Here is a 72089-nt window from a genome sequence, read left to right on the forward strand (position 1 = left end):
GTCTTTATAAAATATCCTTACCAGGATTCTATATTGCTAAAACTTTGGAACCAAGACCAATATCTTGCTTTTGGATTCATCCCCTATGAGAAGCAATAACTGCTATCCTAAATCTGAAGTAAGCTAACTCATGGATTTCTATAAACATAATTCAAAAAAGCCAATTTAGCAAGTAATAAGTAGAAATGCTATGAAAGCATGCTAAATTAATGTTTCGTCATTTTAAAAGAGATTTAAAGCCACCCCAGAGACTTGCTAATTACATGAAAGGCAACAAGCATTTTAATGATCCACAGATGAACATTATTGTACATTAGAATTAGTAATGCAGTTCTTTTGAGTTTAAAGATGGCATGAGAAGCCACAAACGTTATCATCAAGGTTCTGTACAGAATTTTCTCTGGTTAATGTTGTTTCCTATTCCAAACAACAGAAATTTTAAGGTCTTTATATAGGCCTTTTACACTTATTTAAGTTAGACTGAGTGAAATATCTTGCTGCTTTATCTGAAGAGAAAAAAGTATAATTAAGCATAAACCAGCAAATAGTCCATTATTACCAATAGTCCATTCTCTTTTCTGTGCCTCTGACCTTGACCTCTCCTTCGCATCCTTCCCCTTTTCCTTCAAAAAGGAAAAGCACATTTTTCAATATGTTTATCCCTTGCTCTTTCTTAAGATGGAAACATGTATGTTGTGAGAATAGTCCATACTTATTTCTTCAACTCCTACTCATTCTTTTACTTTAAAAGTATCAGTTGCCTACCGATCTTATCATATGTAAGTAATCCATCACCATTATAAATAAATCATAAAATAGATTAAAAAAAGAAATGATAGGCTTAAAAATATTCATAATCTCACCACCCAGAGTTAAGCATTGCTAATCCCTTGATGCTTTTTTCTCTGCACTTTACATTCACAAAATATATTGTACCATATATTGTCTAAGTAGGCTTACAGTGAGCTTAGAAGTAAATTTTTAATTCTAGTAAGCATTGAACCAAATATTGTCCTGGCCAATAGCTTGTCTGTTGACTTGTGTGAGGAACTCTAATCTAGAGATACTCAACTAAGTAACTTCCATATTCATGACCCTCACTAACTATAAAGTCTAATAAAAGATTTGTTGTTTTGGCTTGTGAGTTACAGTGCAATTTGTTACATAGCGGTAGATGATTAAAAGAGCAGTGTTTTGAGACTTGTTTCTCACGATTAATATGCTAACAAAATATTTCTGGGAAACTCAGGAGGAAGATGGTGGATTAGAAGCTGCAGCTTTAGTGTTCCAGTGAAAATCCAAGGCTAGAGAGTCACACCAAATGTGCCATCATAGTACAAAGAGTTTGGACAGAGAGGAAAAATTCAGGCAGCTTGGAAAGGACACAAATTTGAGCACTCACTGATGTCCACAGATGCAGGAGTAGTGGCTGATACTACAGCCACGATATCAACAGAGCCCAGGACAAAGATGCCAGAGGCAGTGTGCAAGTGAATTCTACTCACCACCAGCAAGAACTGAGAAGGAACAGAAATCTTCATCCTGCTCAGCACAGACAGTCACAGACCATGGACAGCCCAGAAACCAAGGGCAACACATGAGTACCACACAAGACATCCTCACTCCTTCTCACGGAGCAGCAGGGGAAAAGGAGCCCTTCCCCCATCACCTGAGAAGAACTGAATCTTCGATACTGACAAAGACTGGGCCAGACCAGCTAGCACATAACTCAGGCCTTGAAAGAAGACAATAGGAGACACTCAACAGGTCAAAGGAACCTGATCTGTGGGGCTCAGCTCAACCCCAGGGGAAAACTTACCCTTCCCAGGCAGAGGAACCTCCACCCATGGAGGAATGAGGTTCTTCACTGGGTAAACAGAGCCAAAGGCTGCCCCACCCCACTGTAGCACAGGCAGCAGACTCAGCTGCTGGAGGGTAAAAGAAAAACAATTGGAAATTCAGTAAACATAAATCCTGAGAATGGCTCCAGGCTGGGCTCAGTGAGTGTCTCAGGAGTTAGCCTCTCAGGGAAAAACTACTGATTGCTGACAGGCCTCAACACTACCCACAACCTAGCACCATCACAAGCTAGAAGAAACTCCAAGCTAGAAGAAACAGCCATCTACCTCTTTTGTGCCACTCAAAGCACATCATTGTCCCAGTGAACTAGCCTGGGAGGAAGGACATAAAGTCCCCGTTAAGGCACAGCTTCCTTCTGCCTGCTCATACAAACTGATTCAAGAAACCATCAATCCACAGGCAAACCAAACACCACAAGCAAACCAGAGACTCCACCAAGAGACTGGTTGGACACAAGGGAGACACAAGATTCCCCTCCCCCCAAAAAAATGGAAGAACTCTTTTTTTCTACCTAACTTTTTATTATTTTTTTAAATGTTTTTTTTTCACAATTTTTATTCCAGGTTTTGTTTTTTTTTTGTTTTTTTGGTCCGGTCGTGGGGCCTGAACTCTGGGCGCTGTCCCTCAGCTCTTCAGCTCAAGGCTAGCACTCTACCACTTGAGCCACAGCGCCACTTCCAGCTTTTTTTTTCTTTTGCTTATGTGGTGCTGAGGAATCGAACCCAGGGCCTCATGCATGCAAGGCAAGCGCTCTACCACTGAGCCACCTTCCCAGCTCCCCAGGTTTTTTTTGGGGGGGGGGGGGGCGTCCAGTCGTGGGGCCTGAACTCTGGGCCTGGGCGCTGTCCCTCAGCTCTTCAGCTCAAGGCTAGCGCTCTACCACTTGAGCCACAGCGCCACTTCCGGCTTTTTTCTTTTTGCTTATGTGGTGCTGAGGAATCGAACCCAGGGCCTCAGGCATGCAAGGAAAGTGCTCTACCTCTGAGCCACTTTCCCAGCCCTCCCCCAGATTGTTTTTTTAATTCTCTTTTTACTCTTTTCCCATTTGGTCCTTTTTATTTTTTGCTTTACTTAATGGCTGTTCTGTTCATCCCCAGGTATATACCTGTTTTCAATTATTAGAACTTATCCTTCATTGTTTGCATACTTAATTCATGTACCAATTACTTAATTCACAAACTCTCAGCCTTAACTTTCTTAATTGTAGTTTTATTTCTTTTACTTATATAATGTTTTAAGTGTTTCTTTTTTTATTTTTCCATTTTCTTTATCTCTCTTCTCCTTTCCTTCTATCCTTTTCCTCTCTCTGAATTTAGGTCTTGGTTATATTACCTCTCTCCTTTTCCCTCTGCACATTCCTCTAATTTTATTTTCTCCTCACAATTCTCCCTAAAGCTACTAATGTCTGGTCTACTGGCTAGTTCTTTGGTTTTCTTAACCCATTCATCCCTAGTTGCTTGTTGTTGAACTACATTGTATCTGCTGAATTCGATTTTTTCTGTACTCATTTTGACTGCATAAAAAATCTGTGCAATTACAGGACTCTGGTTGATGCTTGCCTTAAAATAGTGTTCTAACACAGAATTGGTTTTGCTTTTATACCCAAATGGGTAGAAAAAGCCAGGGAAACACAAAAAAAGTCCAGGTATCTCAGCTCCCACTAATGATAAATGGGCAACAGAGCAGTTAATGAAAAATCCAGAGTGAGTGCCCAAAATTCTCCACAAACACTACTGGTAAGCATGGTGAATGAAAAGATTGAAAGCCTGCATAGAACTCAGTGTGAATGTATAAAGGAAATGCACGACTATGATGAGGCTAACCAAGGATTAATACAGGAATTTTGCCAGTCTTGGGAGGCTAAGCAAAGATTAAATGAGGAATTGCATGAGTGAGATGAAAATAAGCAAAGATTATTAGAGGCATTCACGGAATCTAAGAACAGAAAGCTGGAAGAATCAAGGAGGCCACAAAGAGAATGCTGAAAGAAACCTAACAGAAGGAAAGGGAGTCCAATGAAACTATAACAAATCAATTAAAGGATCTGAGAATGAAGACTGAAAACAAAATTAAGAAGGCCAAGAAGTCCATACAAGCTCAGATAAGGTGATGTTAGGGAAATGAACCCTAAGATATGTATTCAAATGTTTTTTTTTTCTTTCATGCGATTGTTTCTAACACATTTATAAGATTATTTCTTTGTTGTTTTGTATGTCCCTTCCCCACAGTGTAACCTCTGCTTTCACTGTATTTGATATTGGTATAACTTTTTGAGGGGAAGGGGAAAAACAAATAGTTTAAATGGGGATACAGATGGACCCATGGCAACAATGCTATGTACAAGTCTTTATGTCGAAAACGAACTTTACAACTTTGGTGAGGGGCGGGGGTAGTGGGGAAGATTGGGTGGGGGGGCAGGGGGAGGAGGGGAAAGGATGGGAAGGGGAAACAAAGGAGGAGGCTACAATACTTGATAAGAAATGTACTCATTATCTTGCCCATGTAATTGTAACCCCTCTGTACAGTATTTTCACAATTTAATAAAAAAAGATCTAAAACAATGCTCAGACAAAGAATTTGAAGACATCAAATCTGGCCAGTTAGAAGGAAAGAAAATAAAACACAAAGTAGAAAATCTTGACAGTAGTTTAAACCATGCAGAAAATAAAAAATCTGAGCAGAAGACAGCTTAGACATTATAGAAAAAGAACAGACAAGTATTCGAGACAAATCCAAGAAATATATCTATTCAACATTTAGAAGACAGAAGGCCTAATTTAAAGCTCATTGTTGTAGAGGAAGGCCTAGAGACAGAAGTGAAAGGTCTAGGAAATTTATTTAACCAGATCCTAACAGAGAACTTCCCAAACCCTCAAAAAGATAGGCCCATACAGATACAAGAAGTCTTTAGAACCCCAAATAGACTATCTACAACAGGACATCCCACCATCACATTGCAAGCCACAGGATCAATTGAGACTAAGGAAAGGATCCTTAAAGCTGTCAAGGAGAAAAGATTAATCACCTCTAAAGGAAAACCAATCAGAATAAATTCAGATTTCTCAGCAGAGACAATAAAGCAAGAAGAACCTGGAATGATATATGCCACACCCTAAAGACAAACAACTCTCAACCAAGAATAATGTACACAGCTAAACTCTCCTTCAACCAAAGGTCAAATAAAACTTTCCACAGCAAAGACTGTATCTCCACCAAAGGAGCTCTACAAAAGCTAAAGATGTCCTACACATAGAAAATCAACAAGAGCATGATAAAGGCCAAGAAACAGCCTCCAAACAGAAAATTCAAGAATCATAGGAAGAACCAAGTTGGCACAGCCCCCAAGAAGGTGGATAATATGACAGCAACAACCAAACACCTCTCAGTCTTAACTCTCAATATTAATGAATTTAACTCTCCAATTAAGTGACATGGATTGTCTATTTGGATCAAAATTCAAGATCCTTCTGGCTGCTGCCTTCAAGAGACACACCTTGCCCACAAAAGCAAACATACTCTGAAAGTGAAAGGCTGGAATAAAATCTACCAAGCAAATGGCCCCCACAAACAAGCTTAGGTAGCAATCCTAACATCAGATAAAATAGACTTCAAATTAAAATTTGCAAGAATAGATAAAGAAGGTCACTACATACTAATTAAGGGATCTCTCCTTCAGGAGAATATTACATTTCTAATTTTCTATTCACCAAATAACGGAGCACCCAAATTTATGCAAGAAACACGACTTTCTCTAAAATCTCACATAGATCCAAAGACAATAATTGTTGGGGACTTTAACACACACTATCTCCACTGGATAGATCAATCTAGCAAAAACTCAACAGAGAAAGCCAGGATCTAAACAACTGCATAGATCAACTAGACTTAACAGACATCTATGAAATATTTCATCCAGCAGCATCAGAATACACGTTCTTCTAAGCAGCACACAGAAGATTCTCCAAAATAGACAACATTTTAAGTCACAAAGCAAATTTGTCCAAATTCAGAAACATTAAAATTATGCACTGCATTCTCCCAGACCACAAGGGAATCAAATTAAAATTCAACACCAAAAGCCAGCAAAAAAATCATGTAACACATGGAGGCTGAACAACACACTGTTGAATCACCAGTGGGTCATGGAAGAGATTAAAAAAGAAATTCAAATGTTCATGGTATTTAACAAAAATGAACACACAAATTACTAGCTCCTCTGGGACACAGCAAAGGCAGTACTCTGAGGCAAGTTTATAGATCTAAGTTCCTAGTTCAACATTTGGAGAGATCTGAAAACAACAGTTTAACGAGTCACCTGAAGCTCCCTAAAAAAGACCAAAAAGCTAACCTCCAATTCAATAGACAGAAATAAACAATTAAAATTAAATCAGAATTAAATGAATTAAAATCCAAAAACATTAAAAATAATCAAAAAAACAAAGAGTTGGTTCTTCGAAAAAATTAACAAAATTGACAGACCCTTAGCAAATCTTATCAGAAAAAGAAAAGAACACACCCAAATAAACAAACTCAGAGATAAGAATGGGAACATCACCCCAGAAACAATCAAGATTCAGAACATTATAAGGGAATACTTTACAAACTTTTTTGCTAATAATTTGGAGAATCTGGAAGGAATGGACAAATTCCTAGCAAATACTGACATGCCCAAACTAAACTAAGATGATTAAAACCAAGTTAAGTGACCCATATCAAGCAGCGAAATTAGAACAGCCATAAGAGACTTCCTACCCAAGAAAAGCCCAGAACTGGATGGATTTACAGCTGAATTCTACAAGGCCTTCAATGCAAAACTCAAAGTAATACTCTTCCAACTCTTCAATGAAATTGAAAATGAAGGTTAACTACCAAACATGTTCTACAATGCCATCATAACCCTCATCCCAAAACCAGGCAAATAAAGAGAATTATAGACCCATTTCTTTGGTGAACATCGATGCAAAACTTCTTAACAAATTTTGGTCAATTGACTTCAACAACTCATCAAAAAAATCACACAGCATAATCAAGCAGGATTCCTTTCAGAGATGCAAATCTGGCTCAATATACACAAAACAAACAATATAATTCATCACATCAGCAAGAGCAAGGATAAGAACCACATGATTATCTCAACAGATGCAGAAAAAGCATTTGACAAGATCCAACCCCCCTTTATAATGAAAGCTATGGAAAAACTAGGAATGCATGGAACATTCCTCAATATAATAAAGTCTGTGTATGAAAAGCATTATACTTAATGTCAAAAAACTAAAGTCATTTCCTCTAAATTCAGGAATGAGACAAGGATACCTACTCTCTCCACTCAATTTAGTATTAGAATGAGTAACTAGAGCAATAAGACAAATGCAAACATAAAGGGGATCCAAATAGGGAAAGATGCAGTAAAACTCTCTCTCTTTGCAGATGATATGATCTTCTATTTAAAGAATCCCATGGATTGCACTCCCACGTTACTTGAGCTGATCTGAAACTTTGGCAAAGTAGCAGGGTATAAAATTAACCCCCCAAAATCAATGGCTTTTCTGTATACCAATAATGAGAAGAGAGCAGTTTAAATCAGGAAAGCAATTCTTTTTTATCGCTCCAGTAAAAATAAAGTACCTTGGAGTTAATTTAACTAAAGAAGTGAAGGACCTCTATGATGAAAAGTTTAAAAACCTGAAAAAGGAAATTAAAACAGAACTAAGGAAGTGGAAAAACATCTCATGCTCCTGGATTGGGAGGATTAACATCATAAAAATTGCAATACTGCCAAAGGCTATCTACAAATTCAATGTGATACCTATAAATATCCCAACCTCATTCTTCAAGGAAATAGAACAAGCAATCCAAACATTTACATGGAACAATAAAAGACCCTGAATAGCAAAAATGATCCTTAGTAGAAAGAACAATGCTGGAGGAATATCAATACCAAATTTCAAACTCTATTCCATAGTAATTAAAACAGCTTGGTACTGGCAGAAAAACAGAACTGAGGGCCATTGAAATAGAACTGAAGACCCAGAAATGAACCTACATATAGCCACCTAAACTTTGATAAGGGAGCTAAAAAATAGAATGGAAGAAAGACAGCATCTTCAGTAAATGTTGCTGGCAAAATTTGTTATTCATCTGTAGTAAACTAAAGCTAGATCCTTATATATCACCTTACAACAGAATTAACTCCAAATGGATCAAAGACCTCAAAGTAAAAGCAGACACCCTGAAAAGATTGCAGGAAGGAACAGGAAAAACTCTAGGGCTCCTTGGCACAGGCCAAAATTTTCTTAATAAAGACCCAGAAACAACAAATCAAAGAAAGTTTGGAAAATGGGATTGCATGAAGCTGCAGAACTTCTGCATGGCAAAGGACATAGCTAGCAAGATCAATGGAAAGCCCACGGATTGGGTGAAGATCTTCATTAGCCATACAACGGACAAAGGTCTCATATGTAAAATATACTTAGAACTCAAAAATTAGATCCCCCAACAACAAATCCTCAAAGAAACAACCGCCAAATTATTAAGTAGGTTAAAGAATTAAAGATACTTCTCTGAAGAGGTAAGAAGAATGGCCAATAGACAAATGAAGAAATGCTCAACTTCTCTAACCATAAAAGAAATGCAAATCTAAACAACATTGAGATTCCACTCCACCCCAGTTAGAATGGCTATAATCAAGAAATCTATTAACAACAGCTGCTGGAGGGGATATGGCCAAAAGGGAACCCTACTGCTTTGTTGGTGGGAGTGTAAACTTGTTCAACCACTTTGGAAAGCAGTATGGAGGTTCCTCAAAAGACTCCACATAGAGCTCCCCTGTGACCCAGCAATCCCACTTTTGGGCATTTACCCACATGATCACAACAAGGCCATACTAAAGTGACCAGCACAACTATGTTTATTGCAGCATTATTTCCCATAGCTAAGATATGGAACCAACACAGATGCCCCTCAGTAGATGAATGGATCGAGAAAATGTGGTATATATGTATGTATGTATGTGTATATATATATATATATATATATACATATATACATATATATATACATATATACATATATATATATACATATATACATATATATACATATATATATATATATATATATATATATATATATAAATTCTATGCCTCTATCAGAAAGAATGACACTGCACCATTTGGTAGGCAATGGAAAGACTTGGAAAAACTTGTACTAAGTGAAGTAAGCCAGGCCCAAAGTAACATAGGTCCCATTGTTTCCCTTATTTGCAATAACTAGTATATGTCTAGGACAAGTAGGAAAGATCAAAAGCCATGTATATATGACCATAAAAGATGATGCTAAGCAAAATGAACCCCAAGATAGGGGCACAGGAGGCTTTGTCTTTGTTGATTTTCTAAGGTATTCATAATATAATGTACTATGTGATTTCTTTGTATCTTTTGTATGTTCTTCCCCCATGGTATAAGCCGTTTTCACTGTATTTTATTCTGGTGGCCTGCATCTTGTATATACATTTTTCTAATTTGGGGAGTGGGAGGGCAATAGTAAAATGCTGAAATAAGGATACAGGATGTCCCATTTAACAATGAGATATACAAGACACTATGTTAAAAATGAATTTACAGCTTGGGGGAGAGAGGGTGGAAGGAGATTTGGGGAGATGGGGAGTTAAATGATGGTAGGGGAAAAACAAAGGAGGGTGTAACAATGCTTGATAGGAAATGTGCTCATTACCTTACTCATGTATCTGTATCCCTTTGTACAGTATCTTAAAATAAAAATATTAATAAAGAACATATTTCCATTTCCATAAATATAAGCTCTGCATTATTACCTTATCTATGGTGCTATATTTTATTTTAAAAACATCATTTGTCTAGACTCTTTGGACTTCATATACCTACTTTTACAAACAATATTATCATCATGTATATTAAGCATGTACAAATAAAGACCTCTTTGTTTTGAATAAGTTACTGGAAGTGGAGTTGTTCATTTGAAACCTGCAAACATTAGTAAAGTATTGGAATACATAGCCAAATTGCCTGCTGTAATATTTGTAATGTTTATGATAGTACAAAGAGGATGTATTTGTGCTTGTTCTCATGTCAACATTGAGTGACACTATTTTCTTTTCATCTAGGTTTTAAAATAACATTTCTTTGATTTCAAATAAGGTTGAACTTTTGTGTACAACATTACTGCTCATCTATTTTTTCCTTGTACTACCATTTATCCATTTTTATTTGAGTGTTATTTATTTATAAAACTTGATTGCATGCTTAGTGTACTTAATACCAGTTCTCACAAAAATAGTGCAAATATTTTTGCGAGTTTTAGAATCTTTGTTTCCATTGTGTTTTGTCATATAGAAATTTTATATATTTAGACAATCAATCTATTATCTTTTCATATTTAGATATGACTTGTGATAAAAATATTATGGTTTTATGTTTAGACATAATATATATCTAAAACTTTGTAAGTGCTCATTAGTGAAGTTTTGTGATGGTTTTGTTCATGACCATTTTACCTTTATAGTAATATGATTTCATATATCCTTTCTGCTTTTAGCTGTTATATATGGAATATATTGACATTTGTCCCTTTGCTGACCCTTCAGTTAATTCTCCAGGGATTTTTAGATAGATGGACATATCATTTTAAATGGTTTTTATCTTTCTTCCTTTTAGACAATCATGTCTATTAATTGGTTTTATTGTTTCATTGTAATGTCTACTACTTTCATAATGATGTTGGCTGAAGTGGTGATAAGAAGCAATACTATCTTCTTCTTGATTTTAGTAAGGCTTCTTCTTTGTGCCACCACATACCATAATATTTTCTATTATTGTTTTACTCTTTTCATATAAGAAACTAGGTAGTATTTTATTATTTTTATCAGACTGAGTATTACATTTTAAATGAGTCCCTTTGGGAATTTATCAAGATAATCCTGAGTTTTTCTTGGAAATATTAACAAGATTAATTTTATTATGTTAGTTATTGGCTTAGAAAATTGGTGAGTAGGGGCTGGGAATTTGGCTCAGTGGTAGAGCGCTCGCCTTGCATGCTTAAGGCCCTGGGTTCGATTCCTCAGCACCACATAAGCAGAAAAAAAAAGCCGGAAGTGGCACTGTGGCTCAAGTGGTAGAGTGCTAGCCTTGAGCTGAAGAGCTGAGGGACAGCACCCATGCCCAGAGTTCAGGCCCCACGACCGGACCCCCCCCCCAAAAAAAGAAAATTGGTGAGTAGAACTCTCTAGACATTGTCTCCAAATCAAAACGTGTTTGAACAGCTCTCCACATGTGAAAGCATCTTTAGAAGAGCTAAGGAACAAGGTGAGAGGTCATAATACCTGACTATACTATAGAATTAAGAAATATTGTCAATGATAAGAACGTTTCAGAGAACTTGTGTCACCCTTCTTCATGCTATGTAGCACAGACTAAAGAGAGGTTACATCTGCTTGGGAGAAAAAGAGGAAAATGAGTGCAAGATTTTATCTCAAATTTCAATAATGGACCCACCAAAATAAAGTTCAGCAATGAGTAAGGCATCAATATCCCAAACTCTAAGCCAGTACTCAAAGACCAGTCCTCCAGAGTCACCCTGAATGGATCCTACAGTTCCAGGCTACACACATACACAGTGGAATTGATCCTCAGTCTACACCAGTTCTGTGAGTACTTTAGCAGTATTGGCCTCCAGAAAGCCCTCAACATCAAGTCATCCCCAGAGGGCCTTCACTTCAGGAATACCTTAGTTCTATACTAGCCCCAGTGGTCCTGGACTTCAGGTCCTCACAGTAAAAATAGGCTCAGAACTGCTTCAGTTATACAAGTGTCAGGTTCATCTTCAAAGACTTAATCAACAGGTCTACCAAAGAAAACACAGCCTCCAGAACCACTAGTGCCAACGAAATATCAAAAAACAAACTGGACCAAGCAAACTCATCTATAGATCATGCCAGACATCTCAGGATCTCTTGACAGACTGTTGAAGTACACTTTCAAACAAACACAATCTAGACAGACTGTTGAAGTACACTTTCAAACAAAACCAATCTAAGACGTTTGAAATAGATACCTATTTCTTTATGTATCCAGATATTAATCAGTAGCCAACAGGGAAAGGAGATATTACCAAATGGACAAAACAAAGTGATGGTGACTGACTCTGAAGATATGCAGACATATAAACTACCCAACAAAAATAACTCAAAATAAATTTTAAGGGATTTTACATTTCTTGGTGTGTGTCAGTATAAGTCTAATTTTGACTATCATCTTTATATGGTCTGTCCCTATGTCTCTGTATTTTTCTTAGCACCCCTCTATTTATAAGGAAGTCCTTGGATTTAGGGTTCAATATAATCCAGTATGGTCTCACTTTAATTTAATTGTGTCTACAAAGATCTTATTAACAACAAGGTCACATTTGGACATAAATTTGGGGAAGACACTCTTCAAACCATTACAATGCATATAATGTTATGCTTTCCTTATTCATTTTTTCCTTCATGTTCTTGATTAGTCTTGCCAGGGAATTGTCATTTATGGGTCGTTTTGAAAACTGGCTCTTATAATTATCTATTTTCCTAGGTTTCTGTTTTGTTTTAATTTCTTTCTTCTTCAATTACATTTATTTATATTTCCAAATTTCCTTTGTTACCTTTTTGACTTCATAATTTGTGTTCTCCTTTCTTATTAGACAAAAATATGAATTTTCATTTGAATAAAGCATTGAACAAATTCCCAACATTTTTTACTGTTTCATTTATCTTTCTTTTTGAATGGTATATCATTGAAGTTTTGATTTTTATATTTGACAAAAAAGTTATGACATGGAGGTTTTTAATAGTCTGCATTACTTTATTTTTAATGACATGGCATTTATTGTATAGATTCATTAAGTTATAATCAGGAGCACTAACATTATGGCCTAAACTACTGATTTTGTAATATAATGTCCTTTGTGGTTTTAAACTTAAAATTAAAAAAATGTTTCATGAACATTTGGCAAAAGTATATGTTCTATGTAGGGCACAGAGTTCACATTATAGGATTAATTTTATCAATTGTATTATTCAATGTATTGATTCTTTTTCTTTTTAAACTATTCACTCAAATATGAAGTAACAATGCAGAAGCTACTTGTTAACCCAACTTACAATCTTGTCTCGCTTTTTAGAGGCCTTCCAGATTTGTCTGAAGGCATGCTGACACTCAAAATAAAAGTCTTTATTATCCAGCCTTTTCTGTAGCAGATAGAATCTGACTATGTTCTTGCTATTGTGATACATCTTTGAATGGAAGAAGCATTTCATCATCTTTTACATAAAAAACAGATTAGAGAGCCAGAGTTTGAAAAGCCATTTTAGACTATATACCAATACTGATGCTCCTCAACTTACAATGGAGTTATATCTAGAAAACCCATTGTAAATTGTGAATATTATAAGTCAGAACTACATTTAACATGTTTCACCTATTGAACCATATAGCTTAGCAACATAGCCCATTGTAGGGTATAGGGTATTTCACCTCATGAACATGAAGCTGACATGGAGCAGTACTATTCTATTGGAGAGTACCATAGTGGGAATTGCTAACCCCAGCAAAGATTAAAATCCAAAATTTGAAATCAGTTTCTACTGAATGCATCTAGTTTTCATGCCATTATAAAGTCAAAAAATCATAAGCTGAATTATCAAGTAGTCACTAAGCAAGGCAGAACACCAGAACATAGAGCTTGATATCCAGGCTCCTTTACCTTAGGGAGAAATAGGCCACTATCTACTTTAAACTCTGGTAAGTTGTTGTTTTTCCTTATGCATAGCCAAAACTATACATAGGAATGATAGTAACTAACAAAGGGAAGATATTGTCTCTGACTAGGATTATAACATCAATTTCTCCTTTTAATAATCTATGTTTTATAACTGTAATGGTACATCATTCACTGTATAAAGGTTTATTACTTATGTTTCTTATACATTTTCAACTTTAGTCAAAATAGCATTTTTTCTAATTACTTTGTGTCTTAATTTTAATTTTAATTGCTCTAAAGTTAATTTTATTATCTATCTTTTTATTGATATCCTTGTGTCACTATTTTTAGTTTTTTAAACTTCAGCCAATATTATCATTATTTCACTAATGCAGTGGCATTGTTCTTGAAAATATCTCTATGTTCCTAATTTCAGTGACCTGTTTTTAATTTGTCTGGTATTTTGCCTTTCAGAAACATTTCCCATTCTCGTATTCCAAGAAATATCTTATTCTGTTTTTTATCCAAAATTCCAGAGCCACATTTCTTACTAACTAACTGAATGTTTCACAGCCATCTCAAAATTGAATTGATCTTTAACCTAAAGTAATCATTTTGTTTAATGTCTTCACAGCCAAGTTTGATATCATCATTCTTCTGATGTAACTCTGTACTTCCAACTAGTTACCAAATTTTAGTTCATAAATGTCTGTCAAATTATATACTGCTTTGCTTCCATTACACACACACATACACACACACACACACACACACACACACACACACAAAATCCCAAACACATGCATTCTTTTTGAGTGGTGCTAGGGATCAAACTCAGGGTCCTGTACATGCTAGGCAAACACTCTACCACTGAGCTACTTCCCTACCATCTCACTGACCTTTGCCTGAATGATTCCAACAACTTCTATGTCCATTCATCCAATCTCTCCTCCATCCTCCATAAAGATACTACTGACTATGAAAATAAAACATATGTTATATATCCACTGTGGTTTTAAAAAAATTCCTGTTGATCACTATCCTTGAGGTGGTCTACTTGACACTCATACTCTGTCACAACTTCTCACACTATTCGAAAATATGCTTTTTTATAAATCCTTTCATGATTGTATAGTCTGGCACATGATTTCTCTGGATAGACTGTCTTCCTTATATTCCTTCACTGGCACACTCTTATCTATTCTTCAGGTTCTCCTAGTTAAAAAATGTAACCTCTTGCACAAAATCTTACATAAATCTCACACTGTTTGGAATTAGGTGCTTGCATTCTTTTAAATAAGCAATACTTTGTTCACAGTCTTGCTATAGCATTAATAATGTTGGTACTCTTTTGTAATGCCTTTCCTTCCTGTATGCCAAAAGCTTCTTGAAACCAGGTACTGTCTGACTAATTAAAATCTAGCACATTAGTGAGCTCAAAACAGGACAGATTGTCTTTCTAATACTAAACCCTTCTTACATCACTAATGGGTGATTAGGGTATTTACTATTGTTAAAATACATCTCTAGGATGGGCCAGAATTGCTCACAGTCATTTTACAAAAGTTTTTCCAAAGGAATATAAAAAGCTAGGCTCATAGTAAGGAATTGGAGGAAAATAAAAGCTATACTTTGTTGGCAGAGACTGTTTCTCTTAAAGTATGGTCCTGTGCCTAGTTGATAAGTAAAAATAAACAACTCACTATTTTTTCAGTAAGTAATGATTTCTTTGGTTGAATAAATTGTCATGTATTTCTCCTTTGTCTCCATTGACTGGAACGCTCATTCCAAAAGGACAGATATCCTTGTTTGGTTTGTTCAATGGTATTATCCCAATACATATTTGTTAAATGAATAAGTCAATAAATGTATATGTGAGAATAAGGATAAAGGTGACTTTTTTTTATTTTTCCAGTTCTGAGAATTGAATCCAGGGCCTCACGTATGCCAGGCAAGCACTTTACCTTTAAGCTAGACTTTGTTTTAATTTTAATTAAATTTTCTCTCTGTATCTCTCTAAGTCATCCTAGCTGGCTTCAAACTCATTATTGTTGCCCAGGTTAGCCTCAAACTTGCAATCATGCTACATCAGCCCTCTAAGCAACTGAGATTACCAAGTAGCTATATCATTTGGTTTCAGAGTTTCTACACTACCACCCCCTACACACCTCCAATAAATCAAGAACATTATAAATCCTTGAATATTATAAAACGTTCCCCATAAAGATGCACTTCATGGGGCTGGGAAGGTGGCTCAGTGGTAGAGCACTTGCCTTGCATGCATGAGGCCCTGGGTTTGATTTCTCAGCACCACATAAACAGAAAAGGCCAGAAGTGGCATTGTGGCTCAAGTGGTAGAGCACTAACCTTGAGCTGAAGAGCTGAGGAACAGCACCCAGACCCAGAGATAGACAAAAAAAAACAAAAAAACAAAAAAAAAAAAAAAACAAAACACTGCATTCTAAAAAACCTCTTCCACTTCTCAGTTTGTTAGTCTCTGTTTTGAATCATCTATTAAAGGCACTAGAAGAGCAATGCTTATTTTGGGACATGCTCTAAGCTGCCAAACCAGGATGATATTGTCTAATAGTAATCTCCAAGATTATTACTAATTTACACTGATATTTAACTGTCCTTCACAGACTTGGCTTTATATGCTTACCTTCTTATCCAATAGCTTTACTTTATTTTATAGTGTAAGGTCCAGGATTCTTATAGGATTGGCTAGATCACTTTCTTTAATATGGCTATAAAAGTACTAATGAAGCTCCTATCCCACTACTCATAAGTCTCTGTTACTAGCTATACAGCCTTTGAGGATACAGCTGATGTATTTACCATCAGTTTTTGTGTTTGTTTGTTTTTGCTTAATGAAAGTTAGCTTCAGAATACATGTCTTCTCTGCTGGTGAGCTCACTGGACCTGAGTACTTCACTACTGATATGTTCAGCACATTCTTGATAAGAATAGATTGCATATGACAAGAATTAAGCTATTCTAGTTGACAAATGAGATGTCTACTGTTTTCTGAGACTTCTTATGTAAACACAATCAGAATTAAATATCTAGCCTTCATATAATAGGACACTGTATAAAAACTGGCCACTTACATAGCAATTACTATGGACATGTTAGTAGTGAACATATTCTGCCAGGTGCCAGTGGCTCACACCTGTAGGCCTAGCTACTCAGGAGGCTGAGATCTGAGTATCACAGTTCAAAGCCAGACCCAGCAGGAAAGTCCATGAGACTCTTATATCCAATTAATCACCCCAAAACCAGAAGTGGTGCTGTGGCTCAAGTGGTAGTGAACTCACCTTGAGATGAAGAGCTTAGGGATAGTGCACAGGCCCAGAGTTCAAACCCCATGACTGAAAAAAATATTCTTTGGCTGTTAACGCACTTAATCTTCTTTCTACCACTGAGATAAGTGGTATTATCATACCCATGTTATAGAAAGCATGAGCCACAAAACTTGGGTAACTTGAAATGGAGTGAAATTTTAAGCATAAAGTTGTTGGAATTCAGATTCTGTATAACCTCTGATACGGTAAAGCTCATGGCATTCAACTAAATAGCCCCCTAACCATGCTTGTTATAATCATACCTGTCAGTTTCTCATCACTGTTCTATCATCTCTATCCTCTACTATTCACTAGAAACTTTAGGTCTTTAACTTTCTACACAGTAACCCCTAGCATCACCTTAGGTAACATCTGTGTAAGTATGGATAATCCAACAAATGCTCTAAACTTTCCATTATTTTTCTGAATTTCCAGATGTCCCCTCCTCACTGACTGTGATTCAACTATCTACTCACAAAACCATAATACCAGTATAAGTTCTTTTCCTTCTCTGAAATGCCAAATTCTTTTTATATGTTTTTATTGTAAAAATACTTTACAGAAGGGTTACAGTTACATGAGTAAGGTAATGAGTACATTTCCTATCTAGCAGTGTTATATCCTCCTTTGTATTTCCCCTACCATCCCTTCCCTCCCCACCTCCACAACTCCTCCCTCTCCACCTCGAAGTTGTAAAGTTCATTTTCAACATAGTGTCTTGTATATCTCATTGTTACAATGGGTCAACCTGTATCCTTATCTCAGCATTTTGTTTGAAATACCAAATTCTTACCTCAGTGTTTTATTACAGGTCCCTCTGTTTTATTGCATGTAGTCTATCATTCTCAAGAACATGATATTGTTTGATCTCATATAGGATCACCTATCCAGAGAACCTTGTATTTTCACCCTACTCATAGCTTCCCTTGCCTTCATCTTTCTCCATATAGAGATTAGATTTCTTTGATCTATTATGTTTCTACCATACTCACCTAGAAAAGATCTGGATAAATTATCCATTTCCCTTCTAATCTATACAGTATTATGAACAGTATTACAAGAATCATCAACCTGCTCTACCTATGATTTCGAGTCCTCTCTTAGCTAACTCTCTTATTTTTAAAATCTCACCATCTCCTCAATATCTCTAACTCTCACGCCTTGACCCCATCATCTCAAAACATAATCTTACATCCCATAATACTCTAACAAAATATATAAAAGAGAAAACTAACCTAGCTTTGTACTGTGAAACCTATCATTTCACCTGATCATTGCTCCTTTCATGTTGCAATGGAAATAGTGTTCCTCTCTACTTTAAGACTAATCTCACCTAGGCACCAGTGGCTCATGTCTGTAATCCTAGCTACTCTGGAGGCTGAGATCTGAAGATCGCAGTTCAAAGCCAGCATGGGCAGGAAAGTCTGTGAGACTTTTTTTTTTTAATTGTGAAAACACTGTACAGAGGCGTTACAATTACATGGGCAAGATAATGAGTACATTTCTTATCAAGCATTGTAGCCTCCTCCTTTGTTTCCCCTTCCCATCCCATCCTCCCCTCACCTCCCCACCCAACTCTCCTCCCCCCTATCAAAGTTGTAAAGTTCGTTTTTTACTTAACGACTTGTACATCTCATTGCTGCAATGGGTCCACCTGTATCCCTATTTAAACGATTTGTTTTTTCCCTTCCCCTCCACAAATTATAACAGCATCAAATACAGTGAAAGCAGGGGTTATACCGTGGGGGGGGGGGGGCATACAAAGCAACAAAGAAATAATTTTATAAATGTGTTAGAAATAATCTCATGAAAGAAAAAAATTTGAATGCATATCTAAGGGTTCATTTCCCTAACATCAACTTAACTGACCTTTTCTGCTTGATTCAGACATATACTAGTTATTGCAAATAAGGGAAACCATGGGACCTATGTTTCTTTGGGCCTAGCTTACTTCACTTAATACAATTTTTTCCAAGTCTTTCCATTTCCTAACAAATGGGGCAATGTCATTCTTTCTGATGGAGGCATAGAATTCCATTGTGTATATTTACCATATTTTCTTGATCCATTCATCTACTGAGGGACATGGTTGGTTCCATATCTTAGCTATGGTAAATAAGGCTGCAATAAACATAGTCGTGCTGGTAGCTTTAGTGTAGTCTTGTTTATAAACATTTGGGTAAATGCCCAAAAGTGGGATTGCTGGGTCATAGGGGAGCTCTCTGTGGAGTCTTTTGAGGAACCTCCATACTATTTTCCAAAGTGGTTGAACAACTTTTCACTCCCACCAGCAATGCAGTAAGGTTCCCTTCTGTCCACATCCCCTCCTGCATCTGTTGTTATTAGAGTTTATAGCCATTCAAACTGGGGTGAGGTGGTATCTCAATGTTGTTTTGATTTGCATTTCTTTTATGGCTAGAGAAGTTGAACATTTCTTCATGTGTCTGTTGTTTTTTTGAAGATTTGTTGTAGGGAGATTTAATTTTTTGAGTTCCAAGTATATTTTTGATATGAGACCCTTGTCTGTTGTATGGCTAGTGAAGATCTTCTCCCAATCCGTGGGCTTTCTATTAATCTTGCTAGCTATGTCTTTTGCCATGCAGAAGCTCTGCAATTTCATGCAATCCCATTTGTCCAATCTTTCTTTGATTTCTTGTGTTTCTGGGTCTCTATTAAGAAAATTTCGGGCTGTGCCAACAAGACCTAGGGTTTCTCCTATTCCATCCTGTAATGTTTTCAGAGTGTCTGCTTTGACTCCAAGGTCTTCGATCCATTTGCAGTTGATGAATTAGAATCCAAAAAACAACATAGAAAGAATCAACAAAACAAAGAGGTGGTTCTTCGAAAAAATTAACAAAATCGACAGACCCTTAGCAAATCTTATCAGAAAAAGAAGAGAACACACCCAAATAAATAAACTCAGAGATAAGAATGGAAACATCACCACAGAAACACCAAGATTCAGAACATTATAAGGGAATATTTCTCAAAACATTATGCTAATAAGTTTGAGAACTTGGAAGAAATGGACCTTTTCCTAGCAAATATTGACATGCCGAAACTAAACCAAGATGAGTTAAACCATTTTAACAGGCCCATATCAAGCACTGAAATAAAAACAGCAATAAGAGAACTCCCATCTAAGAAAAGCCCAGGACCAGATGGCTTTACACGGGAATTCTACAAGGCCTTCAAAGCAGAGCTCACACCAATACTCCTCCAACTCTTCAATGAAATTGAAAGAGAAAGTTCACTACCGAACTCATTCTATGAAGCCATCATAACAATCATCCCAAAACCAGGCAGAGACTCATCAAAGAAAGAGAACTATAGACCCATTTCTTTGATGAACATTGATGTAACACTTCTCAACAAAATTCTGGCCAATAGACTTCAACAATTCATCCAAAAAATCATACACCACAATCAAACAGGATTCATTTCAGGGATGCAAAACTGGTTCAATATACGTAAATCAATTAATATAATTCATCACATCAACAGGAGCAAGGATAAGAACCACATGGTTATCTCAATGGATGCAGAAAAAGCATTTGACAAGCTCCAACACCTCTTTATGATGAAGGTTCTGGAAAAATTAGGAATCCATGGATCATTCCTCAATACAATAAAGGCTGTATATGACAAACCTACAGCCAGCATTATACTTAATGTTGAAAAACTAAAGCCATTTCCTCTTAACTCAGAAACGAGACAAGGATGTCCACTCTCTCCATTTCTCTTCAATCTAGTATTAGAATGCTTAGCTGTGAGATTCTTATCTCCAATAAACCACCAGAAAACTGGAAGTGGCACTGTGGCTCAAGTGGTAGAGCACTAGCCTTGAGCTGAGGAGCTGAGAGACAGTGCTCAGGCCCACAGTTCAAGCCCCACAACCAACCAAAAAAAAAAAAAAAAAAAAGACTAATCTTTATAACCACTCCACTATATAAATTATGTCTTCTCTTTTTTCTTTTGCATTGTTCATTGTATTATCATTTAAACATCCCAAAACCTCTCCCATTGATGGCTCAGAATGTTGAAAGAAGTGACATTGATGAAGATGTATTGTATTCAGAAACTGCTTTGTTAAAATGCAACTCTTTTGTACAAGTACTTAAACAATTAAAAAAAAAAACTCTCCCATCTTAAAAATAATGAAGAAATACAACCACCTTTGAGGATATATGTGTCACTGCTAGACTCATCATTTCCTCTTTGCAGCCAAATAAACAGCTGCCTACACTGTTTTCATTTCTTCTCTTCCACATCATTCCTCAGTGCAACATTTTCTAATTAAGATCAAGGAACTGTAACTCCAGTAGTTGCATTTTGCCCTTATATCGGTAGACAATTATCAGCATGAAATGCTGTTGGTTACTCCCCCAGCAAGCAGTTTTTCTTTGTCAACATGCTCAACTGTTGTTTCAAAGCTACACTATTGCCACTGTTCCACTCTAGAATACTTCCAGTCTCTATTGATGACCTTCATTTTATTACCTGGTCTTTAAATGTTGGAGCCCTCACAACAAAACACTCTTCCCTCTATTTTTTTTCTTCCCTCTATTTATACTCTCCCTAGGTGATACTATTCTATCACATCTGCACTCTGACAACTTTCAAATCTTTCCATTGACCTTGACCTTGTTTTTTAGCTCTAGCTTGTGCTCAAATGCTTTAACATCTCCTTTAATGTCTTAAAGACATCTTAAATTTTCCTGTCTCACAAAATGAAAACTCCTTCAATACTTGATTGAAATGGTATCATGATTTACCTACTTGTTCAAGCTAGAAATTTGGAAATTATATTTGATACATCCCTCTGCCTTACCCACCACAATTTATAATTGTTTGGTTGATTATATGTCTTGGCTATTTCATACTTTAGTTATGTTATCTATATCCCAAATACAACTATCATTTTAGAAGCCATCGTTAATTCTTTGACATATTATTTCAATACCATCTTTGCTAATCATTCTCCTTGTAGTGTTCAACTGTTCCAACACATTTTCCATAGACAAATTCTTCCAGCATGGATTCCTCATCATGCAACTTTTGTTTGCTGGCTTCTCATTGTTCTTTTTCTTAATGTTTTTATTGTGAAAAATACTGTACAGAGGGGTTAAAGTTACATGAGCAAGGTAATGAGTACATTTCTTAACAAGCATTGTTGCCTCCTCCTTTTTTCCCCCTACAATCCCTTCCCTCCCACCTCAACTACACTCCCCTCATCTCTTCCCCCCGCAACCTAACTTGTAATGTTCGTTTTCAACATAGTGTCTTGTATATCTCATTGTTGCAATGGGTCAACCTGTATCCCCATTTAAACATTTTGTTTTTTCCCTTCCCCTCCACAAATTATACCAACATCAAATACAGTGGAAAAAAAATCACATGGTACCTTGTAAATATAATGTGGTTAAAAGTTCGTAACACAACATTATGTTCTCATAGAATGCATAAGATACTCTCTGAGAAATGCTTATGGCTATTTTTTCTCTTTAGGATGTATCTGGAATTTTCATTATTTTCTTTATGCTCTAGAATGTGTGTTCTTTTTTGTGGTAATGAGGAAGGAACTTAGGGGTGCACACTATGCTCACACATGAGTTCCATGCACTAATCTTTTTGTTTATAATTTACTTTTCAGCTAGGATCTCCTGTTAACTTTACTCAGGCAGACCCCAAAATATTGTCCTCCTATATATACCTCCAAGGTATCTGAGATTGGAAGCATGCACCACCACCACATTCAGGTAGAACACATCTTTTTCCCTGATGTGCTCAGATATATACTTATCTATGTCTGGAATGTTCTCTAAAACATTCTTCATATCTTAATTATAGTCTACTTTTGATTCTACCTTTACCTGATACTTATGTTCCACCCTGACTTTGTCTTTCTGAAATTTTTATTATGATTAATATTAAATACTTCTTCTAAGTTAACAATTGTGCATTATTTAAATTATTGCTATATTTTCTATCTTCTACAATAGATTGTATTGTCTATGATAGTAGACTCTGATAAAAATCAGATACAGTATCAAACATATATTCTGGTGCACAAAAGATTTCAGGTGGATAATGGTAAAGGATGAAAAGTGGATGGTTGGATTAGTATGGACAATGACATTTGATAAGTCACTGATTGACTCTTTCCTGCTGTAAGAAATATGCCTTGGTGGTGGATTGGGGAAAATGTACATATATTGAAACCTGATAAGAAAGAGTTGAGAGTTTCTAAGATTTCAAATGATAGACCAAATCAAATTATCTAGAGACCTTAAGTAAGGTAGACACTTGAATTGAAAGGATTCAGATTATAAAGTAGAATAGAGTGAATATACAAAAACAGAAAACAAATAATTCATTCAAAAATCTTGTATACTTATCTAAATATGGGACAATAAAGAAAGATAAAGAATGAAATCTAAATGATTGAGAAGATTTGGCTACAGACTTGAGAAGCTTTATACAAGTTGGGAGCTAACATAAAAGGAAGAGAATATGATAAATTTAAATTTGGAGGGCTGGATTAATGAAAGTCATAATCATATTAAACTAATTAAGGTGAAATGGATTTTCTGGGGAAAAGGCAATCAATTTTACAGCCATAGAGTTTGAACTGATTGTTTAACATTTAAGTAAATAGGTATGAGATGGGGATCAGATAAAGAGATTTGCATGTTAATGTGAGAAAATGAGCAAATAAGCATAGAGGAAAGTAAAGATTTCTATTTCATAGTAATCATATAAAATAACAGGCTTATAGCTTTCCTATTTTATTCCTTTACCAAATGAAATTCTAAAATAGAAGAAGATATCAACAAAATGCAAAAGAAAACTATAATGAAGAAACTAATAGAAAACAATTTGATATAAAAATGGAAAATCAATCTAACAAAAGTTATTCCTTAACAGTGATTATTTTACATGTAACTTTCTTGTACTCTCCAATTGAAAGGTAGAAAGTTGCAAGTTTTCTCTGATACCAGAATAAGATAAAAATGCCCAGTATTTTACTTCAATATATACCATATTTTAATTTGTAGCAAGAACAATTAGACAAGGAATAAGAACATCCAAACAGGAAAAGAAGTGAAATGTTTCCTATTTCCAGATGTATCTATTATATACATATATTATATACAGAAAATCATTTTAATCCACAAAACAAACATTAAACTGAATGGACAAAACCTATAAAAAGTTGTTATGAGCCAGGCACCAGTGGCTAACACCTGTAATTCTAGCTACTTAAGAGTTTGAGACCTGAGGATCGTGGTTTGAAACCAGCTTGAGCAGGAAAGTCTGTGAGACTCTTATCTCCAATTAACCACCAAAAAACTGGAAGTGGAACTGTGGCTCAAAATAGTAGAACACTAGCCTTGAACAAAGAAAGCTCAGGGACAACATCCAAGCCCTGAGTTTAAGCCCCATGACCACCAACAACAACAAAAAAAGCAGTTATGTGTCTACACAGTAAGAATGAACACTCTCAAAAGAAACAACTAATAAGCATTAAAAAAGAATAAAGTATTTAGAAATAAAGGAAGTCTAAGACTATAAAATACAACTGAAAGTACTTAAAGAATGCCTAAATTGCAAAAATACATAGCATCTCATGGACTACAATGCAACATTGTTTTGACAGAAATACTTCCAGCAGTTATGTACATACTCAACATGATCACTATGAATATTTTATTGGTGTTTTTTGAAGAAATGTAAATCTTGATCTTTAAACTTATATGGAAATGGGAGATCCCAATAACTAAAACTGTCCTGAAAAAAAACAACCAATGTCTGAGGTTCACACTCCCAAGTTTCAAACTAGAATAAGGATTGGTATGTCAATGAGTATAAACAACCAAGGGTCCACAAATAAAGCCAATTGATTTTTTGATGAGATGCTAAGATTTTTCAGTCTATCCTAGCAGTCTCTTCAACAAGCAATTCTTTAAAAGTAAATATTCATACATAAGAGTTTAATTAGACATATAGCTCAAATCATAAGCAAAATAATAGAGATCAGGGTAAACCTTCATAACCTGGAAATATGCTATAGTTTCCTTAAAAGATACCACAGTTACAAGCAACAAAAATGACAGTTAAACTTGGCTTCATTGAAATTATGTGTATATTTGCATCAAAAGAAACTACAAAGTAAAAATCTGTTTATAAAATGACACAAAATATTTCCAAATTGTATGTTATATAAAGATCTAGTTTCCAAAATGTGTAAGAAAAATGTAAACCCAACAATGAAAAAAATGAACTAAATTTTTAATGGCCAAAGGATTTAAAAAAGCTATATACAATAGCAAACAAGACCGTAAAAGGATGTTCAGCACAATTAATCATGAGGAAATGTAAATCAAACAACAGTTCAATACCACTCCATACCCACTACAATGAATATAATCTCAAAACATAGAAAATTACCAAGCGTTGACAAATATGTGAAGAAATCAAAACACCTGTAAATTGCTGGTGAGAATGTAAAATGATTCAGGGTCTATGGAAAACTTGGTGGTTCTTCAAATAGATATAGTATGATATGATCCAGCAATTCCTCTCCTAGAGATGTATCTCAAAGTACTAAAATGGATATTAAACAAATATTTGTACACAAATTTTCACAAGTATATTCTTCACAATAGCAAAAAGTTAGTCAATGCTAGTCACTGGATGAGTGGATAAAAATGTTTTACAGTCGTGTAGTGGAATAATATTCAGTAACACAAGAGTAAAGTACTGATACATGTTAACACATGGATGAACTTTGGAAATACTATACTAAGTGAAAAAGAAGCTAGACATATAAGATCGTATATTGTATGACCCCAATTACATGAAATATCCGGAATAACTGAATCTATGCAAATGGAAAACACAATTGTTGGCAGTGGCTGGAAGAGGGAGGAATGGGAAGTGACAGATTAATGGAAGCTGGATCTTTAGGGAAATTGAAAATGTTTTAGAAGTAGATGGAAGTAAAGACTGTACAATATTGTAAATACAATGAATGACACTGAATTTTATAGTTACGAGGGTTGATTTTTAAGTTATATGAATTACTTCAATACAGAAATTCAGAAAGGGATAAGAAAGAGGGCCAAGAGTGAAAATTAACCGCTATTGAGCTATTATATATTAGGTTTTATGGTACTCATGCATAATCCATGTAAATCCACCAAATAATCCCATGAGTCACTGTCCCTATTTTAGAGATAAGCTAACCTAGGTTCATATAACTCAGTTCTCATAACTAATAAAATATGAATCTGGTTAAAATCAGCTCTGTTTGACTGCATAATATTCATCCTGTACCACAACCTGTTTGCCAGGAACACCTCATAGCTATTCCCTCAATATCTTGTCCATAAGGACATGTGTCATTAATCAAGAATAAAACACAAGACTAGGTATATGGCACAAATGCCTGCCTAGCAAGTGCAAGGACCAAGTTCAAACTTCAAAAGATTACTCAAGACAAAAAGATTAAAGCACAGTTCATCAGCTACTTCACCACAAATCCTCCAGAGAAAAATACTCAAGTTAAACTTTCAATTTGTACCAAGTTCTCTTCAATATGAAAATTATCCACTGGTGAAAATACACAAAAATCAAATTTTTAAAACTTTACCACTTCCTTAGATTTTGCAGCTGTGACCTAAAGTTGAGGTGATTCTAGGAGCCTTAGAATTTGCCATGTAAAAGATGTCCCTATTACTCATGCTTTAATTCTCTTTCCTAAATGAATAGTCTATTTTCTCTTAACTGGAACAATAAGCTGAAAATGAGCTATTTCTGAGAAAGAGAACATACACGTATAGTGATTAGGACAGATCATATCATTTCATGATAACAAATTATAGTAAGCTGAGAAACGGCACAGGCAGAATAATCATTATGACTGCCCATCCGAAGTTCAATTATATAGCAACAAGTTTCACTCAGTCTTGTCTTTGTCATTGTAATCCAATGTCAGGAAAGGCCCTTCTCCAATATTGTATGTTTCTATAATTCCATGTTACAAATTTGCTGAAGGCCAGTTTCACTTCCATTCCTATTAATGATGAGCACAACAATGTCCTTAGCTAACCCATGAAATGCGTTTCTATTTACATTCCTTTATTAATATTAATCATTTACCCACTTGAAGACCTTATACCTTGATTACAGGGATTGTATTCTAAGAATCTAAATGTACCTTTGAAAACTAAAACATTTTCAATTACAGCCATTTGTGGTCCAATTCATAAAAACTTTTATTTGAGTAATTAGCCTTGGCAAGATCATAAGTTATGAATGTGTAAAATCTGAATGTAGTAATTGTTGTTCCCATGTTAGTCTTTACAAATGACATGTTGCTATGTATCTTAACAGTGTTGGGCTAAAGCAAGTAAAAGTGATGTAGTCCTAGCTTCCCAGAACCTTATTTTAATTTCAGAAGCTTACTCAGCTGATTAAGCAGATATTCCACACGTCCTACTGCATTTTTCTTTGGTTGAATTTCGAATCAGGATCCTACAACTGACATTAGTGTTGTTTGACTTCCTGGGGAAGAGATAGTGCTGAGTGTTAAAATCCACAATCACACCAAGTATTTTTTTCAACACTCCATGGTATTTTAAGAATTACCTTTTTATATTCTGTTCTATTTCCTTTGCCTTTGTCATTCTTCAGTTGTTCCCCAAAAAGTACATAGTTGGAAGCCGCTCCCTTGAAAACAAGCTGCTTTCAAAGTGCTCCACTTATTGCAACCTCTGTGTTTCTGGGTTCATTTCAATCTTATGCACATTGTCAAGACACCAGAGTCACATACAGAGAAGTCACAAGAAAATCAGTGTAGGGTTAATAGTAATTAGAAGAGCAATGTTTTTTGGGAAGAACCTTAAATAACTGAAGACAAACAGGACATAGAAGAGAAAGTTGATTTGGATTCCATCCAGAAATTGTTCATCTATAAAAGTCAATAACCTTTTCCCTTCTTGGAAGTAGGTCATTTCTTTCTGGGTAAAGTTTGGAGCTCCTCATTACAGATCTTTGTTAGAGTGTTACAAATCTTGTACAACTTATCCAAAGTGCTTCCTCTTTAAGGGTTATATGGTGATAAGCAGATAATAATGATGTCAGTAGTAAAATCTACTTTTTCCTAAACTAAGTTCTGAAGATTCTTCTATGCAGATTCCTCATAATTATATCTTCTTGTCTGAGATTCTGTGTAACACTTGCCACATAGGTAGAACTGAGATAAACTGTGATCTTTAAAATGTGTCAGCTATCTTAAATGGTAGTTTTTCTCAATATAGAGGTAATATTGTCTCCAATGGGGTATTTGCACATATCTGTAGACATTTTTGTTTGTCACAATGGTGAGCCAGCTGCTATTGGAAAGAAGTAACAGGGGCATAGATGCTGCTAAGTATCATACAGTGCACAATATAGTCCCACAATGAGGAATCATCTGGCCCAAAATGTCAGTAGTGTTGAGTTTAAGAAATCCTGCTTAATGCAAATTTGGAAAATCTACACTCTCCATTTCTTATGAGTCTTTCTTCATCTATAATACTACACTAAATTGTGATCTACATATTCCTTTTACCAGTATCATCAAGGCTGTAAGAAGAGAAAAGAGGCTATTTATTGTTCAGTCTTGGTAGCATCTTGACACCTATTATGCTGTTTGAGTAGATCACACCATGTAAGCAAACCTAAACTAGAAAATAGGTTAGTCTATTCAGATACTTGTTTCCAGATCCTACTTTCAACCACTTTTCCAGATTTTACCTACTGGTTGCAATCTACTTTTGCAGAATTCAGATAGAAATATACTCTAAACCACAAAGTTGAAACCACAACTTTTCTCATTTGTATGATGCTTTTAACTTTTTGATAGAATGTCCATAAGTATCATTGATCTGAGATTCTAATAGGACAGAATAAGGATAGAGTAGGCTCAGATAAATTTTAGAGTTATCCACAATTCACTGAGAAAGCTCCAAAATTCAGGAGCACACATAAGTATTGTATATTAAAAACAAACTCTATCTAGGACCTTTGAAGAAAACTCACAATAATACACCTTTCCTTTCCCATAAGTGCTACTATTGGTTGTATTCTGGATTTGGAGTAGAAGCCTCAGCTAGACTGCAGTTTGGGCAGAAAATGCAAGATGCCCTCAAAATGTTGTCCACAGCCAATATTTTTCCTTACTTAACCCTTCATACCAAAGGAGGGAATGGCTTAACCACAACATAAAGTGCTCTTTCTTGGGAGACTCTTGCTTCCTGGGTCACCTTAAGACTAGCTTTGAATTATTGAAAGGCAGAAGCATCTCAGAGTCACATGGTATTTTAGCTACCCATGTGGCCATTTTAAAAACACTTCTTGAAGTATTTAAATGGCATGGAAGGGAAGGAAACTCAGTTCTCTCTCTCTCCTCCTTCCCCTCTTCCCCCTCCCCCTCCTCCTCCCCCTCCTCCTCCCCCTCCTCCTCCCCCTCCTCCTCCCACTCCTCCTCCTCCTCCTCTTCCTCCTCCTCTTCTTCTTCTTTTTCTGTCTCCTTCTTTTTCTGTCTCCTTCTCTTTTTGTCTCTCAGTCCTCCAAAGCAATACTTTTCCTTCAAAAGCTTAATACTTTACAATACTGGACTGTATCTGGGTTAGGAGATCTGAGAATAAGTGGAAATCTCATCTTGCTTCGTGCCTCCAGAGACCTTGCCAGAGTAGCCCAGGAGGAAAGTTCCTAGACTCCTACTAAACATAACTAATATCAGAAAAAAAGAAACAGTAATGAGAACGCTGGGCTGTTTATGTCAGAGAGATGGTTCTGGCTTTTTTCTGAAGCTGGACTGAGGCTGGCAGTGTGCGCTCAAGGCGGTAAGGGGACAGCCGGAACTCCAGCTGTGCTTTCTTAGAGCTTGAGCTGGTTCTGAGAATGGGTAGAGAAACGCGGGGAGAGGGAAGTGAGGAGGTGGGAGGCTAGGTACCAGACTGACATCCAGACTGGCAGAGATTTCCATTCTCTTTTCCAAAGAGAGCTAGGAAGGGAAATAAAAGACAAAGCCCAGATTTGGGGGAGGAATGACCAAGCCATGAAATGCTGCCAGCAAGAGGACCTAAAAACCCGCAGGTAAAAGTCTCATGTTTGGGGGAGGGGGGGGATTCATTCAGCACATCCCAAGAGCTTTCTAGTAGGTTGGCATTGGGAGCCAGGAAAGAGAGTGAGCCATGCCTTGCAGGCAAGTAACTGACAAGAGATGAAGGCAAGGCACAATATCAAACAGTCTCTCAAGTGTCCGATGACACCACCCTTCCCCCACTCCCTTCCCAGACCAAGCAATGTAGCCCCTCATCTTACAACAGGACTCCATCTCACAGTTACAGTCTAGGTTGGGTCTTGGGAAATAGACAATGTAGACGAGAGGGGAACCAATGAGAGAATAAGTAGGTTGCGCTCCTCCGGGGCCGGGTGTGGGGGTACGGGTGTCTGGACTAGGTTAACAAGATATAGTGGGGATAGAAGCCTGCCCATGACCACCCCAGGTCAGCTTGTGAGGATTTGTGGTCCTCTGCTTGTCTCCTTTCCTGAAGACGACTTGTGGCCACGGGTCCAGACTAGCCACTGCCAGCCCACAGTCAGACTTGAGATGGGTGAGCACAGGTGACCGCCCCAAACAGGGGAACACTCAGGCCAAAGGGTAAGGAGAGCCTCTTCAAGCCAGGTGCCCCAGGCACTCCTCTCCCCTCTACCCACACCCACACTCAGCCTCCCCACGTCCCTCCGGTCGCTGCCACCACCCAGGGGAGGGAGAGGTCTGGGGAAGCAAAAGAACAAATGAAAGAGAAAATTCCGTACCGAGGGGGGAGAGCTGAGACGGTGGGACAGGGCAGCGGGGGCTGACTTAGGGCTGCGGCTGCGCCTTCCTTCCACCCCTGGCCGCTGAGCTGCAGAGAAGGCAGGAGCTGCTGCCCCTGCAGGCTGCCCCGTCCTCCCTCTTTCCCTCCCCCTCCCCGCCTCCCCCCGCTCCGCCCCGCCCGCCTCAGCCGCTAGCTGAGAGAGCCCAGGGAGAGGCTTTGGCCAGGGGCTGGGGGGAGGTGAGAGGGGTTTTTGCCAACCACTTCATACCTCCTCCCTCCCTCCCTCCCTCCCTTCCTCCCCCCCTCTCTCTCTCTCACACACACACATACATCACAACTGCGACGAGTTCTCCGCAGCTCCAGCTCACAGCCACCCAAAAGAAGGGAGAAAGAGAAGCAGTGAAGAAAACCTGGAGCAGATAGAAGGGAGAAGATGAGCTCCCGGTTAGACATTTTTGGAGCCAGGAATGGGGAGGAGAAAAGGAGCGCACTTCCTTGATTTTCCCCTCCCCACTCCTCTTTGCTCATCTCTCCCTTTTGCTCTATAGCATTTTCCAACAGCAGCAGCAGAAGGGGACAGACACCTTTAGTGTACAAAGGGGATTCGGTGGGATGGCCACAGCTTCCGCCAGCTGGTACCTAGCATCTGAAGCTTCAGTGTGTGTGTGTGCAAGAGTGTGAATGTGGTTCTCTTGGACTCTCTCTCTCTCTCTCTCTCTCTCTCTCTCTCCCCCCCCCCCTCTCTCTCCTCTCTCTCTCTGTGGCTCTCTGTTCACACCACACCGTGCCAGCTCTTCCCAGTAACCCTTCCTTCCTTCCTCTTCCTTCCTTCCTTCCTTCCTTCCTTCCTTCCTTCCTTCCTTCCTTCCTTTCTTTCTTTCTTTCTCTTTCTCTTTCTCTCTTGCTTTCTTTTTTGATCTTATTGTGTGTGGCTGGCTGCATGAAGGAAGAATGTCTTTGAAGAGGCTCAGATTGGGTCTGAGAGCCCTGGGAAGAGAGTGAGAACAGTATAGGGGCATAAGTAGATGAGTGGAGCCAAGAGTTTCGGGGCTCTAGTGAAGACAAAAAGGTGAGGAGGTCCAGCCAGTCACAGGCAAGGAAGTTTCAAAATAACTGGAGAGAGACGAGGGAGGCGGAGGTAGAAGCCAATACTTGCTCCTGTGGCAGCACCCCGCCCCGTTTCTCTGTGCTCATCCACCCACCCCACTAGACAGCCTCCAGGTCCCCAGCGACTGTCCCAGGTGGCTGCTGATTGCGCGCCCGCCTCGGAAGACAAGTCCAGTAAAGCTGCTGCTCCACGCGCCCTGATCCACAGACAGCAGAAGACACAGATCCCAAGAAACCTAGGTAAGTTGACAAGCCACCCTGTGTTGCTTGCTTCTCTTCCAAGAGGTTGAAGTGCGGGTTCACTGAAGGCTGTTGTAGACTGGGAGATGCTGGCTTACTGAATGTGGGCTGGGGTGGTGGGTAGCAAAGGGAGTCCAGCAACAGATGGTTTGGGGTGGGAGGTACAATGGGGTCTGGAGCTTTAGGGGATTCAGAGCAGGACACTGTTGGCAATGGTCAAAAGCATTCTTTGGAATGATAATCTTCTAAAATCACAGCCTTGCCGTACCCCTGCTTGGACAGTGATTTACTCCATCCTTGGGTAAATATTAAGCTCCCCCAGGGAACCTGCTCCCTGGCTTCTTCCATACTGCCTGGAATAAATGTGGGAATAAGGATACTCCTTATTTCCTTTCAGCAACAGCCTCCTTCTGCTGCAGAGAGCCAAGGGGGCTGGTTCTTGACGACTCGGAGACCCCTTTTACCTTCATTATGGTTTTGTATCCTTCAAACTTAAGAAAGGGCCTGATTCATTGGCTTGGATTCCTTAAAAAAAAAAAAAAAAAAAAAAGCAGACATGCAAATGGGGGCATCAGTAAGATCTCTGCTCCAAATTGGTCACTCAGCATTTACGTTGATGGTTATAAGCTTGCGCCACTTATACAGACTCTAAATTGAATTCACAGATCACTATCGTTCTGAATGGCCTCTTCTCTTTCTGCTTGGACTGGGAGAAAGGCTTTTTCTCCTTTGCCAGCCTGCCTTCTTTGGGCCATATTCATAGTACCTAGTGATAGCTAAGTGTTTAAAGGTGATCACTCCCTTTTGAAAAACACTGGAACCTGGAAACCAGAGTAGAAGACAGAATCTGTGAACTTTACCCTAGTTTATTGTGTAAGTAGGAGAGACACAGACTAATCAATAACGCTTCACTTAGAGACCATGCATGTTTTCCCTTGATCCAAATGAGGAATAACTATTCCATTCAGATGGCACCCAAGCCTACTTGTTTATTGCTATATATTTATTTTAGGGCATTTTGCAGGAATAGTGTGTTTACATATCATCATTCATAATTGCCTATCATTGGTCTCAGATTTTTTTGGTGTCTTACAGATTATCTACATCATGTCTCAATTTCTATGAACTCTTTAAAAGTTTGTATTTAAATTATGTCAAGTGGTACGTTTCACACAGTCTTTAAGATTCTGCTTATTTAAATTAAAGGGCATGGTAATAAATTCACATATTACCATGTTGGTTTCAAAGCAAGTATTTAGCCTTGCATAAAAGAAACAACTAAGATCTGCTTGTGAGGTTGAAGGGAGAACTGAATTCTACTTGAAACTGATTTGCTTCCAAGGAGATGCTGTTTCATAAACTTCTAGAATATGTATGTATATAATATAGATATCAGATGTACATAGCATGCATAATATCATCTCTCTGTGTGTATAGCTTTTTGAGGATTCTAATACCAACAATATGGGCTCTGTGTTTCTATAGTGGTGAGGAGAAGGTGCTGAACTTGTGCTTTCAGAATATGCAGGCTTTTCTGTTGAACTTTCAATTCATTATTACCTCCTTCTAACTCAGCAAATAAGAGAAACACATTTTGCATTGAGACTTTTTATGTTGCATCAGGCAATTTGGTCTAATGCTTACTACCAAGAGTCTAGAACAGAATGAAGATTATTCAGGTAAGACCTGGAAATATGCTCCTACTGTTACATTTTCAGGAAGTTGTGAGCAAATATCTCCTCAGATGTGTTAAAACTCACTTATACACAGATAGCAAAACAAAATTGCAGTCAGGTAGGAAAGCATCGACAGATTCATTTTGGTAAAGAACTCAAAACACCACTAGGAATGAAATGTAAAGCACAGGTCTTTGCTCTTGGAGATATGAGTGTGTGGCTGCCTATTGAAGTGATCCTGATCTATGTTTACTCATGGGACCAGGAGGTGAGCAGGTGCAGGGATTCAGAATCGATGTAGCCAGCCATAGCCTCACAGATGAAGATCCATACAGCTTCAGTTATGTGCCTCAACCCAGAAACCTGGGCCAGATAAAATATCTACTATTCCTTACAGGTACAAGAGCTGTATTCCTATGATTCTACTCATTCTAGGGTTAACAACTCTAGGAATGGCACACAGAATCCCAGTTCTTAGGCAAGTCTGATCCAGGAATTCAGAAATACAGAGGGGATAAAGAGAAAAGCAATATGTTTTGAAACATACAGAAATAAAACCATCCAGATGTTTGCTTTGGCTGGAAATGGAATTAGTCCAGAAAATTCACTCTGATATGAAGTTCTCTAAAATTGCCTGTGATCTAACTTGTAAACACTGAGTAAACAGTGTTAGAATTTCTTAGAACCAGGAAGATGGGACCCTTGAAATACATTTTAGGCATTGTTATCTCATTTCACTCCTTGGCATATTAAATCCCAGTCTACAAGCTACTCAGGTGTTTAATTATCAAATGAATATTTCAAATGTGTCAGGCTATTTCCCTTCCTCCTACTTCCAAATATTCTAATTTGTCTTTTGCTGTAGCTATAGTCCTGAAAGAAAAACCAAAGCATTTCTCCCTTTTTTTCACATCTGCCAACAGTTCCTGTTTTCAGCCGAGTTCACTAAGCCATTTGGATGCCTTTAACTAGCTGATGGAGGAAATGGAAGGCAGTATGTGTGTCCCAAGATGACACCAACTTAACCTCACCCACTCACTTTCTAGGTTTCAGGGATTGGTGTGACAAAGTTTCCAGCTGGCAGACAAATCTAATGCCCCATTCAAAGCAGAAGTTGCAGCTATTCAACTCCATATCAGGGCTACAGCGAGGTGAATCCTCACATACAGAACTTAGTAGCTGATGTATCTATAATAGCATCCATTCCAAATCTTGCCAAGTTTGATTTCTGTTGATAGGGCCCTCAAGCCCTTGGTCCAAGGAGATCAACAGTCCCATCCTGCCAGCAAGTAATGCTTGTTAAATGTCTCAGCTGTGGTCTCATTAACAGACGTGTACATCATCTTCAATTGAGTGAGAACAGATGATTAAAAAGAATAATAAAAGCTGGTGGGGCTCAACAAAACTTGCAGTTCACTAGGTCAAAAGAATTTTGCAAGTGTTTTACATTCAGTTTTTCTTCACCCATTGCATATTTGGCTTCTTAGATGGTAATAGAAATGCAAATACTCTGGCCTTTTCCTTTAGCAAAGGTAAAATAAAAATAATGGTGAAACAGGTAGGGATCTTGTCAAGGTCCAATCCACTCTTTTCACCTAGAGAAATTAGAAGATAGATGTGGTGTCTCACCCCTGTAATACTCTAATCCTACTTACTCAGAAGACTGAGATTGGCAGGATTGCTTTCCAGGCCTACCTGAGGGATAAAATTTGTGACATCCCATTTCAACCAATAGAATTGGACATGGACAATGATGGTACTCAATCCTAGCTTCTGGGAAGACAGAGATTGAGGATCACAGTTTCAAGTCATCAGGGCAAAAAGAAGTTCAATTTTAACCACGTTAACAGTGGCATGTACAGAAAAGCACAAGTAGGAGGACCAAAACCTAGACCTTAAGCCAGATCTTACTTTTTAAATTAATGCAATAAGGGATTGGGTGCATGGTTCAAATGGTAGAGCAAATGCTTAGCAAGTGCAAGGTCTGAGTTCAATCTCTACTACTACTGGGAGCAAAGGGAAGTTAGACATGGTTGCATGCATCTGTCACTCCAGTGATGGTAGAAAGCACTAATAGGAGGACTGCTGTCCAGGCCAGACTAGGTAAAAAATGAGAAATTCTCTCAAAAATAACCAGACAAACATGATGTAGCCTTGGCATGCAGTCTAACATGTATGAAGCCTTGATTTCAAACCCAGTACCACCAAAAAGAGAATTTAGAGCTCAAAGGTTAGAAATAACTTGCCTAGTTCACACAACTAACGAGAAAGTAAAAACCACAACCCAAGATATTTTACTGACTAAATACATTTTCTAAAGCTCTCTGGAGATATTTCCAAGAAACTAAACAGCATCTAAAACCAAATTTATGAAGATCATACGCTTTACTTCCATCCTACATTTACATGTTTATATTACATGTTATTGGTATTTGTGGTGACTTTTTGAGATAGATTCTAGACATGTAGCAGGTGCATTTAAGTGGTGGTTGGTAAAAGTCCCTCTTATCTCCCCAAGTTCCTGGAAAGACTGAAGAGGAGGAGAAACAAAAGAAATGAAAAGGAGACAAACAGAAGAAATAAAAGGAAGTTAGGCATCAGAAAAAAGAGAGAAAAGGGGAAAGAAGACAGAAGATGAAAAGAAAGATGAAGGAGGAGAGTTGAGGACAAAGACTGAAAAATACATAAAAGATTTGCTATTCTATATAGTAGTACTCATAGTTTAGTATAAATAATCCCATTATCTTATTTATAATCTTTGGAAAAAAATGACATAGCATTCTTTTTTTCTTCAACTATGACAGATTAAACTCTCAGCCTTATGCTTGCCACACAATCACTCTAACATTTGAGCCACAAGTTCAGCCCCTTTCGCCTTAATTATTTTTCAGAACAAGTCTCATGCTTTTGCCTTAATTAGTTTTAGAATAAAGTCTCATTGCTTTGGACCATGGTACTCTCACCTATGGCTTTCATATGCCTACGATCATAGGTGCAAGCCACCTCACTCAGCTTGTTGGCTCTGCTACAATTTCACTAATATTTTTTTTGCCTGAGCCAACTCTGGATCACAAAGCCCCTTTCTCTACCTCCCAATTATCTGAGAATATAGGAATGAGCCACTATGGCCAAGCCTAATACAATTTTCTATCTACCAAGTAAAAGAACATGGAACTTTTACATTGAAACAGACTACCATATCATTGGATAGCATTTAATATAGCAATAGCTACCAAAAGTGAAGGGGAAAAGCTTAGTTTTCACAGAGAATTGAATAAAGCTGATAGCAAAATCAATATACCAGAGCTAATTATTTCTGCCATTCCCTACAGTGGATATAAGTCTTTAGCTATAATTTCAGAACCTCTTCTTCCCAGCATGTAGTAGAATGCAATGTATACTTGCCTTCTACTAGCATACAACATAATATTCTCCTCTTCTTATTTCTATTCCTTAAATCAATGTTTTTCAGGCTACGGGTAATTTTTTAATGTACTGTGAAATCGGTTTAGTAGTTTAGAATCCGGGTTTTTTTTAATGAAATAGAGCAACAGAGATTAATAATTGTGTCGTGAAACATTTTAGCTATGTAAGTTTGTGCATATACATGTACACATTTTGTGTATACTAGATGCAATGTAAAATATTGCTTCAAATGCTTACAATCACTAGGCAAATGATATAAACATTCCAAACTTCTCATAAATAATTGGCTCTCTGCCCCCATATGAAAACCTGGACCTTTCAGAACACATTTTTTTCTAAGTATAAGAGGTATTCTTTGATATCTTCTTGGTATTGTCAGACTTATTCTCATTGTTTTATAAATACCCCCCAAAATAGCAAACATCCAAAGAAAAACTAAAAACTCCAGTAAAAATTAAATGCTTTCACTGTGTCATACGTGAGCATCTGGCAATTTGTAGCATCTCAGGATTTGGACCTGAACTTCCCAGTTGTCACTTCCATTGACATCTCATGGACACAGTGCTCAAGGGACCCTAATCAGTGCTGAAGAATCCTGAAACTCTGAAGCTCGCATAAAATATTTAACCTGAAGGGCCACCAGAGAACTATATGCTTTAGACTGTGCTGTTGCACAGTCTAGACTTCTCTAGAAACTTTACTTAGATTAGTAGCTTTCAGATAAACAACAAGGAATGACAAATGACTGGTGAGTGACTTTTTTAAAAGATTGATGAAATGATAATGTGTAGGTAAATATTATCCTAAGATGTTAATATGGTAAAAAAAAATGACTTTTTACAGTAGTTAGTGGGGTAATTATACAGAAAAGAAAAATGATAGAGCTAGTGGGAAAAAAGGAGAGGAGAGTGTTACAGAGTAATTAAACAATTCAATCCTCTGAGTGGTAATTGAGCCCTTACTATCAATTACTTGATAAATATTCATTCAGTTAGACTGGATAGAAGGCACTATGGGGAAATATAAACATGTATATTCTTTTTCCAGCTAGGAACTAACAACATGGCCAGAAGTGAGCTGGAAGATGGAAACAAGCATCAAATCAAATCCTGGAATGGCTTAGATGGGCATTGTGGTCTAAGCCATTCAGACAATATGCAGGTACACTTCTGGCAGATATAGCTAAAAAGGCAGTGTGTATTAAGACTTTGGAAAGCTTTATATGCCACTCTGGATTTATCTTAGTGGATGAAATGGAATTACAAAAGGAGTTTGAGGATGACAAAATAGATAATTATTGTAAAGTTTGGGGCTGAATATTCTGAAAGTGGGTTCCAGGAAGGATTAATGGAGGAACAGGAATACCAGTAAGGTTAAAAAAAAAAAAATACAATCTAGGCATAAGTAGTAGCACTGTGGCTAAGTAGGGAATCTGGGTCTAAACTCATCTGGCTGATTCTGGATCTCTCCTTCTGAGCCTTTTGTCATGTATGAAAAGACAATAATAAAATACCTATGTAATCAGAATGTTATAAGGCTGGAATGAGCTATATGAATAAAGTACTCAGCAAAGTACCTGGCCATATTACTTCTCTATAGTTATAATTGTAGTTACTATGATAGTAAATCTGATAAGGATAGATTATAAAAGACACCATGAAAACACTATAGACATGTAGTAAAGGGCAACACACTTGTCATAAATGTACTCTGCAGTTTTTTTCTAGGTAACAAAGAAATGATGGTGCCAGAAAGAATTATGAAGGTGTGGTGAGAAAGGAAGATAATATATTAAGTTTTGAATTAGTGTTAGGCATTGTAGTAAAATTGACTACCAAAAGATTTTTTTCACATTAGATTCTATTAGATTAGATTTTCTTTAATATTATATTAATATTATGTGTTTTATTAATTTAATTTTATTGTCAAGGTGATGTATAGAGGGATTACAGTTTCATATGTAAGGTGAAGAGTACATTTCTTGTTGAGATATGGAACTGAAACTCAAAGGAATTAAAATGAAAATTTGGGAAGTCATTGGCATAAGAATATAACATTAGATCCCTAAAACCAAATTAAAATCTCTAAGGAAATATGTCAGAAAAATATGAAGTTTAATCTTAAATTTATTATATCTATATTTAGTAGAGGAAGAAGAGTGATTATATACTAAAACCTGTGCAAGACACTGTAGCAAATGGAGAAGAACAAACATATTTTTCATGCACTCAGGATACCTGTAATCTAGCTGAAACAATGCCACCTACAGATTTGATCATAGAAAGCAATATAAAGTATGAGATTCAATTTAAAATCTAAGTTCTTGGTTTTAAAATATAACTATTTTACTAATTGGAAAAGTCAAGAAGGCTTCATAAGTATTTTAGATTTTGAATGATGGGTGATATTTCAAGATATATAGGGGGGACATTTCAGAGGAGTGAAATACTATGATGCCAGGTGAGGAGTCAGAACAGGTATATCAAGTTTAAAGAATGGAGAAAAGAATAATCTGACAGGAGGAATGAGAAAGAGATAAGAAAATGAAAAGAGGAACAGTGTTTCAAATCAACCACCAAACTAACTTCACTTCTCAACTGAAAGATTTACAATGTTTGGTTTTATTTTAGCTTTAAAACTAGATATTTCATATCACATTTTCCTCAAATAAAAGTAGGCTCCCAGGTTTCTCAGCTGAGTGACAGAGTAAACAGTAAAATTGCTAAAAAGAGTGAAGAATGACAGAAGAAAAAGGACAGGTTAAAATATGGGATAGGAGAAGGATGATGCCTTGGGTTGGGACATTTTGAGGTCAGAGTGTTGGTGAGGCATCTAAGTACAGATGTTGAATAAGCAGTTGGACACATTGGACTAGAACTCAAAATAGAAGTCTGAGTTTGAGATATAGAGTAGGGGGTCACCCAATAAGAATATAATAATGATGATGATGATAACAATGACAATAGCAATGGTGAATATTATGTATAAGCTATATGAAGAGCATGCTAGTGGGGCCAATACACAAACCCAGGCAAATACAACTTCAAAGCCTGTGTTCCTAGTTACTACATTACAGTAGAAGTTAATGATGAAATCAATTGTTCCAGCAGAGCTGACCTAAAAAGTAAAAGAAATAGGGTCTGGGGCTCATGCCTATAATACTAGCTACTCAGGAAGCTGAGATCTAAGAATTCTGGTTCAACACCAGCCCTAGTAGAAAATCCATGACACATCTCCAACTAATCAGCAAAAAAAGCTATATGTGGATATATGGCTCAAGTGGTAGAGTGCCAACCTTGAGTGAAAAAGCCAAGCGAGAGCACAAGACTCTGAGTTTGAGCCTCAATATAGCACTCAAAAGAGAAATAATTCAATGATTACATACATGTTGGGCATAATCACATGTATGTAGTTAGGAGAAAAACAGCTTTCAGAAGAGATAAACCAGTTTACAGGGAAATGGATAGGCCTGTAAATAATTACATTAAGTAATGTAAGTCAGGCTTGGAAAGAAAAAAGATGCATTCTTTCTCTCACAGGTAGAAGTTAGATCTAAATTATAAACCCATGTGTAACCACATACATGGCCATATGCATATATGTATATATATATATATACACACACACACAAACCTATTAACTAAAATATGGTATTGGCAGGGAAAGATTCTAATAGCATAACTCCCTTCAGTAACAAACTTACAGGGTTTGTTGTTATTGTTTTTGGTATGTGTAATGTATATGTGTGTGCATACGTGTGTGTGTCTGTGAGAGAGAGAGACAGAGAGGGAGAGAGAGGGAGGGTGAGAGAGAGGGAGAGAGAGGGAGAGGGAGGGAGGGAGGGAGAGAGAGAGAGAGAGAGAGAGAGAGAGAGAGAGAGAGGGAGAGAGAGAGAGGATATATGGGGTTTGAATTCAGGGCCTGAGCACTATCCCTGGGCATTTTGCTCAAGGCTAGCACTCTACCACTTGAGCCATAGCTCCACTTATGGATTTCTGGTGGTTAATTACACATTAGAGTCTCATGGACTTTGCTGCCTGGGTTGGCTTCAAACTGCAATTCTCAGATCTCAGCCCCTTGAGTTGCTAGAATTACAGGTGCTAGCCACTGGTGCCCAGTTGACCTTACAGTTTAACAAAATGAATACCAACAAGCTAGAACTTGCTATGTGGGGGGTAGTGGGGAAATGAGATGAAGGGGAGATGGTAGAATATTACTGAATATTATTATTCAATGTGTATATGTGAAAATGGAACTAGGTAAATTGAGGGATGGGTGGAATTAAAAGAGATGGGGAGAGGGCTGGGAAGGTGGCTCAGTGGTAGAGTGCTTGCCTTGCATGCCTGAGGCCCTGGGTTCGATTCCTCAGCACCACATAAGCAAAAGGAAAAAAAAGCCAGAAGTGGTGCTGTGGCTCAAGTGGTAGTGCACTAGCCTTGAGCTGAAGAGCTGAGGGACAGCGCCCAGGCCCAGAGTTCAGGCCCCATGACCAGACCCAAAAAAAAAAAAAAAACCATTAAGACTTTATTCGTCAGATTTGATCATTTGAGGAGTCCTTAAAAATGTAGAGGTTAGAGTAGAGATCAACCCATATCCATGGGCAAAATTTCACCGAAACCATGATTTTGTACAATCTAAAATCTAAAAATGAATTTTGGTATTTTAAATGGCTGATAATATCAAAAGAAAAATATGTTTCAGGTGTCCATAGATGAAGTTTTATTGGAGCATAGTTAATCCCATTTATTTATATATTATCTATGACATTTTTCCTACTACAATAGCAGAACTAACAGCAAAGCCTATAATTTTCTCTATCTAGCCCTTTATGATACACATTTAGCAGCCCCAGATTAAAGTATGACTCAAACTAGCTCAGCTCAAGTTTTAACTCTAGTATTCACTAACATATGTGATCTTGAACAAGTCACTTAAAAACTTTACTGACCATCATCAGTATAACACAGATTAAAATCAAGTAAGGTATTTCATGAAAAATGTCTAACATAGTGTCTGGAGCATACTAAGGACTTAATAAATGTTAGCTACTGGCAATGTTCTTGTGTGGTAAAAACGAATGGTGAGGATAAGAGTCAATTTGAAATGGGAAGCAAAAAGAACTGTGGAGTTGAAAATTAGGGAGGAAGTAGTTCCAAGGAGGGGATAATTATTTACTTATTTTACTTACTGACTGACTTACTTATGGCTGTATTGAGGTTTGAAATCAAGGTCTTATGTTTGCTAAGAACAAACCATCCCTTCTTGCTTTACTTATTTTTCAGAACAATTTTTACTTATTTTGCACAGAATGGTCCAGCTGGAATCACAGCTTAGAATCTCCATATTTGGCTTATTTGTTAAGTTGAAGTCTTACTTTTTGCCCAGGATTATTGAAACAAGATCCTTCTGATCTCTCTGTTTGCCATTTATCTATAATTACAGTTCTGAGCCACCACATCAACCTAAGACTTTTTATTTTTAATGAAGGGACTCAAAACACTCAAGGGATGAGAAGGGGAGAACTGAGTAATGGTTATGCATCTTAGAAGGAAGAGAAATGGAACAATAGTTTGAGGAGTTAGGAGGAGACAGATCATCAACAGAGGTAAAGGATTTAGTCTTAGAAAGGAGTAGGAACAGTTCTTCCTCACAAAACAAAACAGGTAGATACAAATATAAGATGTGGTATGAACTGAAAGAAGTTTGTACCACATATGAACTGAAAGAAGTTTGTACCACAAAAGTGTTTCCCTCTGTGAACTCAGACAAGATTTTTCAGTTGTGAGTCAGAGGTATGGGAACTCAATAGCACTATGCAACTTTGAAAAGGAAGCTGATCTAGTTGATTTAAGGGGAATATGTATAGACTAACCCTACAGGCTTGGAAATGCTTGAAAGATCAGAACCTTATGGCATCAACCTATAACCATTTATTTGACTGCCTCAAGATGTGCTAAAAGCCTGAAAGAAAAATCTAGGCAATGGAATGGGGAGATGAATCAAGACGAAATTTTGTTCAGATGTAAACACAATATTACCAGTCAGCCATTTAATCTCTTACTACCCCATCTTTAGAACCAATGGCTTCAGGACCATTGTCTTTTCAGCAGGCTCTGCAGGTAGCTAATCTTTACCATGCTTAATGTGGTATCTTGTTTTCACAATAGCACAATCTCCCCAGAAATTTTTGTATTTCCTTTCCTGAAACCTCACTGCAACATAACAGAGATGGTACATTGGCAAGCTCTGAGGAGAAACATAAATTAACTTTTATAGAGAGAGTCTAATACTGCTGAGGGATGGAGACAAGCGCTAGAGATGGTTTGATTACCTTTTAGGACACCATGAGCTGAACAATAAAAATCCCTTTTAATTTGTGAGATACAAAACACAAGTTTTATAGTGTCCGGCACACATCCAAATAAAATGCTACAACAGCTGGTATGTTAAATTTGGCTCCTCTGAGTATCTAGGAGTAGTCAGAGGGGCTACCAGGCCAACTCTTCTGGGTAATCCAAAGTCAGTGGTAGAGATGGGGGAAGAAAATGTTGTCTGAGAAGCCCACAAATACAGGAAATAAATGCTTTGTCTAAGAGTTGGGATAGCAAAAAAGAAGTATCACAAGCATTCCCCTGAAGATGCCCATTGAGAGCCCTTGAAGACTTGCAACTCAGCTGATAGCAAGAGTAACTCTGAGGACTCCACATTCACTTCTACTAGAAGGCTTGAGCTTCCTGTGGTACAAGGAGGTCTCCAGTAGGTATTTTTCCAGACCAGTATACATTCCAGACTCATTTGGAGGCCTGATCAAAGAGTAGATAGGAATAGGACCAGTCTTCATTCAGATAGAATTGCACAATCCCAAACTACTTTCCATCTAGTATTTTAAGTACTACAATAGAGTCCTAGCTTTAAGCTCTAGCCTTGCTACTTCTATAAATGTGACCTTAATTAAGACATGTGACCATTCTATGCTTCATCTTTTAGCATTTGTAAAATCAAATCATAGTACTGTCTTTGTGGAATTGTTGGGAGAATTAAATAGCAGTGCTTAGCATCCAGCATAGTTCATAGTACATAGTCATTAATTGCTATCAGCTTTGTCATCATCATAGTCATCACCTTCTTCCTCACTGAACAAACTAAGACCATGAAATATGTCTTCCAACAAAACGAAGCGTGAAAAGTCAAGCACCAGTGGCTTGTGACTATAAGGAGACTGAGATCTGATGACTACAGTTCGAAGCCAGTAAAGGCAGGAAAATCTATGAATCTCTTATCTCCAGTTAACTACCAAAAAAAAAAAAAAAAACTGGAAGTAGAGTGCTATGGCTCAAGTAATCAAGTGGTAGGGAGCTAGTCGAGCAAAAAGGCCCAGGCCCTGTGTTCAAGCCCCAGGACCCACCCCAACACACACACACACACACACACACACACACACACACACACACACACAAACACACAAATAAATGAGGCTTGATGCCTAGCTCTCCTGTTTACTGGTTATAAGAACTTAGGCATTGTTCAAGATACACTGTACTCATAAACTCATAAACTTCTTTGTTGAATATCAACTCCTTTGTACAACTGCTTAAATATAATAAAAATATTTTAAAAGATTTGGGGCAAGTCCTATAACCTCCCTGAGGCTATTTCCTCTTCCTCAATGTAAAGCAGCTATGTTGACCAAAAGTATACAGCACTACTCAAACTTACATGTTCATTTTCTTATTAAAAAGCATTTCATTCCATTTTAAATATAGGAAAAGGGAACTGAGAGACAAAAACATTTATTTCATTTAAAAAGTAAAATACAGATAAGAATCTAAAACTCTCCAAAGTGGTTGAACAAGTTTACACTCCCACCAACAATGAAGTAAGGTTCCCTTCTGTCCACATCCCCTCCAGCATCTGTTGTTATTAGAGTTCTTGATTATAGCCATTCTAACTGGGGTGAGGTGGTATCTCAATGGTGTTTTGATTTGCATTGCTTTTATGGCTAGAGAGGTTGAGCATTTCTTCATGTGTGTATTGGCCATCCTTCTTTCCTCTTCAGAGAAGTTTCTCTTTAAGTCTTTAGCCCACTTATTTATTGGGCAGTTGTTTCTTTGAAGATTTGTTGTAGGGGGATTTAATTTTTTGAGTTCCAGGTATATGGCTAGTGAAGATCTTCTCCCAATCCGTGGGCTTTCTATTGTTCTTTCTAGCTTTGTCCTTTGCTGTGCAAAAACTCTGCAATTTCATGCAATCCCATTTGTCCAACCTTTCTTTGATTTGTTGTGTTTCTGGGTCTCTATTAAGAAAATGTCGGCCTGTGCCAAGGATGAGATGGGAAGGGGAAACTAAGGAGGAGGTTACAATGCTTGATAAGAAATGTACTCATTATCTTGCCCATGTAATTCTAACCCCTCTGTACAGTATTTTCACAATAAAAAAATAAAGAATCTAAAACTCTTTACTCTCAATCTGACGCTCTTCTCACTACTCTTGAGAAGTATGGTCCTCTACTGAGAGAGCTCCATCTGGTCCCTGCAATGGCAGCCGTGCTGATACTCATCAGCCAGAAAGGCAACAGCAGTGTCCTGGCTCCCTGAATGCAGATGTCAGAAGACAGAACCTCACACCCTTCTCTGGCACCAATAGCACCGAAAGATATTTGAAAATAATGAGCTCCAGTCATTTTCATACTCAAAATGCTTTTTCTCTCCCTACTAACCCTTGTCCTTGAGATCTGAATCCTTATCTTGCCAGCTTTGTTTCTTTAAGCCTCAGCTCTCATTCAAAGGATAAACTCCCTAGGACAAGCAAAAGATGTTTGCTACTGTAGATGATCCATCAGCATAACAATAGGAATCAAATTCTTCAGTTCATTTTCTTTCTGGAAGGAGGATAAGGGTGAGGTTTCATTAATAAGTTGGCTAATCCCAGATAGCTGGAAGGCCCTGGAGTCCACTGGGAATATATTACAGAGACAAAAAGGGGAGGTTGTTAGAGTAGCCCACCTTTACCCTTTCTGGGAATGGAGGTCAGGAAGTACAGAAAAAACATCCTTAGCATGGTAGAAAAAAAAGCACAGGCTTAGAAATGAAGGGCCAGAGTTTTAATATTATGAACAAATTTATTAACCTCACTATGCCTGTTTCTTCACTTCTAAAATAATGTTATATCATCAAACTCACTGGGTTGTTGAGGGTGAACAACACCAAAATGTATTGAATCTATAAATGAAGGTAGAAAAACATAACTCATTGAAAGCTGTTAAATGATTGGGGGTAGTAAGAATGGGGAAGGTGAGAGTAAGGGAGGTGGCTAATGCGATTAAAGTACTATTATACAGCACTATGATAAAACCCATACAGTTAAATACCAATTAGCATACCCTAAATACCAGTACAGAACCAGAATGTAAAACAATTGTGTGTCCAGAGTATAGGTATGAGTGGGAAAGGGAAAGGTTAACTGAGAAGATAATAAAGGCTGGTGAATATGGTGACAATAATTTATGTACATGTATGAAAATGGAATGATGTGGAGATTGGCTTGGGAAGGGGAGAGGAAGGATGAAGGAGAGTGATGGAGGGATGAACCCAATGAAGATACATTATATGCATATATGGACATGTCAAACTGAAACCCTCCTGTGTAACTAATTGATGCTAATTTTAAAATGTAGGGAAAAACTATGTGAACATGGTTATAAATCCCCGCTCATGTCTAAAGGATCATTAAAGACCAAGTTTAACTTCACAGAGAAAATTCAAGGATACGATGACCTTGACAGCTAGCTGGCCAGGTGAAATGTACCTGGCATTCCTCCAGACCCCTCGTTGGCTAAGTGGAGCATTTCATGCACCTGCCATGCTTCATGTCTGAGTCCCATCACTCTCTCAACTTCTGGCAAAGCAGAGTTTAGTAGTTCCAGGGGCAGCAAAGATGGGCAGTGGAAAAAGGGCAAGGCATTTCTGAGACTGAATGCCTTCTGCTGGTCAGATACAGTATCTATACACAGGGAAGCCCAGGTACCAAGCTGGGAAGAAGCAATCAGGGTGTTCTCATGGAAGCAATCAGGGTGACTTCACAGGAACACAGCTCTGGAGTCATTAAAGCAATGACATAATTAATCTGCCAAACCTAAGATTAAGTAGACACACATTCTGGCAATATGACCAGACGTCTAGGAAATAAAACAATATATACATAATTACTGAAGCTCTTAACTAAGTTTTTTCTTCTCCTTATACCCATCCTGAGTACTCAGAGCTCCCATGGGACAGTAAGAAGAGAGGTGACAGTAGAAGGACTGCTAGATCCAAGGTTAATCATAATCAGTTAAGTTTACTAAAAATAAAAAGTAATGAAATAAAAAGAAGCATCTTTAATTTTAAAAATCCTGCAAAATATCTTCCTATAAATTTCAGTGGTTCCAAAGTCTTCTGATGAAGACAGGAAGAGATGGGCGAAGAGACACCATAGTTAAGAGAAAGAAGACTGGAGTATTAGTAGTAGGGAGGAGTACCTAAGACCCACTTACCAAGGCCCTGTAACTCAGCCCTAGCTACACCGAGGTGACTGAGACCCTAGGTGTAGAAGTGCTGGGTTGTGCAAGAACCTTCAATGAATATTCTTGCCATACCTTTATCTTTATTTTTCCCAAATATTCTTTAATCCTAAAGTGACAAGAATGAGGAAGGTCATATATGAAGAGGCAAAATTAGAATTGGAAAAGAAGGAACAAGGCCAAGAAGGGAACCCTACTGCATTGTTGGTGGGAGTGTAAACTTGTTCAACCACTTTGGAAAGTAGAATGGATGTTCCTCAAATGACTTCACATAGAGCTCCCCTATGACCCAGCAATCCCACTTTTGGACATTTACCCAAATGATCACAAACAAGACCACACTAAAGCTACCAGCACGACTATGTTTATTGCAGCATTATTTACTATAGCTAAGATATGGAACCAACCCAGATGCCCCACAGTAGATGAATGGATCAAGAAAATGTGGTATATATGTATGTGTTATATATACATAATGGAATTCTATGCCTCCATCAGAAAGAATGACATCATCCATTTGTTAGGAAATGGAAAGACTTGGAAAAAATTATATTAAGTGAAGTAAGCCAGGCCCAAAGAAACATAGGTCCTATGGTTTCCCTTATTTGCAATAACTAGTATATGTCTGGGACAAGCAGAAAAGGTCAAAAGCTATGTACATATGACCAGATAAGATGATGTTAAGCTAAATGAACCCCAAGATAGGGACACAAGTAGTTATTTCTTTCTTGCTATTGTTCCTAACCTATTTATAATGTAACCATGTGATTTTTTTTGTTTCTTTGTATGTTCCTCCCCCACGGTATAACCCTTGTTTTCACTGTATTTGATGTCGGTGCCCTGCATCTGGTACATACACTTTTCTAGCTTGGGGAAGGGAAAGGAAAAAATAAAATGCTTAAATGTGGATACAGGTTGACCCATTGTAATGCTGAGATGTACAAGACACTATGTTGAAAAAGGAACTTTAAGCCGGGCGCTGGTGGCTCACGCCTGTAATCCTAGCTACTCAGGAGGCTGAGATCTGAGGATCGTGGTTCAAAGCCAGCCCGGGCAGGAGAGACCGTGAGACTCCTATCTCCAATAAAACCACCAGAAAACCGGAAGTGGCGCTGTAGCTCAAGTGGTAGAGCGCTCGCCTTGAGCTGAAGAGCTCAGGGACAGCGCCCAGGCCCAGAGTTCAAGCCCCACGACCGACAAAAAAAAAAAAAGGAACTTTATAATTTGGGTGGGGAGGGGGGAGAGGTAGTTGTGAAGATGGGAGGGAAGGAATGGTAGGGGGAAAACAAAGGAGGAGGTAACAATGCTTGATAGGAAAAGTACTCATTACTTTTCTCATGCAACTATAACAATACAGTATTTTTACAATAAAAATGTATTTTAAAAAAAGAAGGAACAAGGCCAGCCATAACAATTTTGAATTGCATTTACTCATATTACCCCCCCCCTAAATTTTGTTTAATTTTCAGAAAAACTTGGTATGTGCCACACACTAAATGCTTAATCTTTACTGATGCATAAAATCCTCATCACAGTCCTCTGAGGTAAACACTATAATAATTCCTGTTTTACAGATTTTTAAAAAAGCAAATCACAGAAGCATTGGCTAAGTTGTCTAAAACAATATAAGTAATCAGTAGTTATAGCAGGATTCAAACCTCGGACAACCTATTCTAGATAAGAGAGCCTGCTTCTAACCTTTATGTTATACTGCCTGACAACTCAAGTTCAAACTGTACACCTACCAGGTTCTGTTGGGGTATATTTATTTGTGGTTATTGTCTACTAGTAAGCTCCATGAGGGTAAGGACCTTCTATAAAAGCTAGATGACTCAGTGAATTCATTAATGAAGTTTCAATGGTTTTCAGTGAAAACCAAATAAGTGCCAAATACATGATTGTATTCAGGATAGACCTATCTCCAAGGTTTCTCTTTCTCTCTTTCTTCCTTTCTTTCTTCCTTTCTTTCTTTCTTTCTTTCTTTCTTTCTTTCTTTCTTTCTTTCTTTCTTTCTTTCTTTCTTTCCTTCCTTCCTTCCTTTCCTTCCTTCCTTCTTTCTTTCTTCCTTTCTTCCTTCCTTCTTTCTTTCTTCCTTCCTTTCTTTTTTCTTCTTTTCCTCCTTCCTTCCTTCCTTCCTTCCTTCCTTCCTTCCTTCCTTCCTTCCTTCCTTCCTTCCTTCCTTCCTTCTTTCCTTCCTTCCTTTCTTTATTTTTTGTTTGCCATGGGACTTGAACTTGAGACCTAGGCATTCTCCCTGAGCTTTTTCTCTCAAAGATAGTGCTCTACTACTTTGAGCCACAGAGCCACTTCTGGTTTTCTGGTGGTTAGTTGGAGATAAGAGTCTCATAGACTTTCCTACCCATGTTGGCTTTGAAACATGATCTTCAGATCTCAGCCTCCTGAGTAGCTAGAATTACAGGCATAAGACTTCCATTTCTCCAAGGTTTATTTGTGAATATCCAAGAGAATTAGAAGATGAGATTTGATATGATTGCACAAATCAATCATTGAAATCATATGTGTGAATGAAACTGAGGTCCAGGTTTTTTTTTTAAGATTACTTGCCTTTCAACGATCCATTATCTAAACGTATCCTGAGGGAAATTATTCCTGATAAATTTCTAGTTAAAATCAGTCAGTGGCTATGGATAAGGCAGTGGTGCTTGGGAAAGGGTTGAGCCAAAGACCCTGAGTGCTTCCTTCCTATTTCTGAAATCAGCTATTGGAGGTGTATAGGGCTAGCCCAGTCAGAAGCAATTCCTTCATATCCATAATGCTGAGGAAGAGGACTTCTTTTTCTGTGTGCCTCCTGGCTTTATTGGCTTATTGAGGACCAAAATAAAACTTAGCAACAACCTTTCCTCTTTAGAGGAAAATGAAGATGAAGAATGAAAAGAAAGGTCATTTGCTATTAAATTGCTGAGTGATCTTGGGTGAGAAATTTATCTTCATGTAGCTTGGGACACAATGCTAACTACCTTATCTACCTCATGAGAAGAAAAAACATGGGGTGCAAATAACAGTATAAACATATTTTGAAGTATGCCATAAACATATAAATATTAATACATTATTATTTATGGGCTGTAGTTTTTACTCCATCATTGTTCTAACTAAAAATGGAATTTTACTCTGCCTTCATTTGCTTTCCCATATATGACAGAAGTAACTATAGACTTTTCTTATTTTGGAGTGTATCTGTTGGGTGTGGGCAGGAAGTGTGCTGGCTGTAGACAAACTTGGTTGTTACAAATTACTTTGGAATAAGTGAGCACTTAAAAATGCTAAATAGGTTTTTATATACTACCTGACATTATTCTTTTAGTGTTTCATATATCTTCCTCCAGTATCTCTTTTCATGGAATTCATTCAAGCATACACTAGTATGCCTGAGCTAGTGTGAGAAAGGGGGGGGAACATTCTGTGTTCTGCTCTATAGGCAAAAGGGATCCTTCATTTAAATCAAAGGCATCATTTTTTGTCTAAGTCTAGTACCTTGAATTGCATAAAAATGTGAAAACATCAATCCCAGAGATATCATTTATTATGAAAGGACAAAACAACCATGAATGATGTGCAGTAAAAATCAAGCAGAGAGACAATGCTAATGCTGCATGGATAAGGAAAAAGACATGGAAATGTACAAGAGTTATTGAGCCTCTAAATGGATTGCTCAGAAGAGTAATTCTGGGCCAAATCTACTGACTTGCACAGAATGAAAAAAACAAGGGAGATGAATCAAGATATAATATAATTGATATGTCATAGTTTGGGCTGGCCTTGCCCACAGGCCAAAGTTCAAACAAGTAAATATAGAATCTCTGGGTCCCATCAACTCTCAGAGTTCCAAAAATACAATGGTAAGAAATGGACTTAACCACTCAAATAAGTTCTCTGAGATGCATCCTTTTGCAAAGTTGTCTAAGACACCATTGAACAGCAGAGGAGAAAACAAGAGATTTCCAGAGATGCCATTACCATTCTTAACCCTCGTGTACTGTAAGGTTGTCATCTTACATTCTTCCTCTCTTTTGATCCACAAATAAACACTGATAGGCAGACGGACAGACAGCTATCAAGTTCCTAAATCTTCTTTATTTACTACATTCTCCCACTTCTACCTAGATACAATTTTCATCCACAGGCTGAGTCTCCTTGCTAGTCTAACTGCATCTTGTCTCTTCCTTTGGCATTGCCCTTTGCAGAACATCTTCAAGTGTTTCCCTATAACTTAGAAGATAAAATCCAAAGTACTTTGCTCTAGACCCAGGCCTTCCATAATTCAGCACAAACCACATTTCACTATTATCTCTATTTAAAGTACCTGAGATAATTAAGTTATAAGGAAAAAAGTATTTCTTTTAGGTTCATAGTTCTGGGGGATCCAAAGCAAGACAAGGGGTATTCCACTGCCTTGGGATTTTAATGAAGCAGCAGAACCAGGTGTGCAGAGCAAAGCATTTACACCTCAAACTAAGAAGCCAAAAGAAAGATAGAGGATGTACGATCTTATTTGGCTCTCATTTCCAGCTACTTAAAAATATCCAAAGCTGGGCGCTGGTGGCTCATGTCTGTAATCCTAGCTACTCTGGAGGCTGAGATCTGAGTATCACAGTTCAAAGCCAGCCCGAGCAAGAAAAGTCCAGGAGACTCTTATCTCCAATTAACCACCAGAAAACCAGAAGTGGCACTGTGGCTCAAGTGGTACAGTGCTTGCCTTGAGTTGAAAACTTGAGGAACAGCGCCCAGCCCCAGAGTTCAAACCCCATGACAAAAACAAAATAATATCCAATAAGATGCTGCCTTATAAAGTTCCATATTACCTGCCATTCAAAGGACCAAGCCACTAACATATGGGCTTTATGGTACATGAAATCATATTCAAATAATAGCAATCGACCTCCATAAATCCTTTTTTCTGGAAAAATCTACTGTTTTCATCAACCTCTAATATGACCTTTGCTTCTCCCACATTTACATATAACATTAATTTTTATCAAGAATGTAGCTTTTAGCCACACATCATGGCGTGTACCTATAGGCTCAGATACTCAGGAAGCAGAGAGGTAGGAAGTTATGAGGCTAGCCTGAGCAAAAGTAAAGACTATCTGAAAAAAAATAAACTAAAAGCAAAAAGAATGGGGTCATGACTCTAGTGATAGAGCACTTTCTTAGCAAGTGTGACCCCATGTGTTCAACTGCCAGTAATGCAAAAAAAAAAAAAAATGTAGGTTTTGTTGGCTTGTTTTTTTGTTGTTTTGAGACAGGGTCTTGATATGTATCCCAGGCTATCTTTGGACTTACAGTCCTACTGCCTCAGCTTCCTGCGGTGCTGAGATTACAAGTATGGGTTCCATGCCTAACAAAAATTAATAGTTGTTCTAAACTACTTCTAAATAGATATTCCATAGCCTTCAAAATCAAGGTCAAGCCTCCCTGCTTCCCTCAACAAAATAAACAGTTCATGTCTAGTATGTAACAGATATTTTAAAGGTTTTACTGGCTTTTCCTAGCCTTTGATGCTTTCTCCCTATTTTGAGTCAATTGAGCCACTGTCTAAAGATTGTACTTGGCCCTTTTTAACGACTTATTTGCAACACCACTAGTCATTGTTTTCTGTCTAAACATTTTTGTCTGCCTAGGTACATTGATCTTTATTAGCATCTGTATTTCTTTCTTTCCTCTATTCAAATCTTGAAAATAACATATTGCTTTGCATATAGTAGAAAAACAATTTTTTTCAATTATTTTTATATCAGCATATTTCCAGTCAGAAATCATACTGCCTTGGGAAAGTGTTACTGTCATCCTGAAAGTAATCTAAATGTAGTAGGCAAAATAAGTTGCCTATCTTACCATAGTAAAATTGAATTCTAAATCTAGAAGCAAAATACATTAGTGCTTTAAGTGGAATAGCCTGGAGATATAATAAATGTCTATCACATATAGGAGAGAGCAAAAGATGACAATAATTCATAAAGAAAAATCAAACCCTTATATCACTGCGATGATCTCTTCCTGTCCTATGTTAGAGAGAACTAATTCAAAACTCTCATCAACTTTTAGTTGGGAGTTCACTCGTGTGTTCCTTAAATATTGTGGGCTACTGTAAACAAAGATCACAGAGGTGATTAGTGCCAGACGAATTTGCTTCTGAATGTTTTTCTTTTATTCTTACTCTCCCTTCTCACTACCTACTCCTTATTATATCCCCAAATCCCATTTGAACCTCTATTCTCACATCCAATTTTTCAATATGCATTTGTATGTGCATGCATGTGGGAAGGGAAAGTTTATTAGCTTCCTTAGTAAGCATTACTCTTCTTTGTCTTCTTAGAAAATAAAATTAATGTAAAGTGAGAATCATAACCTAAAATGAGGTCCCTGAGATCATCTGAGAGACCATCTAATGGTCTTTCTAATCTATTATGCCTTCAAATGAAAAGGTGTTTAGGCCACAGTCTACCCCAGTTTTACAGACTAATAGAGTCTTCAGTTTTCTCTATTATCACTCTTCCTCAAACATGGCTTTGCATTCTCTATTAGTTTCATCTTGCACTTGGCCTTCTAGTGAAACAAGTCTGTACTATTACTGAGGGACCATCTCTAAGTATATACAGGGAATTTGTGCACCAGAGGAAAGCTGACAGGACTGAGTGTTGGAAAGGAAAAAGCTTTTGAAAAACAAAGGAGGAGACAACAATGCTCAATAGGAAATATACTCATTACCTTGCTCATATAACTGTAACCCCTCTGTACAGTATTTTTGCATTAAAAAACGTACAAAAAAAGGAAAAAGCTCTTGTCAGTTCCTTTCTCTTTTTCATCACCTGTCCTGTAGCCTTCAGTGTGGATTTTATCAAAATTGAACTTGCCATAGAGTACTCACAGCTTAGTATGCAATCTATAAGTGTATAATTAATAACTTCTTTTTGACCAATTTCAACAGCCTTAAAACTGAATGAGACATAATCTAGGAAATGCCCCATGGTTGGAGGGCCCAACAGAAAGCTATTATGGTCTGTAGGCATTTATATCTAGGACTTCACAAAATAAGAAAGCCAAGAAAGATAGTTTCTATTTTTCCCCATTTCATAGGGAATCTGTAGAGACATGAGTTCAAAGAGAAAGCAAATTGCAGCTAACAAACCAACACTCTCCTGGGATTTTTTTTTTTCAAAATAGCCTCCACCAATGGTTCTCAATCAATTTTTGGCCAGTCATAGAAATAACATTCTACTCTGGAATACATCTTTGTGCACAATGGTTTACTATATGAACGTTTGCTGCAAATTTTATTATATTCATATGCTCTCCCAGTGGAGAAAAACTAAGCTTCACTAGAGCAAACAACCTAACCAGACACAGGAAATAGAAAGCACTAGGGTTTTGGACAAAGAACTCGGATAAGACTTTTTACATCAAATGTGCAAATAGCTGTGTAATTTATTATATGAAATATACCATATGGATAGGAATATCATCTGGTGCATCAATAATGAAAAATATTGGATATTAAATCCATTAAAATGCATTATTATTATTACTTACTGCTCCACTTTAATTTGTTAAAGGAAACATTTTATTCTCTTGTGTTTGAAATTCTGTATAGTAACACTTCAATGTGGACAGCCACACATCCCTGCATTGTTATAGAATTTCATTATTCTGAGCTAGCTTGGTAGGAGTTGCAAAAGTAAATGTCTTCAGCATCCAGACAGATAATATAAACATGTGAAATCGTTGGGTGAGAGACAAGTGGGAATGGTAAAAACAGTCATGAGGTCAGTGTAGAGGACAACCAAAGGACTTAAATCAACCTTTTTTAAACTCACATGTTTACAAGATACTCATTTCTAAGCATTGACCTCAAGTTTTGAGCACCTAGAGTTCTGCCCCTAGTTAGGACTAAAAAGAAAAGGAGATGGACTACTTAGCTTTTCAGTGTCTTTCAACTTGTAGGTTTAGTCATCATGTTCTTTATATTGTAAATCTAACAGAATTCCTGTTTAAATAAGATTCTGCATAAAAATCCATTTGCTCATTCTTAATACCATTCCCCTCATTTTACCTTCTAGAGTAAACGTTTGCATATTTCTCCTTTGAATGAAACATCTCCATAAAATTTCTTTACCCATCAGTATTGTCCGCAGCTGTTTTCAGTGAATGCTACTTTGGCATGCTGGAGAGTATGGTGCTCACACTCTAACTTAGCCTTATTCTAAGGTGGGCACAAGTGAACACTGACAAACACTTCACTCAGAGTTCATGATGATGGCAAGAATGGACATAGAATTTTTTAGTAATCAGATAACTACTCACTTGCATTTGGCCCTCTTTTCTATACCTTCCTAGATTTCCATTCCTTGACCTCCAGCATAATATACCAGAGAAGTTCTAAAAAATTACCTTGCCCACTGAGTAAATACTCTGAATCACACTCTTTGAGTGAATTTTACAGCAGTACTTTGAGCAGTCTAGAATGTAACTGCATTATATGGCAGATTGTAGCAACTAAGATAGTATTGTGTAAAGAGAAGCTGTGTGGCACAAATACTTTAGATGTAAAATGTCTTAGATGGCAGAGACCATTAGAAGCAAACATGTTTTCATGAATGTAGAGTAACCTTCCAAAAAGACCAAATAATAACTGTTATGCTGAGACAGTGGACACTGTAAATAGAAATGGTAGGTGTGGTTGGTGAGTTGAGCTTCTGATTTCACAATAGTTGGGACTCCTCAAGTATCAGTAAAGCCAATCAAGATTTGTGTCAGAACCAAATCTAGATTGTTGAGAAGGGAACTAACAGGATTGGGAGAGATTAATAAAGATTATCTTGATAATCTTGCTCTTTATTTTGAAGAGACAAAATACTACTTTGTGTGTTTAAGGTCATAAGATATGGAACCAGTCTCAATGGTTCCTAATCTCACCCTATATGATTATCTATGAGGCTTTGGGTTTGTTTAAATTCCCTGAACCTAATTCCTTTATCTATAAGATGGGAATGATAATAATACCTACTCTACAGAGTTGTAATAGGGATTAAATAGGAAGTGTATCAATAGTGCCTGTTATGAAGGTGCTCCAGAAATATGTTACCATTAATATGTTTTCTTTTTGAAAGCTTTTAAGGATAAGAATTGAAATAAATACTCACTATTGTAGAGATTTAAAGAAATCTTCAGCGAGTCACATCTCCTCTCAGGTTTTTAAGTTTTTCCCTTATAAAATAAAGTTTCAAGACTACATCACAGATTTTTTTCAAGCATTTTTGGCGGCACAGCCATTACTTGAGATCAGCTAATGCTTCTTTTCCCCTAAATCTTGGTGCTCAGGATCATATGTACATATGTCTCAGATCATTCTTATTCCCCAAGACTATGAGTGGTCCTTTCTACTCTGCCATTCCTTGCTTTTTTAAGTCTTTGACACAGAGAGCACAGAATCAAAGGCTGCCATCAGCTCATCTGTTCATACCAGATGTTAGTGGACAGCAGAGCTCATTTTTTAACAGGGAAAGCTGCAACACAATTCTGAGGCTAATGTGTTATTTATCACTTGTTTCCCTTTGTTCCCCATCAGGCATGACACTGGTCAATGGAATCACACAGATCAGCTTGTGGGCACAAGGACTAAAGTTAGTGTGTCGGTTTTCTTGTCATCCTGGCTTTGTATGATGAATGTCAGGGTTAGACTGCTTTGAAGAGTCCAGTGGAGGAAACCAGCTCCGATCTAGGAGAAGAAGCTCCAATATTGTTTTTTCATCTAGGGATGGGAGTTCTGGAGAAATCATCTTACCTTTTTGAAATTGAAGAAAAGAGAAATTGTAATAACTGTCTCTTCACAAAGACTACACAGAGCTATTGAGAATTGGCAAGCAAGGACTGGCATAGTGGTAGTCTTTCTCTATTACTATCTTTCTAGGAAAACATTTCCCTAACTGTGAATCACAGGCCATCTGAAATGAAATCCAATAGGCTTCTTGTGAAAATACTAAATTCCTAGTCCTCATCCAAACCTATTACATGAAGACCTGTAGTAGTGGAGTCCAGAAATTTGAATTTTCATACACTCCCTTAATGATTCATTTGTTCAATAAAAATTTGCTTAAGTAATATCCAGAATCTTGAATCCAACTTGAAATTTAACTTAACTATGGATGTTATTTTGGGGGTAAGAAATGCTAATCATGGATAAAATTGAATTGAGTACAAAGAAAGATTTTCTGCAAGGTAGTTAGGCACATAGCAATGCAGAACCAATAACAGCTGTAGGAGCACTCGCTTGGTACCAGTGACTAATGTCTGCATTCCTATCTACTCAGGAGGCTGAGATGTGAAAATCACAGTCTGAAGCCAGCCTGGACAACAAAGTTCAATGATTTAATCTCCAAAATAGCCAGCAGAAAAAAAGCTGGCCTGGAGGTGTGGCAAAGCAAGCAAATCAAGTGACTGCAAGGCCCTGATTTCAAACCCAAGTACTAGCAAAAAAAACCTGTAGAAACTCTTAGCACATCTTTCTATTTTTAAAAGTAACTGACTCAATTTTGGTAGTTCAGAGAAAAGCCTAAATAATATGAAGCCTGGACTGTGGAAAGGTGCACTCATGTTTTTATCTCCAGGGATAGTAAAGAACTATTAAAGTGAGACTATCCTCCTTGAACTGAAAAAGTTATTTTACAGCTAAGGAAACTGAGGCTTGGAGAAGGGAAGTCATTTTTCCATGGTCATATAGCTAGTGAACTGGATATAAATCTAAAGTTGGTTATTTATGAAAAAATTAAACCTATTTGAATTATTTATCTACATACATTTCCCTTTTCTCTCTAATTTTGAAAATACAATGTATTCCACTATAATTGTCAGCTGAAGCAAAAATTCTTCTGCACGTTGAGACAGAGCCCCAAAAGGACATTTAAGGACTTTTATGAGTGAAGGTGAGAAGATTCAAAAACTCTGCATTCACAGATCTCCAACTGTTCTCATCAAACCTTCAGATTATTGAAACTATACCTTTGAGTTCACAGCTATCAGTATTAATAGCCAAGACAGGAAAATAAATAACTCATAAGATACCTGAGTAAACATGGTATTCAATTAAGTATATAACCTTATAAAGGGTAATTAAACAAAGAAGTTGCCATTTTGTGGTTAGCCATAATGCTATGTATACTGCTTCACTTTAGAGAAACCTGTGAGATACTGGCAAGAGGAGGAAGAGCAATTAATGATAAAAATGGCCTCTCCCTAAAAACAGAGTTAAAGTGAACATATGCCTTCAACTTTCTCAAGAAAAGGAGCTATAATCAGCCAATAAAATGTAGCAGCACAGGCTGCCTGGCAGAGAATTTTTGTAAGTCTCTAAGCAGCAAAATGCATAGAACATACATACAATGTTTTGGCTGTAAAAGATCTTCCATATCACCTAATTCAACTCCTTTCCTTTTATAACTGAAGAAACTGAGGCTAAGGGCAATAAGTAATCCAGAATTATACAAGCTAGGTAACTAGTTCTAAAGATTTCCTAAGTCAAATTCACTGGTAGAAACCTCTCCACCAATTTGATTCTACTCAGTCTGATTTAGTGAGATAGAAGAATTACAGATCAGCTTTTAAAGTGCAGTTCTCTAGCTTCTACAAACTCTATAGAATAAATAATTAAACATAATATTGTAATATGCCAATAGTTCACAACCTAGACTAGTGATCAGAATCATTTGAAGAAGTTTTACAAACAACACTGACATGTATTAAGTGTTCTACTGCAAGACCAATGTGCACTGTTGCACAGGTCATACAGTGCATGAGATAACCCACTGATGGAAGTAAATGAATGGCATCTGAGAACTGGTATATTTTAAGCCAGGTTTGAGAACCACTATGTATACCGTGGCCATAGCTATGGTTATAAAATATGCTTACCCACTTGTGCCATACCACACCCCACTGCAACATTATACAGTGACAACTTCTTGCCTACTGAGTTCAATTCAAGCACTCCAGTCCTTCTGGCACCCACACATCAGCCATCTCATCTTAGTATGCTAAGATGTTTAGGATACTCTGCAACCATTCCACATTTTCTCCCTTTATTATTTCTTAACAGGTGATATTTCTTTCCCTTCGTGGTTAATTTCATTCCCTTATTAGTCCACATCACTCTTCAAAGACCAGCTCAGAACGAATTTCCCCATGAGGATTAGCCATATTGCACTGTCTTGCCATGTTTAATTCCTGAATCCACATTACTCTGTACCATATTCACACCTCATCTATGTTACATGAGTCAAACATTCTAATTCAGGCAAGCCTGGATAGATGTCTCTACTAAGATTTGTTTAATATAATGATCAGTACAATTACATATATGTGAGTTGGATACATGCGGGGTCTCTGATGTATGTGAATAAATAAGTTCCTTAAGAGCAATTTGATTTAATACATTAAGCATGCTGCTATATGGAAAGAAGAAAACCTGCCGACATGCATACTCTCCTGCAGAACTTAATTAGTTCTCATTGCAACTCTGAAATACAGGTACCACTAGTACAAGTAATAGATGAAGCTCAAATTCAAATAGTCTAAATCAAACTGCAAGATAATAAGCCAAGAGTATTTGACTTCAAAATTCTTACATTGACATTTCTGCTCCAGTGTCCAAGAAGGTCCTAGCTGATTCTCCAGGTTTTACCAGTCCACTCTTTTGTCTTCAAACTTACCAAAAGACAAAATGAGAACAATTTTATTTAAATATTTTTATATGACCTCATTTGTACTTTTAGAATCAGGCACCATTTCATTATATAAGATACAGTATTCTAATGAGGTGAACAGAGGAGGTTGATTTTAAAGACATGAAAGAACTGAAGAAAATAGAATCAAAGAACAAACAACAGATTGGTTATATCAAAGTCACATTCTCTGTAAGACTGAGACAGGGAAAAAGAACAGAAAAATAACTGATTGGTTAACATCAGTTATTTTGTTATTAAGTATAATTAAAATAACATAATTTGTTTTTGTTATCATGTTATTTTGTTATGTTATTGTCATTATTGTTTCACATTACTTTTTGTAAGAATTAAATAAGAGAGAATTTTATTATATGATGCCAGTTGAAAATCTAGCTGGTTTGGAAAACTTGATTCTCATCTTCCCCCTCCTGTCTTCTTATTTAAAACAGCACCATTTGAATTTGGTGACATTGTACTTTAGCACGAATGATTTCATTTTGATTTTCAGCCTAGTCTATTTAAGCCCACTTGAGGAAGTTAGCCTAAACCAATGACCTCATATTTTTTATAAATTAACTTTAACACATAGCAAACATATTATTAGCACTCTTGTCCATCCTTCAACCTAGAAAGCATAACTAATAATCATATGCAGATATGTTCAACATCATTAATCATTAAGGAAATGCAAATACAACCTATAATATACTACTTCAAATCCATAAGATGGCTAATAAAAAACAGAAAGTGAAGGACATGGAGATATTGAAACATGTACGTGCCACTGGTATATAAAAATATTGTGATGTGCTATTCAACTTTCCACTGCCATAACAAAATATGAAAGGAAATGAACTTATAAGGAAAGGATTCTAAACATTACATTCCAAAATTGAGTGGCCCATGCATTGGGACCACCACTGAGGGCAGCACACCATGACAGGAGCATGCAGTTGAACAAAATGCTCATATCCTATGCCAGAATGCAGAGAAAAGAAGAGGCCCTGCAATTCCCTTTGGCAGTATATCCTTAATATTCCAGCACCTGACACAAGAGCTCCACATGTTAATGGTTCTACTTGGTCCACTGGGGACAAAGCCTTTATCACATAAAACTGTGGTGAATACTAAACCAAGCCATTAACCTATAAAGGGCAGCTACTAGCAAAATAGGATGACAGCTCCTCAAAGAAAAGTAGGATAACCAGTAATTCCACTTCTAGGTATATACCCAAAAGTATTAAAAGCAGGCTCTCAAAGAGATATTTGTTTATCCATGTTCATAATACTATCCATGATAGGCAAAAGTTTCAACAAATTAAATTCCCATTGATGGATGAATGTAATCAAAATGTGATGGTGGCTGTGTGTGTGTGTGTGTGTGTGTGTGTGTGTGTGTGTGTGTGCCTATGTAGTATAACTTTCTCCTTCCCTCATTGCCACACTTATTGATTTTTCTACACACAACAGTCCCCCTTTTGCACTCATATACTTCTTTTAGGTTTACATTCCTCATATGAGTGAAACCATGGGATATTTGTATTTCTGAACTTGGCAAACAACAAAATTTCATTCTTGGCATAATAATTAGATGTACTCCATTTTTTAAACCAAACAACTACTGTGGGGAATTTAATTTGTTTTCTAACTTTTCCAAATGACAAATAACACTCTCCAAACAGATATTATCTGAGGAATTGAAGTCATGCTAGGTGCCAGACATAGCTTGGTTGTTTAGTATAGAGTGATGAAGAAAACAGACAAGGGGCCAAACCTTCACGAGTTTGGTAGTCTAGTAGGTCCAGTAAAAATTAAAGATTCAAAAACATAATTATATATTTACAATTGATTATTTATACAGATTTATAAGTATCAAACTATGAATAATAAGAAAGCTCTTTTTAAAATTAGATAATCGGAAAAAACATCTGTAAGGAAGGTGAAATATGAAGCATGAGAAAAAATAGACAGGGGCAAAGGTTGCATCTATGGAAACACCTAATCTCTTACTAGCACAGGATAGGCTCCTCTTTCTTTACCAGTCTGGTGAGGTGGAATGGAAACCTCATAAGTATTCCAATTATCATTTTTAATTCAGTTGTATCTGGGTGAGGCAGTACACACCTATAATCCCCATCTTCCGGAAGCTGAGGCATAAAGATGCAGATTTTGGGGGGGAGGGGGTCCGGTCGTGGGTCCTGAACTCTGGGCATGGGTGCTGTCCCTCAGCTATTCAACTCAAGGCTAGCACTCTACCACTTGAGCCACAGTGCCACTTCCGGCTTTTTTCTTTTTGCTTATGTGGTGCTGAGGAATCGAACCCAGGGCTTCATGCATGCAAGGCAAGTGCTCTACCACTGAGCCACCTTCCCAGCCCCAAGGATGCAGATTTTTAAATCCAACCTGGACTACAGAACAAGTTCTAGGCCAGCTGGACCACATAAAACCCTGTCTCAAAAACATTATTGATAAATTTGAACACTTAATCTTTCAGATTACTTCATGATTTTTCCTCTCTATTAGAAGAGCTAGTAGGTATAAGTGTCTTCCGCTGTGATCAGATCATGCTTATTATGAGTAACAACAAAACAAAACTACAATAGTAGTTATCTAAGTATGCCACCTCTGGAAACAGATTACATGGTTATCACCTAGGAACACTTTAGAATGAACGATCTTAGGCCCTGTCCCATTCCTACTGAATTAGAAACTCCAGGAGTTGGAGGGCTAACAATCTATTTTAACAAGTCCTGATGAACATGATTCTGACATGATAAAGCTTGAAAATTACTTTTGAAAGGATACTCAATTGGTAGATGTAGGTCATGTAATTGTTAGCTTCACCAATAACACAGATCTGAAAATATAAGCCATAGTTTAAGGTGAGGGAAACTCAAGGGTTTATTTTTTCACTTTTTCAACTTTTTTTGTGCCAGTCCTGGAGATTGAACTCAGGTTCTGGGCATTGTCTCTGAGCTTTTTTTTAAAAGGCTAGCTTTCTACACTTGAGCCATAGTTCCACTTCAGACTTGTTGGTGGTTACTTGGAGATAAGAGTCTCAGAGACTTACAAAGCCAATTGGCTTTGGGTTGAGAATGTGGTTTAGTGGTAGAGTGCCTGCCTCGCATGCATGAAGTCCTAGGTTCGATTCCTCAGTACCACATACACAGAAAAAGTAGCAAGTGGCTTGTGGCTCAAGTGGTAGAGTGCTAACCTTGAGCAAAAAAAGGCTCAGGGAAAGTTCCCAGGCCTTGAGTTCAGACCCCAGAACTGGCAAAAAAAAAAAAAGCCAATTGGTTTTGAACCATGACCCTCAGATCTCGCCCTTCTTTGTAGCTGGAGTTACAGGCATGAGCCGCTGGCATCTGTCTTTCAAAAAAATATTTGAGAACCTACTGTTCATCAAACACTGTTCTAGATACTAAAATTTTATTAAGAAAATAAGACAAGAACCCCTACTTTCATAAAGCTAATTGTCTTGTTGAGTAACTGCTTGTCAAAATGAGTTGGGTAGTCAAGGAAAGTTCTCAGTCATAATTTTGAACACTTGAATAGCTGATGTAATGGAACAATGATGTTATAAGTACTTACTCATCAGCAAAGAAGAAACAAAAGAGGAGAAGGAAAAATGGACAGGGATGTTCATTCAACTTGATCCTAGTGAGTCTTCTGTACAGATGCTTCCATAACAGAGGTAGATTCCAGACAGGAAAACACCAAGGTGGTACACAATTCTCATTGTCCATGTTATTCCTCAAATTTTTATCCATCTTTTCCCTTTTCCAGGCAGCATAGTCTTGGCTTCCTTGGATTCCTGAAGTGTGCCCCAGGGATTTGCAGTTCTATGTTAATGTGGTACATAAAATAGAGTCACCTTGATGTTGCATTTATCTGGCTTATGTAAGCTCTAACCTTTTACTGCAGTGCAACAGAAATGCCAGACCCATTTTGTCTATGCATGTAAACAAACACTCTGATTTTAAATAATATACCTGAGGGCCCTGGTGACTGGGAGAGGATGACAACCTGCAGGGGGTCGGAAATTAAGCTACTGATCTAAGCCCTGGTATAGAGGGAAGCACCAGGCTGTGGCTCTGCTCCTCTCCCCAGGAGAAATGCTCCTGTAGTAAGTGCTTTGTAAAAAGCTTCAGAACTTTTCCTTCAGTTGCAATAAGGCAAAGAATCTATTGAGTGCCACCAATGCCACAGCCTTGAAAAAATTCTATGGCACTCTTTTTCCAATCCTGAAGGAGAAGGTGTAATTTGACTGCATAGAGTTTTCTTCTTACCTAAGGCAGGGTTTATCAATTTCTGTGCTCTTGACATTTTAGGCTACATAATTATTTGTTGTAGGGCTGCGCTGTACATTAAAAGATGCTTAGGAGTATCTATGGTCTTCACCTACTACATGTCAGGATCTGTCACAAATACCATGTTTGTGACAACAAATACTGTATCCACATGTCACTAATGTCTCCTAGGGAGAAGCACATCATTTTGAGAAATACTGCTGTGGAAATAAAGGTATTTCGGGCTAGAGACTTGGCTTCAGTGGTAGAGCACCTGCCTATCAAGTGTGAAGTTCTGAGTTCACACCCTAATACTGTAAAAATAAATAAGAATAAGGAGGAATGGATGAGAATGTTGAAAAGAGTGACAATGATCAAGATATAGTGTATTCATACAATGTTCTGTTAAATGACAAGCCCTTTGTACAACTACTTAAATGTAATACTAAAAAAGAAAAAAGAAAAGAGCAAACTAAAAATATTTACAAAGGTATCTTTAAATTAAATCATGGTAATCCATACAGACTATATTTTCCAAGCCTAGTGGAACAAATCATCCTAAAAGAAGACAAAATTCAAAAGTTCACATAAATAAGTTGAATAGTGAAGACTCTCCCACCTATAACAAATACTCAATTGCCTCCATTGTCTTTGAACAACTTAATATTATCATAGAAATACTTTTATTCTATAAAGATACATTCCTGGGCCAGGTGCAGTAACTAACATTTATACTGTCAGCTAACTGGGAAGTTAGTGCCTTAAACCATCATTCTAATCTTGGCCTCCATAGTCACATAAACTGTTCTCTCAAGTTTGTCATCAAGTCTCCCTCTACCTCTGCCACATAATTCTATTTATAGCACAATTGATAATTCAGGATAAACTCTCCATTTAAAACTCCTTAATTGCACCACAAAACAAAGACCACTTTCATTTTTTCTATATAAGGTAATATTAACAGATTTTATTTTTTATGTATTTTTTATTGTAAAACTACTGTACAGAGGGGTTACAGTTACATGGGTAAGGTAATGAGTACATTTCCTATTGAGCATTGTTATCTCCTCCTTTGTTTTTCCCCTACCATCACTTCCTTCCCCACCTTCCCAACTACTTCCCCTCCCACCCCCACAACCCATCCTCCCACCCCCATCGAACTTGTAAAGTTCATTTTCAACATAGTGTCCTGCACATCCCAATGCTATTCACAGATTTTAGAAACATATTGGGCCAAACTTTTGTAAGTGTTTCACACTAACTTTTGGAAGAAGGTAAAGGAAGATATTGACCATTTCCTACATACCAAATAATGACACAACAAAGTTAAATGACTTAGAAGAGATTGCATATTGAAAGACAGGCAGAAATGGAGCAAGAATCCAGGGCTTTTAACTTCTTCTGTGAATTAATCTTGTCCCAGAAGGATGGAGATCTATTCCCTTTTCCTCCAAGAGATGTTGTTATTATTCAGTTAAGTATAATCATGAGGAATTGGAAGATGGACTTTCTAGGCCAAGGAAGATTCTGGAAAGCCTCATATCATACTGAGAGGATTAAGGTTGGGAAACCACATACATTTACCCATGCCATTGCAATAGCACAGTAGAAGTGGAAGGAAACAAAATATCCCTTGAGATTGAAGCAAACTGTAGTTTTTAATATTCAATGAGCCCATGACAGCATTTCTAATCAGCAACAGAGTGTAGAGGTGATAGGGAGACCTTTAAAAAGCTTTCACAAAACAGCCTCTACATTGGTTTCTCATATCTCTCCAAATAATACAATTTTTAGAAAGACTAAGTCAAACCCCCTAAAAATGTACACCCAAAATGGGTACTTGTGAGGGGAGTGTAGCCAAAAGGAGAAGGGTAGATAATGAAAGAGGGAAACCTGTAGAATGCAGTCAACAACAATACATTGTATATATCAAGAAGAAAAAATAAAGGGTAGTTATCATCACCCTTCAACTTTATAGTGGAGGAAATTGAGACTTGGGAAATTAAGTGATTGTCCTAAACTGAAATAAATTCCAAGCTTTTTTGTGATAATTATCTCTTCTAAGTATCTCATTTAAGAATGACATCTACAGATACTTTATAAAGTTATCACCTATAGTGCCTGAGATGTTCATATTGATGCCATGTGCAACTTTATATGTTTAGTTATGTAGTTCAACTCTCAAAAGATTCAAATAAACTTTGGGTATTTTTCAGGAAAATCAGATATATAATAATCAAATGTTTTTTTTTTCTTTCATGCGATTGTTTCTAACACATTTATAAGATTATTTCTTTGTTGCTTTGTATGTACCTCACCCACAGTATAACCCCTGCTTTCACTGTATTTGATGTTGGTATAATTTGTGGAGGGGAAGGGGAAAAAGAAATCATTTAAATAGGGATACAGGTGGACCCATTGCAACAATGAGATGTACAAGTCGTTATGTTGAGAACGAACTTTACAACTTTGGTGGGGGAGGGGAAGTATTGAGTGAGGGGGGCGGTGGGGAGGATGGAAATGGATGGGAAGGGGAAACAAAAGAGGAGGATACAATGCTTGAAAAGAAATGTACTCATAATCTTGCCCATGTAATTGTAACCCTTCTGTACATTATTTTCACAATAAAAAAAATAAACAAATACAAAGAAATTCTTGGGGTATGTGATCAAATTTAAGCAGTTAGGTGTGCATACCCTTGACTATGACAAAAACTGGATTTTCAGGACTTTATAGGTTTATAAAGAATGTTATACTTTTCTGGTCTATTTTGTTTTAGTCAAGATATTCCAATGTGTTTAATATCAGGCAAATAACATTATTTCAAGAAAATTAACAAGTAATTGTTTTCTTCCAAAATAATGTTTTTTGGCAGTTGTGGGGCTTGAATTCAGGGCCTGGGTACTGTCTTTGACATCTTTTGCTCAAGGCTAGTGCTCTACCACTTTGGGCCACAGCTCCACTTCTGGTTTTTGAATGGTTAATTGGAAATAAGAATCTTGTGGGGACTTTTCTGCCTGGGCTGGCTTCAAACTGTGATCCTAACATCTCAGCCTCTTGAGTATAGCTAGGATTATATAGACATATATATTTCCTTTTTTATGATTTTTTTTAATTTTTATTTTAAAGATGGTATACAGAGGGGATACAGATGCATGAGTAAAGTAATGAGTACATTTCTTGCCAAGTATTGTTACCCCCTCCTTTGTTTTTCTCCTACTATTCCTTCCCTCCCACTCCTCTCCTCCCCCGAAGTTCTAAAGTTCATTTCCCACATAGTGTCTTGAGCATCATTGTTGCAATGGGTCATCCCGTATCCTTGTTTCAGCATTTTGTTATTCCCCATCCCCTCCCCAAATTAGATAAATGTATATACAAGATGTAGGGCACCAAAATCAAATACAGTGACAACAGGGAATATACCATAGGGGGAAGAACATACAAAAGAAACAAAAAACAAATCACATTCTACATTAAAAACAATAACAACAAAGAAAAACCTATTCTGTCCATGTCTTGGGATTCATGACCTTATAAGATGATGCTAAGTAAAAATAATTTTTATTAATTACAATTTAACTAAATCTTGGTCTCATATTCCCTCTACTTCATTTCATATTTTCATTTTTAAGTGAAATTTCTTCCTGACTGATACATGTATTCTGGATTTCTATTTGAATTATTAACACAAGAGCCATGGGATCTTTTATCAAGGGGAAAAGGTTTTCCTTTTCCCCCAGTTTCTCTCTAAACTTTCTTCCTTGTCCCAGACATATACTAGTTATTGCAAATAAGGGAAAACAAGTTTTCCTGCCTTTTTTCAAATAATATGTTACAACTAAAAGGATAGACAGAGTTCTATCACATATTTTTGCTATCACTTTGTCAATTTTATGATAGAATGAGATGGTCCTAAAAAGTTAGCAGCATCCCTTTTCTTAATGTGTAATTCCAAAAGTAGTCAGCTTATTGTAACTTGAAATTTACATGTGATGAAATTCTATAGTAAATTTCATTGTCTTCTGCCACATATTCTCTTCTTTTTCCAAGCTAAATGATATAACTCTATACTCACACAAGAAATCAGTAAACTCACTTTGGTGATTTCATGTGAGGACATACAACTGATACCTCAGAGATAAACTGGCATGCAGTAGTATGCAATGCCCATGAACTTTAAAGGTGAGACACTTCTAGTCTTAGCAATGTTCTAGAAACTATGATAACTCAAGAGAAACATAAGCCAAAGTTCCTGTCTAAATAGATTTAAAATCCAATAGAGTAGTGAGATCCCTAAAAGAAGCATTTCCATATCAGTATAATATGTACATATGTATATATTAAGAAGAATGGGTACAGATAGTAAGAAGCACAGTGTATTATAGTAAACAGAAGATTGCATGAAGGAGAACATGAAGGATGGAAAGATTTTACATAAGCTCTTTTGAAAAATGAATGACTTGTATGTTTAATTTAACTTAATATAGTTGTTTCCATATTTGACTTTATATTTTTAATTAAGTTTTTATTGTGAAAATACTGTACAAAGGGGTTACATGAGCAAGGTAATGAGTACATTTGTTTCCCAGCATTGTTGCTTCCTCCTTTGTTTTTCCACTACCATCCTTTCCCTCCCATCTCCTCAGTTACACCCCAATCGCCCACCCACCCCAACACCCCCCCCCCCCCCCGCCTAAATTGTAAAGTTTGTTTTTCAACAGTGTCCTGTATATCGCATTGTTGCAAGGAGTCAATCTGTATCGCTATTTAAACAATTTGATTTTTCCCTTCCCCTCCACAGATTATACCAACATCAAATACAGTGAAAAGAGGGGTTATACCGTGGGGGAGGGACATACAAAGCAACAAAAAATCACATGGTACATTATAAATACATTAGAAACAATAGCAAGGAAGAAAAAAACCACTTGTATCCCTATCTTGGGTTCATTTTGCTTAACATCATCTTATCTGAGCTTTTCTGCTTGTCCCAGACATACTACTTATGGCAAATAAGGGAAACTATTGGACCTATGTTCCTTTGGGGCTGGCTTACTTCGCTTAATATAATTTTTTCCAAGTTTTTCCATAGTCTAACAAATGGGACAACGCCATTCTTTCTGATGGAGGCATAAAATTCCATTGTGTAGATATACCACATTTTCTTGATCCATTCATCTGCTGAGGGGCATCTGGGTTGGTTCCATATCTTAGCTATGGTAAATAATGCTGCAATAAACATAGTTGTGCTGGTAGCTTCAGTGTGGTCTTGTCTGTGATCATTTGGGTAAATGCCCAAAAGTGGGATTGCTGGGTCATGGGGGAGCTCCATGTGGAGTATTTTGAGGAACCTCCATACTACTTTCCAAAGTGGAACAAGTTTACACTCCCACCAACAATGCAGTAGGGTTCGCTTCTGTCCACATCCCCTCTAGCATCTGTTGTTATTAGCGTTCTTGATTATAGCCATTCTAACTGGGGCAAGGTGGAATCTCAATGTTGTCTTGATTTGCATTTCTTTTATGGCTAGAGAAGTTGAGCATTTCTTCATGTGTCTATTGGCCATTCTTATTTCCTCTTCAGAGAAGTTTCTCTTTAGGTCTTTAGCCCACTTATTTATTGGGCAGTTGTTTCTTTGAGGATTTGTTGTTGGGAGATTTAATTTTTTGAGTTCCAAGTATATTTCAGATATGAGAACCTTGGCCATTGTATGTCTAGTGAAGATCTTCTCCCAATCCACCGTCTTTCTATTGATCTTGTTAGCTATGTCCTTTGCCATGCAGAAGCTCTGTAGCTTCAAGCAATCCCATTTGTCCAACCTTTATTTGATTTGTTGTGTTTCTGGGTTTCTATTAAGAAAATTTCAGCCAGTGCCAAGGAGATATAGGGATTCTCCTATTCCATCCTCTAATGTTTTCAGGGTGTCTGCTTTGACTCCAAGGTCTTTGATCCATTTGGAGTTGATTCTAGTGCAGAGGGATATGTAAGGATCGAGCTTTTATTTTCTACAGGTGATTAACCAATTTTGCCAGCATCATTTATGAAGAAGCTGTCTTTCTTCCATTCTATTTTTATATCTTCCTCATCAAAGATTAGGTCGCTATATGTCTGTGGGTTCATTTATGGGTACCAATTCTATTCCATTGTTCATGAGGTCTCTTCTTGTGCCAGTACCAAGCTGTTTTGATTACTATGGCTTTGTAGTAGAGTTTGAAATTTGGTATTGATATTTGTCCAGCACTATTCTTTCTGTTAAGGATTGTTTGTGCTATTGTTTTATTGTTCCATATGAATTTTTAGATTGCCTCTTCTATTTCCTTGAGGAATGAGGTTGGAATATTGATAGGCATCATATTGAATTTGTAGATAGCCTTGGGAAGTATTGCCATTTCCACGATGCTGATCCTTCCAATCCAGGAGCATGGGGTGGGGGAGTTTCCACATTCTCAGTTCTGTTTTGATTTCGTTTTTCGAGTTTTTAAAATTTTCATCATAGAGGTCCTTCACTTTTTTGGTTAAGTTAATTCCTAGGTATTTTATTTTATTTTATTTTATTTTGGGTCCGGTCGTGGAGCCTGAACTCTGGGCCTGGGCACTGTCCCTCAGCTCTTCAGCTCAAGGCTAGCGCTCCACAATTGAGCCACGGCGCAACTTCCGGCTTTTTTCTTTTTGCTTATGTGGTGCTGAGAAATCGAACCCAAGGCCTCATGCATGCAAGGCAAGCGCTCTACCACTGAGCCACCTTCCCAGCCCCTAGGTATTTTATTTTTTGTGGAGATATTACAAATGGAGTTACTTTCCTGATTTCAGCCACTCTCATCTCATTGTTGGGATAAAGAAAAGCCATTGAGGGCTGGGAAGGTGGCTCAGTGGTAGAGTGCTTGCATTGCATGCCTGAGGCCCTGGGTTCGATTCCTCAGCACCACATAAGCAAAAAGAAAAAAGCCGGAAGTGGCGCCGTGGCTCAAGTGGTAGAGTGCTAGCCTTGAGCTGAAGAGCTGAAGGACAGTTCCCAGGCCCAGAGTCCAGGCCCCACGACCGGACCACCCCCCCCAAAAAAAAAGAAAAAAGAAAAGCCATTGATTTTTGAGGGTTAATTTTATACCCTGCTACTTTGCCAAAGTTTCAAATCAGCTCCAGTAATTTGGGAGTGGAGTCCATGAGATTCTTTAAATACAAGAACATGTCATCTGCAAAGAGGGAGAGTTT

This window comes from Dipodomys spectabilis, unplaced genomic scaffold, assembly GCF_019054845.1.
Source record: "Dipodomys spectabilis isolate Male_0828 unplaced genomic scaffold, ASM1905484v1 ptg000132l, whole genome shotgun sequence".
In the NCBI taxonomy this organism is placed as follows: Eukaryota; Metazoa; Chordata; class Mammalia; order Rodentia; family Heteromyidae; genus Dipodomys; species Dipodomys spectabilis.